The 69,917-nt window shown below is 39.1% G+C and overlaps 1 protein-coding gene across 1 annotated transcript; it reads left to right on the top strand.

Moving 5' to 3' along the window:
- Positions 1–9,417: 9,417 nt before the first annotated feature.
- On the top strand, positions 9,418–31,023 carry LOC134657697 (cytochrome P450 4C1-like). The gene is made up of 10 exons (XM_063513260.1): positions 9,418–9,586; positions 11,898–11,987; positions 14,848–14,958; positions 16,535–16,720; positions 19,109–19,305; positions 24,454–24,508; positions 25,575–25,764; positions 28,480–28,628; positions 29,894–30,073; positions 30,869–31,023. The coding sequence occupies exons 1-10, from the start codon at positions 9,418–9,420 to the stop codon at positions 31,021–31,023; spliced, it is 1,482 nt and encodes a 493-aa protein (XP_063369330.1).
- The last annotated feature ends 38,894 nt before the right edge of the window (positions 31,024–69,917 follow it).

Below are 69,917 nucleotides of genomic sequence, written 5' to 3'. Positions count from 1 at the left end.
CGCATGCGAGTTCTCGCACCGTCTAAATGAGCCCTTATACTGGTTTTCATGGCGTCGGTTGGGAATAATAGCAGACAGACTGCACTTTGTTTGATCGTCGCAAGGATGCGTTTTGTGCTGCAGTTTCTTAAGAGCCCGGAAGGAATAACCCTCCATACAATGTTGTTTTACAATTTAACATGTTCGATATCAGTTTAAAACTATTGTTAGAGTTATATTGGAAAGTAACAGCGGAGAGAAGTGAATTTATAACATGGCTTTTACCCCTATCGTAGATGTAAATTAATCATTTTTTTTTTAACAAGCAGAATTGTCTTCGAATTATGATAAAATTTTATTTTAGTCCTTCTATAAGTTTTATCTATATTCTGCTATCTTACAATTATTGATTTAAAATACATATGACCGAATGGGCACCACAGATCACCCGAGGCAGAGGCAGACCAAAAATGAGATGGCGAAACGACCTGAAATTCTGTGGCGACTGGCGGGAACATGCACAAAGCCGTGGCGAGTGGCGAAAGACAGGGGAGGCCTTTGCCCAGCAGTGGGACACAATATAGGCTGTTAAAAAAATACCTACTTATATATCTATAATGGATATAATAATGGATATAAAACACCTTCACATATATTTGTGTGGAAAGTCTAGTTCCCCGGCAACTCGTAAGTCGACTTTACAGCCCTGTAGGGAACTGTAACATTGGATCGTGTCTCCGTGCTCCCGACTGAGCGTTTTACAATCGCGCTTAATATTAAAGTTTATCTTTTTACAGACATTTCATAGAAACATTTTATGTAGGTAGTTACCTACTTATTCTTACTTACCTACTCGATTTAAGAATAAGGAAGGAAAATGTTTTTCCAATGTTGTCCTACGTTGTCTTTTAAAAGTTTAAGCTTTTTTTATGTTCTGTTGTATCTACTGTTCAGTGCGCATGCATTTCATTATCATCTTCCTCGCGTTGTCCCTGCATTTTGCTACGGCTCATGGGAGCCTGGGGTCCGCATGGCAACTAATCCCAGGAATTGGCGTGGGCACTAGTTTTTACGAAAGCGACTGCCATCTGACCTTCCAACCCATAGGGTAAACTTTGCACGGGTTACACAAAACCTTAACAAATTATACCTTAACAATATAAACCTTCCTCAAGAATCACTCTATTCATAGGTGGAAACTGCATGATCCGTTTAGTAGTTTTTGAGTTTATCGCGAGCAAACAGACAGACGCGGCGGGGGACTTCGGGGGTGTATTTTTTCTTTAAAATTTGGAAGAAAAAATACTGTTAAAATAAAGCAAAATGATAAAATAAACAAGATTTCGCCAGGTTCCTTATCAAACACAGATAAAAGGTTAAAAAATAATTGTGTTGCAATGAAAAATTGCTTGCCCGTAAGCAAGTTTCAAGGTTAAAAGGGGAAACGAGAATTTTCCTATAAACAACGAGATGGCATTCCTCAGATTACCCAACCCGCGCGGACCCCCATAGGGTCCAAACGAGAAAGCGGTTAAACGAGGAAAATAAGAACATATTGGACCTCTGTGTTTTCATTAAGGAAATCCCCTAAAGCTTGATATAAAGCGTCAGACGACATGCAATATAACAAACAAGTATGACCAGAAAACACAAAGATAATAGTATCATATCAACAGTCTACCTGTACCTACATGTATTAATTGAGAGGGGCCGAACGCCAAATTTTTACAAAGCTTTTAGGGTCCCCCCAGATATATCGACGGGGAATCGGCCAAAGCCCAAAGGAAAAAGCTGTATGTTTGCTCAATAAGAGCGTGGATTGGCGGTAGGCAGAGGGACTACCGCCAATGGCTCGTGGGAGCCTGGGGTCCGCTTGGTAACTAATCCCTAGAACTGGTGTAGGCACTAGTTTTTACTAAAGCGACTGCCATCTGACCTTCCACCCCAGAGGGTAAATTAGGCCTTGATGGGATTAGACCGGTTTCCTCACATTGTTTTCCTTCACCGAAAAGCGACTGGTAAATATCAAATGATATTTCGTACATAAGTTCCGAAAAACTCAAAGGTACGAGCCGCGGTTTGAACCCGCGACCTCCGAATTGCAAGTCGCATGCTCTTACCACTTGGCCACTAGCCCTTTTTTTTAGTGCCTCCCTACAGTTTAAATATACAATAGCGATAGAGGCAAATAATTATTGTTGTTGCGGTATAGGCTCTCTGTTAACGTAATTTCCGATTTTCACGCTGTGCCCCCTGATTTGATGATTATGCCTACTCGGTCACGTCAGACACGTAGCCCCAGAATCTAGCTCCGACAAAGACAAACGTGACGGAATAATGTGCTGTCGGGACAGCCCGCATGATTACACACGTACACATACGGCACGATTACGATACGACCCTGCCCAAGTAGCACAGATAGCTCTATAACTACTCACTTTTAGTTCTATCTAACGCTCTGTGCATATTAAGACACTTATAAGAGCATACTCGTGGGCCTACAGCTGTATAATAGACCTCAGTGATATTTATATAGCTTAGGGCTGATTAAAAGCTGCATTACGGCTGAAAGCTACCATTAATACGCAAGGAGTGATGTAAAACTCCCATTGAATCTGAACAATCCTGTGTCAAAATTTGACATTAGCAATCCACAGTTAGGTGACAACCAAACCATTATAAACCTTAAACTAGTAATAAAACAAAGTTGATATTTGTTGAATTATTGGTTAATGATATTATCCGCACTTGATGAACATGCAATTCATTCAACTGTTGAATTGAAGTGGACGCGAAATCTGACAGTTGTACATGTCGAATAAGGGCCCAGTTTATTACCGGATTTACGGAATGCTCTTTTAAGACGCTAACCCGGAAAATGCTTACCGGTGTAATTTGTAGGATACATTGTAACGAATTGAAGAAATGTTTCGTTATTTTTTTGCTACTAAAATCAATCATACCTAATCCTGAAATTTCCCATGGCAGCCGTCATATAAAATGACATATCGGACGCTTCGGTCCGGGCCCGGCCCGGTCTAGCGTGAGTAGGGCTTGCACGATGGATCCGAAATGTATGGGAATATCCGCGGATCCGGATCCAGATCCGGATAATTTCATACATTTCGAATCCGGATTGCAAACCCTAAGCGTGAGTCATCCTTTACAGTACCGGGCCCGTCTCTTCTAAACGTCTTTCTAAAATCAATTCAGACTACAGCGCGCTAACAAGAATCCGCAGCTGCTGTAATGATGTGAGCTGATTGTTCCTACGCATAACAGACAACACACATTGGGAAATCAGGTTGATTTGGAATCACAATCAACACATTTTTTTGCGGTTGAAAATTTCATTTTTGCCTAATACTTTCATTATAAATAGTACTTTGTGTATAAATTGTTACAATTTTTTAAAGTGCGTTTTAGACCTGTCGTGATTTTTTTCTATTGAGTGAAAGTCACAAAATCAGGATTCGGATGAACGAAGTCACTAGAGGAAATCCTCAAGCTTGCTAATTTTTTTTAAATTGTATATTGTGACATTTGTGATCTATATAAAAGCGGTATGATTTTTCAAAAACTTCGCTCTCTGAATCCACGGCACCTTAAGTTTCGTTTGGAAATTTCTGTGTAAAATTTCAATCGGCTAGTCCCCTAAAACACTTATTTACTTTCTCCTCTGTCAATACTAGTCCTGACCTCCGTAAAAGGGTTCATAGTGTTCCATTACCCTAAGCCCCCTGAAACCCGGACAACAAACGTCCATAAACAAATCTAAACGGTGCCGTTTCGTCTCAGGTGTCCGCAATTACCCCTGAGCCTTAAGCGCCGGTCTGGGGCGTTTACCTGACAAATTTAATCTTTTCGGGTCACGACGAACAATCTGTCTTAGGAGTTTATTAGATGGTGTCAACTTAGCTAAGAAGGACTCTGTTTGTCAACTTTGCACTAATTTGGCAGCGGCGAAGTGTGACGGCGCCGTAAAATAAGAATGTGTGTGCTATTGAATGTATTTATTATTAGGTGAGTTGATATTGTTTGTATGGTCATTTTATCTTGTACATATCTTGTAAGCGTTTTGGGGTCACATTTGAAAAAAATAACTATTGTTTTACAAGGGGCCAAAGTAGTTAGTATTGATTCCCGAGCCAGCTAAAGGTTCCAAAACTGTACCAAGAGAGCCTAATTATCGAGTGGTTCAAATAAATATTGGAAGTAAGGGCCCAAGGTTTAATTTGCATCGATTTGGCAGTGACGAAGTGTGGCAGCGCCTTGTTAGCGTAATTTTTTTCTGTCGTCACAAAATCTATGCATATTGCTTTAAACGTTTTGTCTTGTTTTCTTGTAGGTATTTGTCTAACTAATCTTTTTTTCTCAGTTTCTAGTACTACCAAAGTGAAAAACAGCTAGCTTCATTTGTATGGTTCACGGGCACCGTACTGTCATTTCTAATGGTCCACAAAATGGCAAAAATGAGCAATGTGAGAGTAAATAATGTACCAAGAGCGACGAGAAATGCTATTGGCAGCTTTAGTCACAGTAACGCTTTATGAGACAGTATGCTAAGAAACGCATGAACAAGAGTAAATATTGTACCAAGACCAATAGGGACTATTACGCGAAACTCTGCGTAGGGGGCGCCACTTCTACAATCTCTCACAATCTAAGGGTCTACCGCAAACGAGAGTCGAATTTTTTTATCTAACCTCTCTGTCACTTTTGCATATTCGAACGATAAAGAGGCAGATAGCCGAATTTCGATCTTCGGGTTTCCGGTTGGCCCTTTGTAAACAAACCGCTTTGATGTATCAATGTCCTATTTTATTGTCTGTAAAACATGTCAAAAAAACACAAAAAACCGCTTAAAGCACAGTATGTATAAGTTACTTACACTTTGGTATACGACGGGTGCTAGTGCTGCACCCTGGCGGCAGAACACTGCAGTAATACCCCCTATTACCTTGTTCTGTTCAAAATTGATGGCAAGTTAGCTTAAGCGGACTTTAGTTGCTATATGGACACTAAAAAGTACAATCCAGTTATCAAGTAGGTATATAAATATGAATAACGATCTAGACAATTTTTTCCCTACTGTTTTCAAAGCTACACTACCTCTAACATCATCTGTCTGAACTAATCAACGCCATTAGGGTACAAAGCCCATGTAAATTGACCCGAGACGACGCTAAAAGGCGTCGTTCAAATCATAATGTAACGCGACATGCGTTGAATTATTACGTAGCGTTTTCGATGTTGCTAGTACCACCCTTAGTGTAAATGTCATTCGATATCGTGACGTGACGTACGCGTTTGCATTAAGTGTCATTTTGTATGGAATATTGAGTTTATGAAACGTCCCGCTTGGCGCGCCGTTCAGAAATAGACACAATTTACTGCATTTTACCAATAACTTTCTAACACTTTACTGCGTGCATGGTGTGAAATATATATTTTAACTACAGTAAAAGTAGTAACTGTCTATCACTACATTAGTATAAAACAAAGTCGCTTCCCGCTGTCTGTCTGTCTGTCTGTCTGTATGTATGCTTCCACACCATGTTAAAATCCAACATGGATTTACCTTTCAATGTTGTGTAATTTTATTGACATTTCCTTCTATTTTTTATTGACTCATTTTAATTGATTTCTTATTGTAATTGTACATGTTTAAGATAAAATGTAGATATTGACGATGCAAAAGCGATCCAACATATCCTACTTGAATAAATTGATTTTTATCTTTATCTTTATCTTTAATGTCGCTAAATTTACTCGTTATCGTTTTTCCCGTAGATCTTCTTTTGTTCTGATTTCGAACGTCTCATTCGTTTTTATCTCTTTTAGATAAAACAAATGATCAAATCGTAAAATATGGTAGTTCGTAAAATCTGATGACATAACAGGTTTAAAACTTCAGTCTGTGGAATATCGCATAGCTCAGTATTTTATAGCTGACGACTTTGGCAGTTCTAACGAAATAGTATTTTACGTTTCACTTCCAAAACCATTACTAGTCCTAGTTACACTTGTAAAATCACTCTTACGGCAATAGTCAAAGAGCTTACATTCCTTCTTCGCCAATGTTGGTATGATTCTTTTGTGTAGCACTTTCAAGTTTCAGAATGCCATACCAGCCCTAGCACACTTTTAAAAATCATTCTTACGCCAATAAACATAGAGCTGACATTTCCCCTTCGACCATGCTGATGTGATGCTTTTGTGTAGGTATCCTAGGAAGTAAATCTAGGAAAAGCTCCGGGATATCATAACTTTGTTAAAGCTTAGCTAGCTGCGGAAACCGTTTTAAAATGTTCGCAAAATTAAGTCTACAAACCAACTAAATAAATTGAGTCGGACCAAGCTGACTCTGCAGAGACTTTGCGATGCCAAAATGTGAACGTTTCTTGCAAAGTTTTTTCCATGGTGCGACCATACCATGCCTCCATGCCTATTTTTAGTTTCGCAAGTCGCCGCTGGCGCTCGTAGCTGCAGGCAGGCGTTGACGCGTGTATGGTCGCGTTCATAATAATATGTTACTATTTTTGTCTATGTTTATGTTTTTCCTTTTTTTATTTTGTCTATTTTCTTAATTATTCCTTTTGTGTACCTTTGTAGTGTTTTAATATGTTGCTTTATGTGTATCTGTCGTGGCATAACCGAATGGGCCCTACGGAGGACCAGCGCTGGCTATAAAGCTAGCATTATGCTGAGTTGGGTCCATTTCGTGATGCACACTTATTAATTCCTTCTTTTCTTGCTGTTGTTGTCTGTACATGTCCGTAGATGTTTTATGATCGTCACGAATAAACATCTTTTATCTATCTTTATCTGAAACTGTCCCCATCATCATCAAATCATCATCATCATTATTTCGGCCAAAAGACGTCCACTGCTGGACATTGGGGGAGGCCCAAGGATCTCCACAACGATCGGTTATTCGCTGCCAATGGTTTCCCAGCCCAACCAGATCGTCTGCGCATCTAGTTTGCGGCCTTCCCACGCTGCGTCTTCCGGTACGTGGTCGCCACTCGAGAATCTTTCCGCCGCATCGGCCATCGTTTACTGCCACTTAAGTGTAAGGCTTGAGTGGACGCTCGAGTTGGGCGTGCAGCGTTGTTATGACGGCTGCGTCTACGCAAGGAAGGAAAAACTTACATGCAAATAATGAATTAAAAAAAAAACCCGTGTTTGTTGCTGTTAAGGTTACATTCGAAACGTAGCTGCAGTTGCTGTTGTTATTGCAGCGTTGACCCGGGCGATATAAATGTCAATTTCCTTGATAAAATTATTTGTGTGTATTTTGTGCATTTCTCCAGAAATGTCTTATCTCGCATAGGTAAACTGTGAAACGGACGCTCGCCCGCGGTCTTTCCGGACCCATACGATCTTCATACCTTCAAGAAATTACGTACTCTATATATAAAGTCAGCATCCATACACATATATCTAACGACAGGCCTTACGAGCACTAAGAATGGTGTTAGTTCAGCGGTGTCACTCACGAATTCGAGCCAATCGTGCAGTCTAACGTAACTAGTTGTGAGTGTTGTGACCAATCGCGCGCGTGATGCGAACTCATCAACTAATCGCGTTGCTAGATGCACAATTGACTCGAATTCGTGTGCGTGACACCGGCTGTATTGGCCCCATTCTTATTGCCCATAAGGCCCGTCATCGCAATTGCAATCCCCTCTGGTGTTGCAGTTGTCCTTGAGCCATGATAATTGCTTACTCACAGACGATCCGTCTGCTCTTTTGCCTCCTATATCATAAAAAACCTACAAAGTTTACGGTACGACGGCACCAAACGTGTTATGAGAGAACATTCGATATTTTGCTTACGCTAAAACCTGTTTTTACAAAAAGCAACTAGGGAAATCCAATAGTTTCATATCACACAAAGTTACTGTACCGTTAACTGTATAATAATATTATTATCAAGATTACCTCGTAAACAGATGTCGGGTCTGACATATTTTGGGATATTATCTGAACCTTTTTTAATATGTATAACCTTCACTACCTATCCATTTGATACTGACTGTACAAATAAACGTAGATAGGTACAGATCTAGTGCATAATTGTTTTCCATCGTATTTTCACGGAAACGTACGAACGTGTCTTTCTATTTCAGTCAGTCTCGGTAGAAAAAGTACTGAGGTTGACTGAAGTAGCATGACAAATACGTTTAAGTTTCCGAAAAAATACCATGGAAAACAATTTTGCACTACATCTGTACGTAAAATACCAGACTCCTAGGCAGGATCCCAAACTTGACACCGTATACGTACGCATTAAAACTAAACTGGTACGAATAAAGCCAGGGTTCCTTTTGGTTAGGTTATTGATACAAAACCGGCCAAGTATGAGTCAGACTCGCGCTCGGAGTGAATTTTTAGAATTTTTATGGATAGATAGTGTTTAGATTATTTTTATTTCCTTTAGTGAAACTAGGCGTAAGTATTTTGTTACCTATAAAATCAGATCAAGTTTAGTGTTTTATCGGGTAAATCCATTGTGTGATTTAAATTTCATACATTCAATAAGATTATGTCAAAAATTTCATATTTGATACAAGCTTTTATATTGAAGTCTCAGCTCAATCGAGTAAAAGGGAAGTGGGTCTAATTTATAGGTGGCAAGATTTGATTCCCTGATATTATCGGCGGCCGATTGTAAAATCAGGCAGATCATATCGTAAATCGTGAAAATCATTGTCTCGTCCCCTGAGTCGACGAAGCTCCGCTTCGCGGGGATCCTGTTTCTAGACACTTTGCCCTTCGGGCATCTGAAGCAATCTAACTGTGACTACCGTTCAAAACATTACACATGAACTTTACGATCTGTCTACAAATAGGCAACGTTATGGATAGGCAACGATACCTAAATAAAAGCTTGTAATTGAAAATGAAATAAAACTATTAAAACGGATTATACCGAGTATATTGAATTTATACTACATCCTGACGTTTCGAACCCTTTACAGCGTTCGTGGTCAACGGGTGACTGAGGAAAAACTACACTGTGCAAATCTAACCACTTACAAAATAATGAATCACCATAAACTATAAATTATAAGGCTAGTTATACATGTAAATTGGTACATAAGGCTAGTTCTACAATTAAACTATTTTCAAGAAAAGAAAAAGATACGCGATAAAGCTACGCCGGCTCTAACCCTACACCTCTGACCCGAGAAGTTTGAATTCCCTAAATTGTAGGAGGGTATCCCAATATGGGACCGGCAAGAAACTCGGCGGGACACATATTTTCAAAACAGTACATCTTAGCTTGTAATTTTTTTTTAATTAAATTAAATTTATTTTTCATTCTCACAGAACCTGCTACATAAATGCACAATATCGGTTCAATTTCACATCCATATATAAGGAAAACTGGCCAAAGCCGTCCAGTACACATTCGAACTTGCCTTAAACATGTTATCTATACTCGTGCTCGGGGCCCTGCTGGCTTGTTCCGTGTTGATCTTATATTTGGTGAAGAAGAGGAGAAGGAGGTATTTGGAGTTGGCTGCGTTGGTGCCGACGTTTGAGGGGAGGTTGCCGATTGTCGGCCATATGTATAAACTGATTGGGGGGAGTGAACGTGAGTCTATTATCTTTATCATCACTACAACTTTTATAACAAAGTCCCCCGCCACGTCGGTCTGTTTGTGTGATTGTATGTTCGCGATAAACTCAAAAACTAATTAAATATTAAAGATTATTTATTTACACAACATATTCCACATTATCATACAGAGCTGGTTCCTACACTAGAGCTTGCCTGTATAGAGTAATTTACAAAACATAATGTACAGAATGTACCCACTATCCCGATGACTTGTTACCTTTTGTTATTAATAAAATATTTGTATTTGTATTTGTATTTTTGTATCGTAGGTAACCAAATCAGAAATTAGAAAAAAGAAATTTACAATAGCCTAAAAGGTTACATAAACAATAGAACGGAATAAAATTAAAAATGGAAACTAAAAATAAAAATAGAATTAATTAAACACTTATTTAACAATCTAACACTAATTATAATAAACGGATTTTCATGCGGTTTTCACCTATCGATAGAGTAATTCTTGAGAAAGGTTTGTGTATAATTTGTTAACCCGTGTAAAGCCGAGGCGGGTTGCCACATTAGCCAATTCATGATGAAATACAACATACAGAAACAAAATGATAAACTTACAGAAAGCCCTATAATTTTATATACTTACCTAATTTATTGTTTGTTAAAAGCTCTGTTAGTCAAAATTTATTATAATATAGGTATTATAGGTAGGTACAGAAAGATTGTAATACCAAATCTCACTACCTACCTGTGTCAATATCTCAATATGTACGTGTTCTATCTACATATATTATTTATTTTGTAATTTATTTTATTTATTTATTTTTTATTTATTTGAAAACATAATATACAGCATTACAGTCGAAACCAAATCACTGTACACATCAGATTACAGAATACGTAATGTATTTACACAATTTAGGAAAATCAGATCACAATCAACTTTCATCCATCATCGTAATAAATTTAGCAAACATTATCACTTCCTGATTTTGGATCCTGTTTGACGTCTTTGTGTTGTTTTGTTTTATTTCATAGTAGATAATGCTCGCGACGTCGTTTGCATCCATTTTGCGTCTCATTTCTGTGATAAAAAAAACTATTCATCGTTAGTCCCCGGGATTAAAATTATCTTCATACCAAATTTAATATAAGTATGTAGTTAAATGAGTTCAGCGGCTTAATCCTAAAAAAGTTATAGAGGTTAATTCCATTCCAACTTACATTGTAACATCGAAATGATATCTAAATAACGGTAGTCATCAACTTTTGATGTCATAATGTAAGTTTGGATTGGCCTCTTAGGGTGATCGATCTCGTTTGGTAACACCAATAGATCGATCGATTGGTGTGGCACCCTTAGACGAATATACATATTATACATACTTACATCATACATAGTTACTTCCACAGTTTTAATATTAGTAGAGATACCTGGGGCCCGTTTCTCAAACGCTGTAACTTGTAATACAAGCGGATGTCACGTTTTTACATTTTTTGTTAGAAAAGGACTTCCACTTCTATTACAAGTGACAAGCTTTTGAGAAACGGGCCTCTGTTGATTGTCAAATTAATACGTACCGTAAAATGGGGTGAGTAGGGTTCGCGGGGAGAGTTGGGTTATGAATGGGGAGAGAAGGGATGAAAGGGGGGTGAGATGGGATTTTAAGGCTACTCCTACAAAAATAATGTATTCCAATTTAAAATGGAGCTATAGTAATACTCATAATAAAAAGCTGGCGAAGCGCTGGTGGCCTAGCGGTAAGAGCGTGCGACTTGCAATCCGGAGGTCGCGGGTTCAAACCCCGGCTCGTACCAATGAGTTTTTCGGATCTTATGTACGAAATATCATTTGATATTTACCAGTCGCTTTTCGGTGAAGGAAAACATCGTGAGGAAACCGGACTAATCCCAATAAGGCCTAGTTTACCCTCTGGGTTGGAAGGTCAGATGGCAGTCGCTTTCGTAAAAAGTAGTGCCTATGCCAATTCCTGGGATTAGTTGCCAAGCGGACCCCAGGCTCCCATGAGCCGTGGCAAAATGCCGGGACAACGCGAGGAAGATGATACGGGGTGAGGTGGGATTTCCCGTTTATCGTCAAAGTTATGAAATGGAACTACCCAAAATAAAATAAAAACTAAAATACAAACGTCCGGAACACTTATATATACACCATTCAGTTTGCATAATATATGTAAAAATAAAATGTTATCGAGGTTTGAATGTCAGTTTTGCCCCTACTCACCCCATTTTACGGTAGGTACAAATTGTGATGTGAAATAAATGTAGTTGCTTTGTTTCCCATCATAGTGATAATAATGTTTTGTTCCAGGGTTTTGGGAGAATGTCAAACTCGCCAGCATAGCAGCTGAAAAAGCTGGTGGTGTCATATCTCTCTGGGCGGGGCCTAACGTGATATTCGGTAAGTAATTATAAATTAACAATATCTATGTATAAAAGCTCAAAAATGCGCGTTATCCCAGAGATAAGACCTAGCTAGATCGATTTTTGCCCCTGAAAACCCACATACAGCACATCGAAATCGTTAGAGCCGTTTCCGAGATCCCCGAAATATATAAATAAACTAGACGGGCCCGCGGCTCTGCTCGCGTAAATGAAATAAAGAGTTCGTCTTGTGTTTAGTTAAATACCGACATTATTATGTATTCAACACATGCCAGGGTTCATAAGTGTGATAGGGACTTCTTATATTTATAACCGTTATTTGAATAACTTAATTCGCAAATTTCTCAATAAATGATAAACGATTGTGATTTGATAAAAAAAAATGCATTTATTTCATAAAAAGCAAGATTGTATTTTTTCATCTACTTAGGTAGGTATTTATTAAAAACTTCTTTAACATAAAATTATTATTTATTTTTATAAGCCCAGCTGCAAAATCGTATATTAGATTAATTTCCGCCTTAAGACGAATGTGGACGACCACCGTCCATAAATCGCCTTTCCTAACAAATGTAGGTAATCCCCATTTTCCTTTCTGGATATTAACATTACTTACTACGGTGACGCAACGACCAAAAGTGAGTCCTGGTCTCCGACACCAGATCACGCCATGTTTCTCGGTCTTGCGATAGCTCGCGCCCGTCGCTATGGCCGAAATTGAGCAGGTCTTGAGCAACTACGTCGTTTCAGCGGTACCTAGGACGTCCAATCGGGCGGGGCGTCTCCCATTTCGTTTTCTCAAGTACGCTCTCTTCACGGCACGATCCTCTCCCATTCTCTCTGTGTCCGAGCTAGTGAAGTTTAGCCGCTTTGGTCTGCCCAATGCCCAAATATATCGGAACACATCCTTATTTCTATGGCAACAAAGTTACATTACGATATATTTGACTACTTTAGCCATCACTATCTATTTGATGCTGACTATACATTGGCTTCATGAATGTGTAGTCGCCATTAGGTAGATATATATCGGAGCCACTAAGGTCGCTCAAATTTTGAGCCTCAAAAATATCTGAACATGCACTTTAACTACATTATAATTTACATTGTTCAGATAGGTATTTGTGAATACCTAGGTCGCTCCGATATATCTGATGGTGACTGTTCAGCAAGAAGAAAAATCTTGGTTGGACTGTAGCAAAGGGGGGGCTGGGACTTAGATTTTTTTTTTGACAAAGTGGTGTCATTATGACACTATTTTTAAATGATTGTAATGTGTATATCACGTCAAAATAAGCATCTTTTATTGGAAAAACTTTTCTCTAAAATAAAAAATGGCCGAGTTAGACGCCTCCAAAGATTGATATTTTTAAAGGGAGCTGGGACTTAGAAAATTTTCATTGAGAGTGGTGTCATTATGACATATATTTTAAATGATTTTAATGTATAGAACACATCGAAATAAGCAACTTTTACTTGGAAAACTTTTTACTAAAACTGAAAATGGCGGAGATAGAGCTTAAGGCAGGCCAGGCTTTTAAGGCAGGTCGGAGTAGGTACGACGACGAGCGAAGCGAGGAGGAGTGTTAGGTAGAACTGCGACCATACAGCGCGCGAGCCGAGCGAGCGAAGCGAGCGTGCCGCGGCAGCGGCCGGCGAAGCGCCAGAACCGACGTTTTTATAATAATACAATTTTACAAGTCCCAGCTCCCTTTAAAAACATCAATCTTTGGTCGCGTCTAACTCGGCCATTTTTTATTTTAGAGAAAAGTTTTTCCAATAAAAGATGCTTATTTTGACGTGATCTACACATTATAATCATTTAAAAATAGTGTCATAATGATACCACTTTGTCAAAAAAAATTCTAAGTCCCAGCCCCCCCTTTCGTACAGTCTGACCAAAATCTTACCTGGTCGAGTCGTATCGTCGTAATTATCATTATTATCAATACACATTATTACGGGCACCATGCCTTGAACTGATGGGTCTGATGGGCTTCATATTAAAATATTAATTTTACTATCAACTTTGTATTTTTGGCCCGTTTCGGCAGCCCGTTCCCCGAACGAATGGCAATGTTTGCCGAAGCCGTGAAAGTCAATCTAAATAATATAACTCAAAAGAAATTTAAAACAACATAATACAAATTAGTAATTTTGATAATACCTACGTGGCATAAGTCACTCGTATGGGCAAAGGCTTGACATTGACAGCACTTTTTATTTTACTTTGAAACGAAACCAACCGAGAGTAGCCGAGAAATAGCCGATCGTCGTAAAATTAAGATTGTTATGAAAATTTATTTTGCTTATTGAAAATTAAATACGCAGCGAAAGCGATAGTTTTTATGTTCTAGTTCTATTCTCATATTTAGATAATAGATTTAAACAGTTTTTTCTTTTCATACGTGCGTCGTAATCGAGAAACGTGTCAAATACTTTTTTAGAAATTTGTAAGGCGCCATCTCGCTTCTTCCCTCGTTTTTTATCCCGTTCTGGTTTTTCAATTTTATATATAGAGATAAATAAATATACAAGAATAGTTCGTTTAAAGGTATAACAAGAATTGCTCGTTTAAAGTTATAAGATATATGTAGAATCTATGGGGGCATACATTAATCACGTCATACGTTTTGGCATAGTTCCCATGTTCTTACACTGATAAGTATATGTGTTAAAATTGTTAAATATCAAACGGTGTCGCCAACGCTATCTACCCGAGTATAGGCCGAAGGTGTGGCGCCATCTATTCGAGAATAACTTTTCTTGATTTTCGAGGCACGTTTATTCCTTACACTTTACTTATCTTATACGGAGTTACATATATCTTTGCTTATAAATTAATAAATAACTTTTGCATTCATATTTCGATATAGTCATCAACGACCCAGACGACGCCATGACAGCACTGAACACGTGTTTAGAGAAGAGCTATATCTACAAGATGGGCTCTAGTTGGGTCGGAGATGGCCTCATCACTGCCGATGGTAAGAACTGTTACTAACATTAACAATATTTTTTTTTACAATAAAAGTTTAATAGGCACGTGCCTAGTGCGGGGGTCACTGTAACGTTACAGTGAACCCCGCACTAGGCATGGCCTGTATCGCGGGGTCATGATCATCACGAGTTAGCAATAATTAAATTTATAATGACGAGAGTCTAAGTGTAAGGCCTGAGTGGACGCTCGAAGCGGAGTGTTCGGCGGGGCGTGCAGCGTGGCGTCGGGCTCACAAGTAATTTGAGCAGCATGCACTAAGGCCGCTCCTATACGCTTGCATTTGTTTAACATGTGGTCAGGATCCCTGCGGAGTGTGTGCCCAATCCAACTCCATTTCCGGCGCTTGATCTGCTGATTGATCGGAGTCTCATTGCAGCATCTCCACAGGTTGGCATTAGAGATTTTCTCGGGCCAGTATATACCGAGAATGCGGCGGAGGCAGCGGTTAATGCAGACTTGTAGCTATCGCGAGATGTCTTTTGTGACCTTCCACGTCTCGCACCCATACAGCAAAAGGGTTTTTACGTTTGACCGGAATATTCTGAGCTTAACTCTCCGTGTCAGTTTACTTGATTGCCATACGGGGCGGAGCTGTGCGAAGGTTGCTCTTGCTTTGGCTATTCTCGAAGCGATGTCCTCTTCGGTCCCTCCAGTTTCCGACACGACGCTCCCGAGGTAAGTAAATTTGTGGACTTGCTCCACAGCCTCTGTGCCAATAAGGAGCGGCACAGTACTTGCCGCCCTGCACCTCATCTCTTGGGTCTTCCGGGTGTTGACTTTGAGTCCCATCTTCATTGCCTCACTTCGAAGGTCGTCCAGCTTGGCTTGCATATCAGCGCGTGTGTGGCTCAGCAGGCATAGGTCATCGGCATAGTCCAGATCTTCTAAGATGTTGGAGAGTCCCCACTCTATGCCTCGGCGCTTATTATCAATCGCATGATGCATGATGCATCCATCCATTACATGTTAGTTACATACAGGTCGACCTAATAAAAGCTTGTTAAAAAGTCACATTTCCATATACGCTATATATACAATATCATATATTGCATATGGAAATGTGACATTTATTTCTATTTGACATTTTATCCTCGTTTATTTTTAAATCAAATTGAAAAAAAAAACCCTTTGCTAATGCCATCATGTTAGCATATTGGTTAATTTTTTTTTGGTAATTTGCATAGGTTTCTGCCGAACACATTAGGAATAGAAAAAACTTGTTTAATAAAACATCGGTTTGTTTTGTATATCCTGTTGAACTCTAGATTTATGCTTACAATCCAAGTAATATTAAGAGTAATAACTATAAATTGTTAAACTCTAGAAAACTCTAGATTTTCAACGACAACAAACTACCGAATCTCTTAGGGCTCATTTAGACGATGCGAGTTTCATTACATTGCGGGTTTTGATCGGTCGGTTGAATTGGATGTAACCAACAGTCTGCAATGTAACTAAAATCGCATGCGAGTTCGCGCGCCGTCTAAATCAGCCCTAACACTCGCCAGTAAGTACTTGTTATAAAACCCATTTTCCCCTTTTAAAACTCATTTCCCTTCCAGTGCCCACATGGAAGCGGAACCGCAAGCTACTGAACCCTACATTCAGTCAGCACGTTCTTGACGGGTTCCTGTCCATATTTAATCGGCAAGCAGTATTGCTGGCACAAGACCTAGTGGCTGAGGCTGGTAAAGGTCCATTCGACCCTACGGAGTATCTCACTGAGAGGACCTTGGAGAGTGTGTGCCGTAAGTTATATATTTTTGCTCTTCTCTCTTTATCCCTTCCTCTCCATGTTACATGTTAGCTGCTAAAACTGATATTCGGACTACAATTTTGGCGGACAATGGTAAAGGTCCATTCGACCCTACAGAGTGTCTGACCGAGAGGACCTTGGAGAGTGTGTACAATTGCTTCTCGCTCTTTCTATCCATTACCCTTCTTCTTCATGTTAGTTGCTAAAACTGATATTCGGACTACAATTTTGTGGCCATATTTAAATAGCGAGCGGCATTGCAGCCTCAAAATTTAGAAGCTTTTGCTGGCACAGGTCCGTTTGACCCTACAGAGTATCTGACCGAGAGGACCTTGGAGAGTGTGTACAATTGCTCCTCGCTCTTTCTATCCAGGATGTCTTGTCTGTGGAACTTGCTAACTATGTAAACAAACCGCCATATTGAAATTGTCTCTGAATGATGAATTTACTAGTGACTTTTGTTTGCATAGTTAGCAAATTCCATAGAATGACACTACCAAGTTTCTACATCCTGGGAATTGCAAAATATGTACGAACGCACTTGGATCAATTCTTGACCTAGGTATAGTGACCTCCTTTACCGTAAAATAAGGCAGCGACATAAATTGGCAAAATCCAAAAAAACTGCTGCTCTCAAACGGCCCAAAGGTATACAATGGAGTACCGGATTAAGGCCTGTGCACACCGGCTTGCGTGTGCGTGACGTGCACGTGCGCGTGCGCTAAAATGTTGGAGCCGCACACGCACACGTCACGCAAGCGGTGTGCCGTCTCTCATAAGGATCTGTATACTACAACGCTGCACGCGCACGTGCACGTCACGCACACGCAGCCGGTGTGTACAGGCCTTTACAGTACTTACTTACTGCTGTGGCGCAACGACCCGAAGTGGATCTTGGCCTCCGACACCAAAGACCGCCACGCTACTCTGTCCAAAGCCGTTTCTGTCCAGTCGACGGCGCCGAGTTCGCTAAGGTTTTTCTGCACTTCGTCTCTCCAGCGGTACCTAGTTACCTAATATACAGGGTCATTTTTGGACCATTAGCCATATTGTGCGAGGTGATTAGGTAGGTCATACTGAACAACTTTTTCTATGGGACCAACCCCGAAATCCCAAAAAAAAATTGATTTTCCCATAGAAAACGTCGACATCCACTCGACCAAAATGTATGAAACGGCCAGAATTTTTTTGTGATTTTTGAGTTGGTCCCATAGAAAAAGTTGTTCTGTATGGCCTGCCTAATCACCTCGCACAATATGGCTAACGGTCCAAAAATTACCCTGTATACCATCAAACAAATATTTTTTTTTGCATAACTAGTGTAAGATTGTTATTTATTTATTTATGTACTTTAGACTTAACATAAATTAGTTACAGAATGTATCGTAAGTATAGAATAAGTTACTTTTAATTCTTTTATCAATTGAATATATTAAATTGCGTATATAATAAAATGCAATAATAAATTACTCTGTATATAACTCAAATTAAAATATATTAAAATAAATTTTGACTTGACTTAGTGTCCGTACTTTGCAAAAAAACAAGTTTAACGTATATTATGTTGCGTCTGCGTCCCTCACAACACCACAAACCACATTGTGAGTCAAGGTCTTATCGGAATAAAATTAATTTAAAAATAATATATGCTCGAATTAACACGTTTTATATGTACGAACGGCGAACTAACTTAATAAATCTTTTATAGCTGACCTTGAGGCGTCTATGATTTTTAGCTTTAAATACATCCCATCTTGCATCTAGAAGAAAGCATTAGTCTTGGCATGCAAATATTGGTAGCTTACAAAATAGAAGTTTTTTTAATATGAATAATAATAACCTAAGCCTATATATTTATACGTCATTTTATTTTTTCCTTTTTTTGCATTCAACATACTATACATCATATACAGTACATGAAACCCCTTGGGGTGTGGCAAAAGATACCTACCCCTTCGTATGCCTTTGTCAAAAATTTGCTACTGAATAAATAACCTTAAAATATGAATTACAGTCAAAATAGTACCTAAGTCGACAAGGCATACGAAAGGTTAAAAATCTCATTAATTATAATAGGTACAGAATATAAAGATGTCAGTAAAACAATTTGTCATTTATTACTTTTATTAGCTTCCGGGCTCGAAAAGTGACAATTGGGACCCTATTATTTTTTGTCAAATGATTTTTATGATCTTTCCTCTGACGGTATTTTTATTTGTTTCGTTTGGTCGTTCCATTTCTAAATCGTTTATAAAAAACGTAAATGTATGAATGCAAATTAAGTATTTGCGCTTCACTTTTTCTTTCGTATATATTATGTCATCTATTACAGTTTTTAATCTTATTGTCAAAACCAATAACAACTCTTTCATAATTCCAGAGACGGCTGTTGGCATATCACTGGACGATAGATCGGTCATCGACACAAAATACAAGAAAGCCGTAGAGACAGCGTTCGACGTGCTAGCGCAGAGACTGGCTAGCTTCTGGCTTCATCCCGACTTCATTTACCGCTTCACGGCGTTGAAGCAGAAGGAGGATAATGCTATGGCTACGCTTCACAACATGTCGAGAAGTGTAAGTTTAAAAAAAAAACAGTCGGCCTCACGGTCAACTTAGCATCGATACAAAGTATAAGCCGTAGAAACAGCGTTCGACGTGTTAGCGCAGAGGCTGGCTGGCTGGCTGGAAAGCAGAAGGAGGATGTTGCCATGGCTACACTTCGAGAAGTGTAAGTTTATAAAAAAAACAGTTGGTCTCACAGTCAACTTAGCAGCTTTAGCGATACAAATGATACAATGTATAAGAAAGTCGTAGAAACATTTTATGGCTATGAAGCAGAAAGAGGATAATGCTATGGCTACGCTTCACAACATAGACATGTTGTGTCACACTTGTCTATGTGACACAACGTAGACATGTTGTGTCACTTGTCTATGTAACAACAACATAGACAATTATTTTACTTACACTTATGTCTATAAGTAAAATAATCTACAGTCAGCCTCTTGGGGGGCTACCACCAGCTTGGCACTATCTTAAAAGCTAGCGTGAACGTACTTACTTTCTAGAGACAAACCAAAGAAAGTCTGCAGCGCAATAATTTGACATCGAATTAAAAAACTACATATGGCAATGTTTTTTAAGCAGTCAGTAAACGTCATGCACTATGGTATCTGTTTGTCAAAATCGTTTAAATATTCATTGTGTTTTGTGATGAACGGAATAAACATGGTGAAACCTTACAAAACCGGCGTGCGGGAGTTACTTTTCCGCATGACGAATAATTTTACACTTGTAAAAAGTCAGCACGAGGCGATTCAAGCTGAAAAACGACAATGTTTACAAAATTTGGAGTTGATGACGGGTAAGTGGAATGAAACATCTTAATACTTCACCATATGTACCTACTTAGATAATATAATATTGGTTTAGACTAAGGTTTCACATCAAATTGAACACACCTAATAGGTATAGGCATACTTATGAACTTCCTCTAACATTTCGAGAAACTCATTGGTACTAGCCGGGTTTTGAGCTCGAACCCACAACCTCCATGCTTATGCTCACGGCATGGGTACCTACTAGTTAAAGCTAAAATTAATTTTTAATATATGTTTATTGTTTTAATGGTTTATTTCGTTTTTCCGAAAGCTTCAGTTCGCAAATTGCGGGCAATTTCTCTGTCAATCTAATTACGCCTTAATGGGAGTAAAAGAGAAAGATGCTCGCATATTGAGAACTTCGGTGTTCGCGGTAGGCCCTCTGTGCCTATTTACCGCCGTCGCGGATATTACAAAAGCTTATTAATTTTGATGAAGCCAAATGTCACATTCTCCCAATATTATTTATCAATATTAGTATATGTCTACATATTAATAGTGACATCTATTGTTGGAATGAAATTTATTTTACCATAAAAATTAAGCTGTGCATACAGCTTAATTTTTTCATAGACGGTAAATATGGTAGAAATTTCACAAGTATCAAGACTATTTAATCCATTTCCTGTGGTGTTGTCGCATACTGATTTTTAAAAACTACTTTTAATCTAGCGCTGCAGACTTTCTTTGGTTTGTCTCTATGCATCTCGCTCGTACTGACACATTAGTGCCAGTGTATATATAGAAAGGAAGTTACGTTCACGCTAGCGTTTGAAGCTCCGGCCCGGCCCCGGCCCGGTCTAACGTGATTCATCCTTAAAAGTGCTATTTAACAAGTGTATGATTTAAGGCAACAAAAATGTTTCATTGACACACTCCGAAATTGGTCAAAGAAACAAGCAACAACGGTTGCACTCCGGGAGTGCCGATAGAAGTGAAAACTCACCTATGTTACCGACGCCCGGTAACACGATACATACGTTTAGCGGAGGTATTCTATTTATTTATTATATATTATTATCATTCTCAAATAAAATCACACTTTTTCATTGACATGTTTATTTACATACTGCCATGACAACGTCAAATTATTTGAACATAGGTAAAGAGTCTTAAAAGGAGTCCGCAATATAAATGTCAAATAACATTGAGATTTTCTTTATTGATTTAAATGCCATCTAAATTATGAGTGGCCACCTTACGCCCCTTACGGTCACGTGATCGCCTTACGCTGTCTCGAGTTTATAATTTTTCCCCCACCTCAAAAGAAGCGCCGCTAAAGAAGTTTTCACTTCAAAAAATTGTTCTACTTAAGGGTCACTTGCACCATTCACTTACCCGGGGTTAACCGTTAACCCAGTGTCAAATTGTACTGGTAACCATGGTAACTCCAGGTTTAACCGGTTGACCCCGGGTTACTGTAATGGTGCAAGCGGGCCTAAGTGTTTTTAAAAGATAACATTGTCATGGCCCGCGAATGCGCCATACTTAAGGTTCAGTCACACAGGCGCGTTTTCCGGGCGGGGCGTGAGCGGGGCGCGACACTTACATATAAAACGCTCACGCCCCTCTCGGTAAACGCGTCTGTGTAACTGAACCTTTAGCTCACAACAACAGACCTATAAAAATGATTTAGTCGTAGTCAAAACCGGTGCAAAATTATTTTACCTTGACGTCTCGTCGGGTGGTAACGTTGGTATTAAGACTAATTTACCTCTAGTGACCTCTAGTGACATCAGGTTTTGAGAGCAGAACAATTTATTCATGATACTAATGTTGTTGGTACATCAACATTATCATAATTGATAAACAAGGCTGTCAAAGTTTGCGAAAAGAGGTGCGAAACGAGTGGCGATAAATTAAAACACGACCGAAGGGAGTGTTTTAAATCGACACGAGTTGCGAATTATCTATTCGCACGTGTATCGAACAACGTTTTACAGTAAATATGGCACTTTAAAGTTTCGACATACGCACGAAAAGTCCTATTTTACGCACTAGTGCGGAAAAGTAGCCCCATATGTACTGTAAAAATCTTTACATTGTATCGAAAATAACTATTTTTAATGATATAGGAGGCAAACGAGCAGATGGATCACCTGATGAGTGATTTCATATACTTATCATAATTATACTTTACTAGCGACGCGCCCAGGCTTCGCAAGAATTAACAAATCCATACTAATAATATTATAAATGCGAAAGTATGTCTGTCTGTCTGTTACCTCTTCACGCTTAAACCGCTAAACCGATTTAGTTAAAATTTGATGGAGATAGTTTGAGTCTCGGGGAAGGATATAGGGTAGTTTTAATCCCAGAAATCACCCTTTAAAGGGGTGAAAAGGGGGGTGGAAGTTTGTATGGGGAATCGATAAAAAGAAGCCGATTGGGTAAAAATAAGCTACCCAAATTACTAACTCCACGAAGACGAAGTCGTGGGCAAAAGCTAGTTATACATAAACCTTTCTCTTGAATCACTCTATCTATTAAAGAAAACCGCATCAAAATCCGTTGCGTAGTTTTAAAGATCTAAGCATACATAGGGACAGACAGACAGCGGGAAGCGACTTTTTTTTATACTATGGAGTGATAAGTGTGTAAGTCATTTTGAACACATCGCCTGCTTAGCTATTACATCTGCTTTTGTGTGAGCGTAATAAATAAATAATATTATAGGAATTCCTTACTCAAATTGCCTATGCCTCACGGTAAGCTCAAGAAGGCGTATGTTGAAGATACTCAGGCCACGATATTGTAATAGGTACAGTCAGCAGCAATAGTTGCTAAGCGGGGGAGGTGTTCACAATGATCTTGACGCGACTTTATTGTTAAGAGAATAAGAGCGCGTCAAGGTAATTTTGAACACCTCGCCCACTTAGCAACTATTGCTGCTGACTACATAATATACAAATATTTAGAAAACACCCACGGCTAAGGAACAACTCACTCGAACAGATGCCCATCGGTATCATACGCAAGGTCATACCGACTAAGCCAGACCGGTCGCCGAAATACGTCAGAAAACGCCCACATTTTCACGAAGTGGCAAAACAACCTTGCGCGGGCAAAAAAACGAGAAGAGGTCAACGACCTTTCCGAAACTCTGTTGGGTTTTTTGTATCTTTTTCCTTATTAAGCTTGATTTTTTGCTTTGAAAATTATCCCGTATAAAAACCGAACCGAAATAAGACTCACTTTCTCTTAGATCGTGGACAGAATAGCGATGGGTCATTAACACTACGTTTCATCATCATCATTAACTTAAGAGTTTTTCTCTTGTCGGTGGAGTATCTTCCAGCATTCCCTATCTTGCGCCAGCTCTTTGACTTTCTGATACGACACGACCCCCACTTTTTCTTTCACATGTTCTAAAAAGCTGCGTCTGGGTTTTCCTCTACCCCTCTTGCATCCTATCCGCCCCTCCAGGATAGTTTTAAAAAACACTACGCTTACCTCGATGAAAAATTATTTTTCCGTGACAAGATATCCCATGACATTCTTAATTTAATGACCACTTTTCTTGACTTAAAATGACATAACTAAATATATATTTTTTATAAATCGCCATTGCGAAATAATGCTCCAATACTACTAGATGGTAGTAACATAAGTCATATTGGCCGCCACCGCCACAATATTTTTCCGACCATATTTCTCAATAATGTGGAAAACCCACTGCCGTAATCGAATTTCAAGATATTCACAAGAGACGACACGTACTAGATCCATTCTACATAAGTTATAGTTTAGATTTAAACTAGTTCTCTTTTGCAGCGCAATTCGGGCAACCAATGTCACTTTTACGATAGATCGTGTTAGATATCTATTAGATGTGAATTAGATCTCTAAGTAATATCTTGTGGAAATCGTTCAAGAGTATCCCTAGAATCGCGGAAATGTCAAATTTGACAGGTTAGATCTTAAACACATCGTTATCGTATCTTGGCGATGTCTAAAAGATATCTAATAGATGTCTATTACAAAATCCGAATCGGGCCTCCAGATGCGTTTTTGAAATGCATTAAGTCTACTAACTATCTTAATAAGCTTACGCAAATTACTAGGTATGTACTCACTTGCTTGATATTTATACTGAGCTCTATATGCGAGAGAATAAGAGCGACGGTTGCATTAGAAATAAATTATTTCTAGAGTGTGTTCGGAAAGAGAAGACTCGTAGAATGTATTGGATCCCATACATATCACGACTCTTCTCTTTCCGCACAGACTGTAACCATTTTACCATGTACTTAAACAATTAATTGAGTGCCCCTGAATATCCCAGAAAAACATTTTTCTGAAAACTTTCGTAATATTCTTAAGTACCTAATATTCTTTTCAGGTTCTACACAAAAGAAGAAAGGAACGCCAAGAAGCAAGGCTAGCTAACACATCATGTAAGTCTGTTTGTTTTTTTAATTTAAAATGTATAACTGATATTTTGTGTTTTCTTTTATATTATGTATTGTCTTATTTGTTTGTGCTTAAGAATAAACTATATTCTATTCTATTCTATAAACATACTACACTTAGCCTACAGCACAGATTACGTATAACTTACAATAAGTTATACGTAATCTGAACTTCTAATAATATGCTCAGCTTGTTTTATAAGAGAAAAAAAAATAAACGTTCGAATTGGCCTCAAGATTGGGTCATTCACCTAATGCGGTTGCCGCTTCAAAGTATACTGCGTAAAAGTATAAAACTTTTTCCTTTAACATAACTTTGCCCACCGCGTCACAGTTCAGAAAAAGAAGAAAAGAAAATTACTTAAAAGTAGTTACAGATACCCTTTCTGAAGAAAACATACCAGAGGGGAAACCTTATTTGGCAAAGAGTAGTATTAGTAATTGTATAGATTATTAGGAGTAGTCCGACATCCTCCTGATTTTTTCCTTCACGAAAAAGCTATTGGTAAATCTTTACTGACATTTCGTACCAACATAACTTGCAAGAAACTTATTGGTACGAGCAGGGCTTCGGCCGAGGACTAGACACACGGCGGCGCGGCTAGCGGCGAATCACGGCCATTCATAAATTTGGCCGAGCACAATGTATGAATGTGCTTGATTTGCTCGTCGCGCCGCCTTAGGTACAGCTCGGTCACGACATTACGCGACTGGCGACGGCGGCAGCGACAACCATAGGTAGGAACGAAGGATGCTATCGCTGTGTCTCGCTCCAACCTATGGTTATCGCTGCCGCCGTCGCGCAATGTCGTGGCCGAGCCGTTAGAGCTCGCAACCTTCAGTGTGAAAGTCGCACAAGTTACCAGGCGGTCTAGCCAAGGTGACAATCGCTTGCGCGTCGCCATCGAATCGCTCTGTGTCTCTCTATCACTCTTTCATATTAGTGCGACAGTGACAGTTGCGTTTTGTTAGCGACTGACATGTTGTCTACAGGACCTGTACCATTACTAATCTATTATTTTTAACCTGCAAAATGTTTATTATCACGTAGCTCGCCGCTTCATAGCCTTCCTTGATCTACTCCTCGACCTGGCCGAAGACGGTTCCTTCACAGACGATCAAATCCAGCAGGAGCTGGATACCCTCATCGCAGCAGGTCATGATACGTCGGCCCGAGCTCTCATCTCCACTCTAGTGCTCGTTGGGACACACTTGGATGTCCAGAAGAAGATTTATGAAGAGTAAGTAGCTTATCTAGTCTTACCTTATTGTTTCTGGAGGTGGCCTAGCGGTAAGAGTTCAAACCCCGGCTCGTACCAATACATTTTTCGAAACTTATCAACGAAATATCATTTGATATTTACTAGACGCTTTTCGGTGAAGGAAAACATCGTGAGGAAACCGGACTAATCCTAATAAGGCCTAGTTTCCCCCCTGGGTTGGAAAGTCAGATGACAGTCGCTTTCGTAAAAACTAGTGGCCAAGCCAAGTACCTTTAATCAATTGCCTTAAGTTAGTTCTTTTATTGCATAAAGTAATTAATTACATAAAACAGATAAAAAAAATTACATTAAAATTAACTATACCTACTCTTAAAAGTAAACACTACTACTAAATCTTAATCTAAACTAACAACTAACAAGTACTAAACCTGTTCACAAAATTCGCCCCGCGCCCCTCCAGACGCAAAGGAGCCCATCTCGCTCGCCGCGTTGCCACGTTGAACCGCGATGGACAACCTTTGCATGCCTTTGCCTTTTATTGCAGGTGTGTCAATAAAAAGTATTATATATAATCTACCTTAGGTATTTTAAAATCCACGCTCATTCATTTTTGACGTGATAATTTTTATAAATCGATGGACACCGGTAGCATGCACGAAAAAGTGTCACGTTGTGGACAGATCTCTATGGTAAAGTTGTGGACAGATCTCCATGGTAACGTCACTAGTACGCAATTAGTTGGTAGTATGCAATTTTTCATCAATGTTTTCTTATGACGTTATCACGCAAAATTATCGTCCGTAAACCGACTTTACAGACAACCATATTTTTTTAACATTAAATTTTATACTGCGTTAATGTGACAAATAAAAATATTCAGATTAGGTACGTTAATAAATCATAATACGAGTTTTTTATTAACACCGACATAATAAAATGGAGCTGAGGGCAAAATTATTGTTAATTTATGTAAACATCGAGAAACCTGACACGTGACGACATATATACCTACGGATAACTTGTCCACGGTAAAAACCCTAAAGCGCAATTCGACCTTGCCTCTCGACATCTTTATGACATGGTTGCCATATTTCGGATATATTTGACCAGACATAATATTTACCGAACCGATTCCAAGCTACAGATCTTGTCAATTTCGTTTCTAACCAATACATACATACAAAAATTTTCAAAATTTTAACATAATTCTTGACGATCATGTTATCTTTTCACACTTTAAGTGTTAAACCATTTTATGTGACTATTAAGAAGGCTATATTTTAGTCTCCAAAATCGTTTCATGTCAGGTCAAATGAAATGTTATTATTTTTATTCTGTGCGCATTTATTTAAAATGAATTAAGGGGATTGATATACAAAAGTTTATGACCGCAAACTAGTTTTACCCCTATTTTTGTAACAAACTTTCTACATAAATTTAGCAGTAAAACCACTAAATGTATGCTCCTAATTTTAACATTGCTCGTCATGTCACGAATGATCATAAAACCGAGTCGAATGCGCCTTCTCGTCTGCCGTAAAAACCTGATTCACGCAGGTGAACTCCATTAGGTAGGGTCAAGGCAATAGTGGATTTTCTACGTGACTACACTCAATCAAAAATTATTAGAGGCAGACCAAGGTAACTCGGCAGCGATTATGATAGCACAGACTGTGCATGTGTTATGTTAAACGTCATAATTTCATAGAAGTTCTTAATCAATCTTCTTCTTCAGTCGGTCCCTCAATGCTGAGGATCGTGTCATCATTTCCTTCTGTTGAAGACCAGGTTCCTCCATAGGTTCCTTCTATTTCTCTTCTCTTCCTATATTTGAACACACCATTTATAGTAGGAGGAGCGCCATGAATATTGCAGAAGCAATGCTAAGGTAGTCTAAATCGGAATGATGCAGCATCAAAGGGTTGGGTAGATCTAAGTGTAAGGCCTGAGTGGACGCTCGAGTTGGGCGTGCAGCGGGGTGGGGCGTGCGGCGTGCATGTTAAACAAATGCAAACGTATGGGAGCGGCCTTAGTGCACGCTGCTCAACAAATCACTTGTGAGCCCGACGCCACGCTGCACGCCCCGCCGAACGCTTCGCTTCGAGCGTCTACTCAGGCCTTACACTAAGGTAATTTAAAATTACTGAGATGTAATGCTGTATTAGTCCTATCACTACGTGGATGTGGACACGTGGAGTCTTGTCATGCCCTTGGTGCGGACGAGTACTGCAGACGAAGATTGGCTACTGCTGTCACATGAGGGTACACGAGCGGGCGAACCAACTTTGTTCCCGCACCTAATGCAGTCGCTGTGGTCGAATTCGGCTAGGAGAAGAGAGAGAAAGAGATAGTCGTTATTCGGACGTCATCTTAACATGGTTGGAGTCTAAAAGAAATGTTTTTTTTATATTTCAATCAACTAGTGGCCCAAAAACAATTGCCTTAAAATAAAAAGTACAAATAACACACTGTGGCTGCCATGCGTTACGCAACCCCGGTGTCGGACCTGGTGGCGAAACCGCCGGAACTTGAGACCCTTCGGCCAACTCTTAGGCTCACTTGGACCATTCCTCTAACCCAGGGTTAAGCGGTTAAACCGTTAACCCAGTGTCGAATTGTACTGGTAAGCATGATAACTCCACGTTTAACCGGTAAACCCCGGGTTAGTGGAATGGTGCAACTTGCAAGTGGGCCTTAGTGAAGGCAAAGGTCTAAATATTCCATTTGTTACAGAATAATGGCGGTACTCGGCTCCAGCGCGGACTTGTGCAAAGAAGACATGGCGAAGCTGGTGTACACGGAGGCGGTCATTAAAGAGGTGTTGCGCATCAGCCCTGTGACTCCCATTATCGCAAGGGATATCGACAAGGAACTCAAACTTAGTAAGTTAATATTTAATTACATAAACGGGTCTACCGCGATATAATTTCCGAGACCACAGCTGGTGCAACTCAGCTGAAACGTCGGAAAATAAGGTAAAAACAATGAAATTATATCGCGGTAGACCCGTATGTGTAGAAAACGCGTGAGTTTAAAGTGACAGCCTTCCTTGTTTCCCATAAAGTTTTAAGTCATAATGTAAATACATCAAACAAATGTTTGTCATATCATCATTCATCATAAGACTGAAACCGTTAACTTTTCAGGATTTTCGGCAGGTTATCCTATAGATGGGTTAGGTTAGGTTAGGTTAGGTTGGCAATCCTGAAATGTGACGCGTTTCTGAACCAAATAAATTATGACTAACGAAAATGCGGGCAAACAATACGTTATGGCTTAAAACTATTTGGGAAACAATAGAGACCCGATGACAGTAATTTTATTGATGACATCAGCGCCGCGAGCGTTAAGCGTACATCGTAGCTTCAATCTTTCAAGTATTTTGTGCAGCGTAGCGTCTACCGAGACAATTCGCAAACGTTTGCGTTTGTGGTGTTGCACGCTTGCTTGAGCGTCCCGAGGCGTCTATGTCGTGATCGGTGATCACGTGGTACTGTCCTTAGAAAGCGAAGCGCTAGAATCTTCGGCCCGGTCTAGCGTGCGTGAGTCATCCTTAACCCTTACTATTACTGTAGTTACTGCCAAAAATTCGAAGATCTAAATCAGCCCTTAGGTTCACCTTTTTTAATCATGACAGCGATTTTTGCAGTACCACTGTCACATTTTGATGTGCTTGTAGATAGTACAATTTGAGTATATTTGTTTTGTATTCATTTGACTATTAAATTAACCATAAATATAGTGTGGTCGTGCCAGGGAGTATCTACTCAGCACGACCATGACCTGTATGTCGCTATGCCAAAACCGTGCGAGTACATTTTAAAAAAACATAAGTACATAAAAGTACATTTCTTTTCATGAATATGTACCGCAAAAGAAATAATAAAATCATCCGTGGACGTGCTGTATAGTACCACACTCAGGCAAAGATTTGTCTACTCGTTTTATTCATGAGGAAGCCATCGACATTATTAATCTCGTTATTTATAGATGATCAAACCAATTTGTCAGTAAATAGGAACAAGAAAAACTATACTCATCCTTTTCTTTTGGGTGCTCGTACTAGTCTAAGACAAAGATAGTATAACTCTCTCCATCTATGTTTGAAATAAGACAGTCCTTTTACACACTATATTTAATCTTCCAGAGAACTACACCCTCCCAGCGAGCAGCGGATGCATCGTATCCTTCTGGGGCATGCACCGCCTTCCGATTTGGGGCCCGGACCGCTTGGAGTTCAACCCAGAGCGTTGGCTGGACCCCTCCAAGCTGCCTCAGAACCTTGGCTGCTATGGTGCCTTTAGCCTTGGAAGGCGGAACTGCATAGGTGAATTTTTGGCCTTACCTAGATCTTCACTGATAAAGAATATGACTCCATCCTGGTTTATAAAAACAGGTCTGACGCTAAGGATGTGAAAAAATCTTATAACTAAATCTTGCACATTATCTCCTCCTAGCCGTTTTCGGCCACAGCGACTGCTTTCTACTGCTAAGAGCGTCGCTGGTGCGCTCTCAGGTGACTGACGAAGCTAATCTTTGCAGCAAGTGTGCGGCCACACTCGCTGCAGGTCAGCACCCCTCCGACGTAATTATATGTGATGGCCACAGGTGGTCTGGCCTTTAGCTCGTCACGCTTAGTGTCGAGTTCTGTGCGTCGCCTGGCTTCAAAATCACGCACGTGCATCTGCACAATGTGCCTCGACTATGGACAGTCACCAGCTAGTGTCTCCCATGTTGTTGGCTCTATATGAGCTCTCTTCATATGCCGCTTCAAAACATCTTTTTTGCATCTTTTTGCACATAATAATTTAATAAAACAATCATTGGAAACGTTTTGCGGGAATTACAAACACGTTTTTCGTGTGTTCTTTTGAACAGACTTCTTGAGATTCTTCTTCTTCAGTCGGTCCCTCAATCACAGAGGATCGTAACATCATATCCTTCTGTTGAAGACCAGATTCCTCCATAGGTATCTTTCTTGAGCTTACTGTGGGACTTAGTCAATCTGTGTAAGAATGTCCTATTTATATTTATTTATTTAACATAATGGGTCCATGGATTCTACAAATCGCCCTTCTTATAAGATATGAATGTGTAACCATATTTTAAACATTATTTTCAGGAAAGAACTACGCATTGATGTCGGTGAAGACGAACCTCGTGCACTTGGTACGAAAGTTCCACATTACCGCCGACTACAGCAAAGTGAAACGAAAGTACGATTTGCTGCTCAAGTATGTGGAAGGACATCACATCGCATTAGAACTTAGGAATTAGTCTATAACGCAGCACGACAAAACAGAGGGGCTACCGCGAAAACCGAATTTCGCAAATTGCGGGCATTTTTCTCTGTCACTCTAATTACGCCTTCATTGGAGTAAAAGAGAAAGATCCCCGCAATTTGCGAAATTGTGTTTTCGCGGTAGCCCCTCAGGCCTACGCTAAGGGTTAGTCAAAGCTAACTTTACATGGTTTTAAAATTAGTATTACTAAATAACGATGTATTGTATTTATATAAATATTGAGTTAATAATACTCGTATTATTACGTGAGAATATTTCATGTAGGTACTTAAATACTTAGGTTTCTTAAGACTAGTAAAGAGGTTTTTCCTTTTGTTTTAAGTTTACACATTTTGGGGGATTTCTACAAAGTTTTATGGCGTCCCAAACAAAATGTGGAATGCGTAAGAGCGTCAAAATACTCTAGTATTTCCGAGTAGAAATAATTAGTGAAAACGTTGTATGTTTTGGAGAAAAAGTAAAGTAGGTCCTACATTTTTTAAATGTTAACGTTGTGTTAGGTACTCATACTTGTTACCACAATATTCAATAAATATAATTTATAATCAAATAAAAATGGATTGATACAGGTTGTGATAATCGTTTCTTTGATATCAAATGAACTGAAATATATCTACTTTAATTACTAATTATTATTTAATATAAGCTAGTTTTTAAGAATAAAATGTTTCATGCAATTATTTACATACAGGGTTTAATTTTTGGCTCCTTAACCTTTTGATTTAAACACCACGCCTACTTATCTTGTGCGGTACGCCATCGTGAACCTTCTCGTAATGTACAAAAGGTTGATATTGCACTGTACCCGCACGCGTCAGTTGACACCTTTGGCGGCGACGTCTTTGAAGGAGATGAATATTGTACAGTGACCATCAGATATATCGGAGCGGCCAAGGTGCTCACAAATATCTGTACACGCCTCTATTGTCAAGGCGCTAAAGTGCGTGCTCAGATATTTTGAGCACCTCGTCCGCTCCGATATATCTGATTACTACAGTACTTATACGAAACATCATTTGATGTTTACTTATCTGTTTTCGGTGAAAAAAGCCATCGTGACAAAACCGCACTATCTTAATCCCAATAAGGCCCAGTTTCCCCTCTGGGTTGAAGATCAGATGATAGTCGCTTTTCTTAACATTTCATACACCATTTCATTTGTAAACCCACAATTGACAAATAAATGGTCAATCAATCAATCATATGTACTGGCATGTACCTACTGGTGGTAAAAATCGAGGGTTCAAACCTCGGTTGTGATGTATAGAGTAGAAAAAATCATTATTTAAAAAAATGCAAAAGAATAACTAAAAATTCGTTCCTGAACGAATCCTTCAGAACCAATCCTTATATTAAAACAGACAAGGGGTAAAACCTGCCTGTGTCGATGTTCGGGATAAGGTTGCCGAGTGGCAAAATGTCCGGACAATGCTGTGAAATTAATTAAATAGGCAAATTGATCATTAATTTTCGGCTAATATAGTCATCAAATGACGTAGGACTAATTGATTGGAATTTCAATTATGCAACTGACAGCTCGGCGGTCAGGCTTGGCATGCATGCCATTCTGACGTCCTGATATTAACACGTTCACTGCTTTAGACGACCGACAGACTCCATGCAAACTATGATTAATTACGAGGCACACTAATTGCCGCAGCGAGGGTGTTAATAAGACAACACTGCCTTTTACGAGAGGCGAATGGAAATAATGTCAAAAGAGTGAAGTGGTTTTTAGAATCTACAATCTGTTAGAGTATAAGTGTAAGGCCTGAGTGGACGCTCGAAGCGGAGCGTTCGGCGGGCCGTGCGGCGTGGCGTCGGGCTCACAAGTAATTTGAGCAGCGTGTACTAAGGCCGCTCCTATAACGCTTGCATTTGTTTAACATGCTCGCCGCACGCCCCGGTCCGCTGCACGCCCGACTCGAGCGTCCACTCAGGCCTTACACTAAGAAGAACTTATGTGAGAATGAGATGCCTTATGACACAACTCGCAGAGTATTTCGCGCGCATCAATGAGAGCAAACGATCTTATTATATGATTCATATCATACCAATATCAAAACCATTGCAGATTAAAAAATCTTAATATTTGTCGTGGAATTAGGTACACAAACACAGGACCGATTCGAATTTAGCTTAGTCCAATATAAGTACAATTTACTCGGCATATAAATACCAATTCTATACGACGACTGGTCTGGGCTAGTGGGTAATAGTGACCCTGCCTGTTAAGCCGCGGTCCTGGGTTCGAATCCTCGAACGCTCGAAGCGGAGCGTTCGGCGGGGCGTGCAGCGTGGCGTCGGGCTCACAAGTAATTTGAGCAGCGTGCACTAAGGCCGCTCCTATACGCTTGCATTTATTACACTGTCAATCTGTGTAAGAATGTCCTATAATATTTATTTATTTATACCAAAACTAGCGAGGGGTTAACAAAGCTCCGCAAAATTAGCAATCCCGCAACGTATTTCAATCGCAACTGGAGTCGTGTCCCCAATCCGCTGGGCCGTGACGCCAGGCAAGAGGCGTATCTAGATGTGTGCAATATTATACCGACTTCGTACTTTACTGAGTGGTTTCGGCGCAAAATCACAGAGATTTTTGAAGTGAAAACTTCTTTAGCGGCGCTGTGCACTTTTTGAGGTGGGGAAAAAATGTTAAACTCGAGACAGCGTAAGACGATCACGTGACCGTAAGATTTAGATGGCCACTCATTTAGATGGCATTTAAATCAATAAAGAAAAACTCAATGACATTACATGAAAAACTGTTACATGTAATGTCATTGAGTTTTTTTATTGATTTAAATGCCATCTAATGAGTTCCGCTCTAACTGGTATTAATATAACTCGAGTACTAACAGTGATGTGCTTGGGGTTTCAAGTAATTAACTCTAACGCTAAATGGCGTTAACCTCAATTAAACTAATGCACTATGCATTTTGCACTAGTCATTGAGTTTTCACTTCTGCCGGCACTCCTTGAGTGCAACCCGTTGTTTTGGAAGTGAAACTTCTTTAGCGGCGCTGTGCACTTTTTGAGGTGGGGAAAAAATGTTAAACTCGCGACAGGTCTCGTGACCGTAAGACGGACACGTGACCTGATCGAAAAACTGTTACAATGTCATTGAGTTTTCACTTCTCTCGGCACTCCCGGAGTGCAACCCGTTGTTTTTTTTATCTATACACATATAACAAACACTCTAATACCTCTACGATGCGTTTAAAAATCACAAATCACGGCTATCATGAAGATAAACTGTTATAACTTTCTTATCTGTGAAAATGTTATTATTGCGTAATAATAACATCAAAAATAATATATAATGATAACGCCAAAAACAAAGGAATGATTTGACGTCATTTATGATTTATGATTTGTACGTATCAGTCGAGATGACGTTTTATTGGATGTGCGATTAACGTTTTCGCCGCCATTGACTTGATATAAAGGGTGCTTGTTCAGATATTGTGAACACCTTGGCCGCTCCGATATATCTGATGGCGACTGTACCTACATTTCGTGCCCCACACTCCACGACTTTCAGATTTTCTCTACCCTATGTGGGTTAAAAAAACTCATTTATAATGGTGCGAGTTGGATAGCATGTTAATATCATATTTTTGGAATCTAAATACGCCTCAAAGTCTATCGGAATATCGAATTATCTACCGTGAAAATAATGGGAATGATTGCAACGCGGAAATTACTTGTATTCAATTTATTAGTTTATTTTGTAGTAATAGTAATGTCCGATAAACCGGTTAAACCTGGAGTTACCATTGTTACCAGTACAATTTGACACTGGATTAACGGTTTAACATCTTAACCCCGGGTTAGCGGGATGGTGCAAGTGGGCCTAAAGTGTCTAATTAAAATTAAGTTCAAAAAAAATATTATTGAGATAGCACATGCAGTGCAAGTATTAGGTATTTATACGTCAAAATTTCATAGAAGTTTGACGTTTAAAATAACACTTATTTGCACCCGCACTGCGTGCTCTATCAAAATCGTTGCAGTCGTATCTTGGGTTTAACTCTACCAAATTTAATATATTTTACTAAATATCTATTTAACAAACAGACATGGTTTGCATAACGCATTTATAATATTATGAGTGAATGAATGAAATTGTTTATTCACAATTAAATATATAGTAATATGAGACCTTAAATTACAAGCATTGCGTCCCATGATAAATTCAGTCTAGGTAGACGTGTGAAAAGTAGCCAGTGATTAGATCACTGATTGATTTAAAATTATGATATTTAAAACTTTCGCGTTTTGAACACATATTAACTCACATTTATAGACTTTTTCATACACTTTTCGTCGGGTAATTGCACAAATCTCTATTTTGACATTTTGCTGGAATTAGCCGGGACCACGACCAGTGAAACCTGTGTAAATAAAGGTAATAAAATAAATTTCGCGATAGACCCGTCTATAAATGTAATTTAAAATTAACTATTAGGTTTACAAGATTAAATATAAATTAACATCAACTTAGTAGGGATAGATCTTTAAATGTTTCTAAGATTTCACTCCTAACATTTCCACTCACGCAATGAGATACGAAAGAACAGCAAACATTCAAACTCATTTACCAAAATACGTCCCAAAGCAGCGTCAAGCCCGAAATGAGTTACAGCGAAGTGTCCGTCAATAATCTCATATGAAAAGTTATCTTCCTGCTTCAGAGGTCAGGAAATGTGTTCTTGTTGCTTAGAGAGCATAAACGAGTATTTTTCTTCTCGTAGACCTGCTATAATGTTTATAGTTGCTTCAAACAATAAACTATACATTTTATTGACGACATTTTTAGGGTTCCGTACCCAAAGGGTAAAAACGGGACCCTATTACTAAGACTCCGCTGTCCGTCCGTCCGTCCGTCCGTCCGTCTGTCACCAGGCTGTATCTCACGAACCGTGATAGCTAGACAGTTGAAATTTTCACAGATGATGTATTTCTGTTGCCGCTATAACAACAAATAAGTACTAAAAACAGAATAAAATAAAGATTTAAGTGGGGCTCCCATACAACAAACGTGATTTTTGACCGAAGTTAAGCAACGTCGGGCGGGGTCAGTACTTGGTTGGGTGACCGTTTTTTTGCTTGTTTTGCTCAATTTTTTGTTGATGGTGATTTTTTGATGATCGGAGTCCGACTCGCACTTGGCCGGTTTTTTTATATAACAGTTCTCGTCCTGGCTCAGAGGTTAGTTATTGTCCTTTATCCCATTAAGCTTTTGTGAGCTTTTTCCTGCTTGGAACTAGCGAAAACGTCTAAGATACTCGCAGAAAGAATCACGAAATAATTAAAATAATATAAACAAAATTAATTTTAGTATAATGTGGCTAGTTATTGAAGGGTGGCCAGTTATTGAAACCTTATCCTAAAATGAATTCTGTTTATAGACCAGGTAACTACTATAATTCATTTTTAGGGTGGCCAGCTGTTATTAGCCGGTGGCCAGTAATTGACGATTTACCCTAGTTGGTATTTGAGACCAAAATTTACTAAGCGATGGTAATAGCACCCTAGCAGATATGACAATGCATTAGGGTCAGGAAAACGACGGAATAACTCTGAGGTCGGATGAGCCATTGATTTCAGCTGACCTCGGGGCTTTAGGGACTGAGTTTGACCCTTGGCGTACGCTGGGTCTGAAGTTTGTACTTTATTTATACTAAACTAAATACGAGTAAATTATGTTGAAATGAATTGAGAATTTGCGTTATAAACGTATTTGTTATTCGAGCGATATAGAGGCAGATAGCTAAATTCGATTGTCGATGTTCCTTATAGGCCTTCTGATTGGGATTTAATTAATAATACACATTTATTTTTTTCTGTAATGTCAATATATTATAAAAAAATATGTAAAATAGAAATGTCCCCATTATTCTCAGAGTTAGGAGGAAGGATAAGGAGCACTTAAAAAACAAATTTATGGAAATACATGAAAAAAAATAATTATATTTATTATATCTTCACATTAATTAATTAAAGTTAATTACAAAAAACACACCTTAAAAAAATATTAATTCTACACTTAACCTAAAATAACCCCCCCTGAAAAAAAAGATCTTATGTGTTTCCGAGCTTTCGATAGGTATTTTAAAAACAACAAAATTAAATACGTTAGTATGATTAGTTTACAATAACGTCTTGCCTACACTGAAAGTGAGGCCTGTTTGAAAATATATTGGCACGACTCAATTAATTAATGTTAATTAATATGATAATGCCGCCTCTGTGTACGGCCGATATTGGGAAATCAGGTTGACTGTAATTCACAGCGTAATTGTGAAACTACAGTGATGGCTTAAATTACATTTGAAGCTAATACAATTAGATAGTCATGCCAATTCGAAAGCATTCTGACATCAGAATGATCTTTTCACACCACCTATTCGGAAAAGAGCTTTTTCTTCCCTGTTAGGAGGGATCAAAGTGGTACTTTTCCTCCCTGCTAGGAGGGATCAAAGTAACACTTCTCTGTTCTAGCACACTATTTTTACATTTTTTGCACATTATTTTTGTAGCTTAAATAATCTTTTTTATTTTCCTCATAGTTGATGTGAAAAGCAGTATGTGTCACACGGTATCAAAATTATTTCGTCTTGGGCGTTAACACTTGAGTCCCTCATTACGCTCAGGATTCTACAATAGAATCCCGAACGTAGTGAGGAGGAATCCATCGCTTCATTCAGGATTCAATGTACGCCCTTGACGGAAATATATCATTTTGATCCCTTGTAATGTACCTAACACAAACTACTATTGTATCACGTTATTTATTTATCGTGCGTCGCGTCGCGTCGCGCCCACGCCAATACGTATACGGACAAGTAGGAACGAAATGCACGATAACTAAATAACATGATTCCAATACTGATGTTAGTGTACGTTTATTATTGGCTTGATTGACAAGAAGATGCACACTTCTTGGTAGATAGTTTTGATCAGAAACACGTGCAAAACGGGTAATTCTGATTACAGTAAAATGGGGTGAGTAGGGTCAAAACTGAAATTCAAACCTCGATAACATTTTATTTTTATATATGAAAACTGAATGGTGTATATAATAAGTGTTCCGGACGTTTGTATTTTAGTTTTTATTTTATTTTGGGTAGTTCCATTTCATAACTTTGACGATAAAGAGGAAACCCACATCACCCCGTAGTGCCTCGTATTTGGGGTAAGAGGGGTTTTCATACAAAGGTGATTTTGGAAGATTGTTGGATCGATTTTTTACACAGACATATATATTGGACGATATGAATAAAAGTTACTTATTGACATTCGGCCGTTTCAAGAAGTAAAAAATTGTTATTTAGGCATTTTGGGAATAAGTTGTTTTGAAATTTATAAATACAATGCCATCATGATATTTAGGTGCAATGAAACCAAAGCATCTTATCACCCTGTATGAGGTTATAGTACATATGTAGTTTTTAAATATCTGGAGATTAAAGTACTTATTTTTAAATCTAGTACTTGTACTAAAGCGCAATATGTACCTAGGTAATAGCTTCTCCGCTATCATGCAGGCTTCTGAAAAGATCATAAAAAACTGATTACGCCGACGTTTACTCCTGTCTGTTAGGCTAAGGCTTGAGTTACTGTTATTACGAAACGGAAATAAAAAGAGCAACGGAAAATGAAAATGAAATTTACAGCGTAATTTTAACTGCAGGCTAAGGGCGGTTGCACACTGCCTCTTTATTTGACAGATTCTGACTGTTCTTAACTTAACACATTCTGAATGTTACAACAGACATCCAAATGCCGTATTAAGACACGGCTAAGACACATATTGGTTAATGATACGAGTACGCACGCTTCGCATCTCGCGCACACCAATCAATGCGATTGAAATGCGTAATGATATGACTACGCTGCGCGCTGCCGTGTCAAGCCAAACTTACGTATCTTTGAAATGGCCTTCTCCTCATTTACCTTAGTACGAGTATAGTGTATGACCACCCTTAAATATTGATTTTACCGTAAAATGAGCTTCATTTATTACATAAACCGATTCCGGCAGAATAACCGGATTATCCGGGGCAAGCTGTAAATAAGCTTTAAGAGAATTAATTAAATTGTAAACATGTTCGGTTTGTTAAGTAGAAAAGGGGCTTTGTCCCTCAGTAACTCATGGGTGTTTATATGGAATTTATTGTTTTGTGATATCGACCATTTTTGCCCTGGAGGGTTAATTAGGCATGGCAGGCAGGCATAATCTATGGGCAGGGGCACCCCAATACCAGCTTCTCCCTCTGGACCGCATCCAACGAAGAGCGGCTCGAATTGTCGACTGCCAGCGTCTTTCGGAACGGCTTGACTCCTTGGCGCTGCGTAGAGATGTGGCCTCGCTCTGCATTTTCTATCGCATGTATAACGGGGAGTGCTCCGAGGAATTGTTCGGATTAATCCCTGCCGCTTCTTTTCGCCATCGCCCTACGCGACAACATTACCATCTTCACCACTGAGATGGTTGGCAGTCCTCAACTGTGCGTTTCTCCAGAAACTTCCTGCCTCGTACAGCCAAACTGTGGAATGAACTGTCGCCTGCGGTATTTCCGGACCGATATCGATACGACCTTCAAACCTTTAAGAAAAGAGCGTACTCCCATCTTAAAGGCCGGCAATGCGCTTGCAACCGTCCTTGATCCGTCTGCTCGTTTGCCTTCTATATCATAGAAAAAAAAAATTAGGCCATTGAACAGTGGTTCCCAAAGTTTACTGGGCTGGGGCAGATCTCTTAGTAGTTTCGGAAGTTTAGGAAGTGCTGCCATTGAATATATTTTGCATCAGTAAGTATAAAGTATGTTTTGAAAGTCAGCATGCTAAGAACCGGGCCATCTTAGGCGCAAGTACTTTACTGTTTTCTAAGTACCTAAACAATAATGTAAGTATGTAAGTATTTATCTTTTTAAGTATCATAATGGAAATTTATAGGCCTTCAGGCCTTAATAAACAACGGTGACCGCTTTATACCAGGCGGTCAATATTTATCTCAGCCATAAAAAATACAATTTCAAATCAAACAGCTAACATTTTACTGGAACCCTTTCACAAATACATAAAAAGGCGTCGATAAAAAGCAATTTCGGCAAATAGGGACCGTTTAAAAATTTATTAACCAATTTAGGAGTTACAAAAGTTCGGAAGCTAAATGTCGTTAAAAATACAGTCAAGCCCGAATCGAATTACTAATTAGAGTTCTGTAGGTATATTTATATTGACTGCCTTTGATTGGGTTAGTATCCATACCCAATAAAAGATTTCGGAGTTGGAGTATGAAATAAAACATTTAACCATGCAAACAACCAATTTTGCATGCCTAATACATAATATTTAATTATTCGTATCAACAGTTTCAAAATAGGGAATTTATAACAAAATTTCACAAATCATAACAATGTGTTGGTAAAAACATTTCAACAAAATTTGCTACACTTGACATATAACATCATTAAACAATGTCAAAAGGGTTTCACATTCACCAATCCCAAATAAAATCGTCGTAAAGTACCGTTAAAACTTTTCAATTAGATGATTTGCAAACATCACTGTTTTTATGGCCCATAAAGGGTTTGGGCTTTTAAAAGCCCTATTAAAGCGGACACCTTGAGGCCGATTCTGATGTACAATTTGATAATCGTTTTGATCTTGTTATAACACGATCTTAACACAGTTCACAGGTAAACCTTACGCGCTTCAACGCGCTAAATGACACGACCCTATATGACTCGCAGGAACCAATCAGCATAAGCGATGGTCACGGTCTCAAGGAGGCTGATTTTGATTTAACATTTTATTAATCTCACCATGTTTTAATACAACCTTGGACCGTGTCGTTAGGTACCTTCTGCCCACTAATAAGTGCAAGCAATATACCTAATTAAAACAAATCAAATTAAAACATATTAATTTCATGTGATTTACACACAGAATAGATATAGAAAACAATAAGCATACAACATACAACACCTATTTTCTTCCGAAATGTTAAAACGTAATAATTATAAGAGCCTTGGTAGAGATTTTGTACCATTTGGAGTTGAAACTCTAGGTCCATGGGATCTCAGAGCGCACAAGTTGTTTGCAGAAATCGCGTAGCGTCTGGTTGACGCAACTGGTGACCGAAGAGCTGGCGGCTACCTTTTTTTTTTTTTTTAATGCTTTACGCATACCACCCGGCGCGGGGACGGGCCGGGATGGTTATGTGGGACTCCCTGTTGTGGGCTAATGAGACCCCAGGTTTACCCACTAAAACCCCTCTGTTGCCGCCTCGCTGCTATAAGGCGAGGTCCCAGGAACGCCGAAGTACTCTTCCGCAACCTCGCCAGCGGCCGTCCGGACTCGGACCCGACTCTTGGGGAAATCACCCCTTCACCTCATTGGGCGCGTCTACACATCGCGCCCGCCCACGCAGGGACCTTTCTGTAGGCGACAGACGTCCCCGGGCCTGCCGCCCACAAGTGCCCTTATGGGGGTAACCGGCGGTCGTATGCCAACCGCCGCCGCCCCACGCGCTTGCGGCGCATTGGCTGAGAGGCCGGATCTTCCTCCCTGCCACGCTCCGCTGCCTCCTTCTGCACCATCACGTCCTCGCAGAAGGAGGCCACCGCCTTCCATCTACTCTCCCCACCAAGCATGGATTTTACCACTGCTGGCAAGGAAAGGTCTCTCCCCACTACGGCCACGAGAGCGGCCCTCTGATCCGCCCAGGCTGGGCAATTGGCCAGCGTGTGTAGCGCCGTGTCTTCGGCATCGCCGCAGTCGTGACATTGCATCGTTGGTTCCCGTCCTGCCCTCCTACACAGGTATCTCCCGAAGCAACCATGCCCCGAGAGGACCTGAGTAAGGTGGAAGGAGAGGAACCCCCCCTTTCTTCTGATCCATCGCTCCAGAACGGGTCGGATGGCTTCGACCGTCCAGTGGCCGGCACTTGGCGCCTCCAATCGCTCTTTCCACTTCTGGAGGAGCACTCGACGGGAGTCAAGTCTCCACCGTCTGACCTCCTCCAGAGGTGGTTGGACCCCCGTGGCCCGCGCCTCAGAGACACGCCAATAAACATCAGCGAGTGCTGCTGCGTCCAGGTCCCAGGGTGGAGTCCCCGCCAACACGCACGCTGCCTCGTGTGAGACGGAGCGGTATGCCCTCACCATCCTGACCGCCATAACCCGCTGCGGCCTCCGCAATTGGGCCTGATTTTCGGCGGCCAGGGTGAATGCCCAAATGGGCGAGCTGGCGGCTACCTCGCACAACGTATCAGCATTGCGATACAGCGGGGAAATGCCGCCAGCATCCTTGGTACAATGCCTCAAGGGCCTATTTTAGATTTAAACTAGTTATTAATTTCGTTTAGTAAATAGTACCGCTGTGTGTAACTTTTATGTAAATAAATGCTTTATTTATCTGTCTCACGGAAGTTTAGTTGTTAGAATTACAAAACAGAATCGGTCGCCTAATGGATGCTACAATGGCTGCCATCTGGCCAGGTTTAATGTTATGACGGCGCTAATGTCTGGTATAATATGACAGTTAGGACAGATCTTACGATTTGGGTGACCCTTTTACGTCTCTAAGATTTGGAAAATGTTCTCTAGGTACCGTAAAACGGGGTGAGTAGGTTTCGCGGGGAGAGGTGGGTTATGAATGGGGAGAGAAGGTTTGAGAGGGGGGTGAGAAGGTATTTTTAGGCTACTGCTACAAAAATAATATGTCAAAGTTATGAAATGGAACTACCCAAAATAAAATAAAAACTAAAATACAAACGTCCGTAACACTTATTTTATTATATACACCATTCAGTTTTCATATGTAAAAATAATATGTTATCGAGGTTTGAATTTCAGTTTTGACCCTACTCACCCCATTTTACGGTACCTGCTGAGGTTTCCTCGAGGGCTTACAGAATGTTCTTCAAAAGGAAGTGTACAGGTGGCAGCACCAGTCGTGCACGTAGCGAATAGAATCTTGCGACATTGCAAGTCACGTTAATCTGTCTGTTAGGTAATTAAATTCAGAAAAATGACAATATTGAAATCTGCAAATAATCTAAGCTAATTTTCACAGCGCCCTCAGGCTGGATACATTTTATATGTACTTGATACCCGGGCCGTTAACTTTTATTTTGGCCACATAAGGGACCTTTTTGTGACATGTGTTCGACCCAAGCCTTTCCAAATGTCCGCATCACCATTGCTTTTTATATCGGAAATAAATAAGATTTGTCATTTCCTTTGCAGTGTATTTATTTGGACATCTCGTCCACGAGAAAATAAATCGATTTACTTTATTAATAAAACGGAGTTCCCCAAATTTGTGGCGTCTCGGGAAAGGCCATTCGTTTGCTTTCACGGGCTCTGTTTTTCTTTTGTTTTCTTTGAGTAATTCAGGTTGAGTGGATATAAGTTAGGGTTGTTACGTTATCAAGATAATTTGATGAAGCAATATTTGATGTTAATAAAAGGCTAGAATAGGAACACAAATAGTCGGACCCTGCATGGCATTCGTAGTGACAAAGTGTGAGATGTCATTAACGGTGAATTTCTATGAAAATATGACGTATTTAATGAGTTTCCCTCACTTTGTTCTGTGGAAGACTGTGCAAAGTTAGCTTGAACGGCAGCTTTATTACCTACATATTATTTGCTTATAGTTCGTGATTGTACGGCGTTGACATTGAGCATTGCCCGAACCCGAAGTACCTGGGAATTTCTCTCGATAGAACTCTTTCTTTTAAGAGCCACTGCCAAAAACACGTCTAAAGGTCACAACACGAAATAACCTGCTGAGGAAACTTACTTCAACGCACTGGGGCGCCTCTGCAAACACACTCCGCACAATTGGCCTGGCACTCTGCTATTCGGCGGGTGAATACGCATGCCCGGTGTGGCACCGCTCCCCCCATGCAGGACAAGTTTCTTCAGCACTCAACGACACCTGTCGCATAATCACCGGTTGTCTGAAACCAACACCACTCTGTAAGCTCTACCCCTTGGCAGGTATAGCGCCCCCGGAGACCCGCAGAGAGGTAGCCTACGCTGTTGAAAAACTGAAGCAAGAGCAAGACCCAAGACACCCTCTCCACGGCCACAAGCTACCACCGCCGCGACTAAAGAGCCGAAAGAGCTTTATGCGGTGCACTACCGCTATAAGTGTTCCGCCACCCGAAAACCGCCTGGCACAATGGCAAAGTAGTCGCGCACCTCCCGATGACTACGTCCGTCCTGTCGAAACGCTCCCGGCTGGGCATAAACAACCATGGCCGATCTGGAAAGCCATAAATAGACTGCGTTCCCAAGTTGGCCGCAGCAAAGAGAACTTGGTAAGGTGGGGGAGCCTGAATGGGTCGGATACTCTATGCGTATGTGGCACGGCTCCCCAAACGATGATACACATGCTGTCCTGCCCAGCGAACCCGCACACATGCTCCGTGTAAGATCTACGGGACGCAACAGACAGGGCGTTAAGCGTCGCTGCCTTCTGGTCCCGCTTAATATGAAATACAAAACCATCGACACGAGAAGAAGAAGAGTTCGTGATATTTCACGCAGGTTTAGCGAGGTGTTTGTGTGTAACACAAGAGCTGACAATACCAATGACCCATAAAGGATGACTCACGTTAGACCAGTCCGACCCGCCGTGTCAGGCCGGAGCTTCCGGCGCTTACTTTTCTATGACAGATGACAGTGATCACGTGATGCTTTCCATAGAAAACGAAGCTCCGACCCAGACACGGCCCGGTCTAACGTGAGTCATCCTTAATGAGTCTTGGCTTCCAACTTCCAACACAAAGCACGTCACTTTGCTCGATCCAGGCGGCCTAGCCAAGGTGACGATCGCTATCGCTTCGCTATCGAATCGGTTTCTCTCTTTATCACTCTTCCATATTAGTGTGACAGTGACAGTTGCGTTTCGTTCGCTACGTAGCGTTAGCGATTGGCATGTTGTCTACAGTACGGTTACCATCAGTTTGTCACTGACATAAACGCCGTCGAGAACGTAATTTACTTTCTATACATCCCGTTTGCACGAATATGCGAGTGCGAGCGAGATGTATAGAAAGTAAATTACGTTCTCGACGGCGTTTATGTCAGTGACAAACTGATGGTAACCGTACAGGGCCAGAGCGGTATCACGCCAGTTTTCGCCAATGCCGAGCTCACGGAGATCTGCCTCCACTTTATCTGCCCAACGATATAGCTACATCATACCAAACTATAAATAACATATCAAGATTAATATTTATGATTTACTCATCTCCCATAGACGGGGTAAGAGTAATATCGCACGGGATAATTTGACAGTTCCGAACCAAACTAATTACGCGCGCATTCCTAAACTTCCCTTAAGTGACGTGTATGAGAGAAAATTACAGTAGAACAAATATGGAAACTAAACAAATATCAATTTTAGTTTTTGAGGTGGGGAAAATATGTTAAACTCGTAACAGCGTAAGACGATCGCGTGACCGTAAGACGGACACGTGACCTGATCGAAAAACTGTTACATGTAATATCATTGAGTTTTTCTTTATTGATTTAAATGCTATCTACTGAGTTTCGCTCTAACTGGTATTAATATAACTCGAGTACTAACAGTGATTTGCTTAGGGGTTTCAAGTAATTAACGCTAACGCTAGATGGCGTTAACCTCAATTATACATAGTGCATTTTGCACTAGTCATTGAGTTTTCACTTCTGCCGGCACTCCCTGAGTGCAACCCGTTGTTTTTTTTTCAGTGTAATTTCTGTGTCAAAATCGTGTTTTATCTAAAGGTCACGTTAGAATGTCAACTGTAGCTGTATAACTATTGCGGCGTCATTGTCGCTGCTGTATCTGTCGATCGAATGAGTGACGTTCGCCGCCGCAGTACTGCCGTGATATTACATTGTTCTATAAGCTGTGACCACTTGGACGTGAACACAACCATGTGCCAAAAGCACAGAATTGAGTAGCGCCAGTGAGTGCGGTGTGTTGTAAGTATGTAAACAGTAATTAGTAGTTTGTGTTACAAGGGATCAAAATGATATATTTCCGTCAAGGTCGTACATTGAATCCTGAGCGTAATGAGGGATTCAAGTGTTAACGCCCAAGACGAAATAATTTTGATACCGTGTGACACATACTACTTTTCACGTCAACTATGAGGAGAATAAAAAATCTTAGTGTTGACACAATCTGATGCTTAAACAGATTATTTAAGCTAAAAAAATAATGTGCAAAAAAATCAAAAAATAGTGTGCTAGAGCAGAAAAGTGTTACTTTGATCCCTCCTAGCCTAGCAGGGAGGAAAAGTGCCACTTTGATCCCTCCGAGCAGGGAAGAAAAAGCTCTTTTCCGAATAGGTGGTATGAAAAATATTTTGTGCAACACAGTTTATAATATACAGGGTACAAATTGCGCATCGTTAAGTGACAAGTGCTTCTCCATTTGCCGATCAATCAGGCCGTCCAGTACTTTAGCGATGATAGAGGCTAGCGATATTGGTCTGTAATTAGATAAGCTAGAGGGATCACCCGTTCTGTCTTTAATTATTGGCACTACAATCGTACGCATCAGGTTTTCCGGCAGGTACGAGTGGCGAAGACATAACGAGTAAAACATTGCCAGAGACCTAGGCAGATGGATGCCTGCATGTCGTAAGTGTTCGACGCTAAGATCGTCATGCCCTGGGGATTTTCCTCCATCTAAACCTTTAATAACACTCCACACATCACTATCTGTAAAGCTGATACTACACTTCAGGTGGACATCCGAATTTATGGTGGCCACACAAAAAATTCCAATCAATTTTGTCTTAAAAAATTTCAATAAGTTTGATCTTTACAGACAAAGATATGGCCTAGATTGTGATTAAAGTGAAGTATGGAGCTAGCCATTAAAAAAGACAGAAAAGTTCGATTATCTCGAAAACCACGAAACTTTTACTAGACCTATAAGTGCATTTTCTGGACCAGCCTAAGGTGCTCTGTCGGTGGTTAGAAGGTTATCCACTAATTACTGGGCACCCTGTATACAGATGACAGTGAGATGCCTGTTCACCTACTGTAATTGTTTGTATTTCAAACAACATTAATATCTGTAGGTGTTTAATTTCGGCACACTCACAAGGGGGCGACTCGTGTTACATTCGGCAAAATTAACGTTTCACTTAAACTTAAATTAATTTCGACATATCACCCAATTTTAGGCTCGATATTGCAAAGTTTGAGAACTTTAGTTGGGGGTAGTTGGATTATTTTGACATTTGATTTTGAGGTCGTCAATTCGTGATGATAATTTTGGAGGTGAAGTAAAAATGAAAGGGAATATATTTTCATATAAGTTGCTATCACTATACATGCCCACAACAGGGCCGATTTTTAATTGCGGCTTTCCGAAGGGTCCTTAGGCTTGATAAATTTTATGTAAGTATTGCATAACAACCAGTCAGATTTATGTAATAAAATATTTTTTCTTCTAATTAAGGATGACTCACGTAGACCGGGCCGTGTCCGGGCCGGAGCTTCCAGAGCGTCGTTTTCTATGGAAAGCATCACGTGATCACCTGTCATTGTCATAGAAAAGTAAGCGCCGGAAGCTACGGCCCGGACACGGCCCGGTCTAACGTGAGTCATCTTTTAGTCACCTTTTTGAGGGATGAGGGATTAAGGATCTATATCTGAATCCTAAAGTCTTTTCTCCTATCTTTGCATTCCCTAATATTGTTTGTCATAATGACCAGTTGTCCTAACACTAAAAACCCTAATTTTGGTTTCCCTAATTATTGATTGCTTATCCTAATGTTATTAAGCATATTTTCTTTTTTGCGAGGGTCGCAGTTCTAACCCTAACCTAACCCACCTTTGTGGCAGCAAGATCTAAAACCTAACCATTTTTCAGAACCTTACATTATGGAAAATAATCGTTATGACAATTGATTGTTAGGGCATGTGCCCATTAGGACAAACCAGTTAGGACAAGTGACTTTAGGACAAACGTTGTTAGGGATTCAGAATGACACCCAGGGATTAAATATGATATAAACAAGACAACAAGATAATTTTCACTGAATGGTGCCAAATTTGCAACAAAAACTAAAAAACTAGGTACTATTTTTCGATGTCAGCTCTTGTCCAAAGTAACATGCCAGTAGATGAGCGGTGAATGCTCCCTTGGCATCGGTATCTAAGCATAAATGATCCAGGAACGATAAGCCGGGATCAATCGGGGAACGCTCCGGCTCTGTTTACAAAAGTATTCATAATGATAGCTCCAACAATATTAAGATTGATGAAAATATTTCATGAAAGTTTCACGGATAATATTATGTTTATAGAACGGAATAGAATCTAAGATTCTAGAATTTCCTGAGTTGGTCAAAGGCGCTTAGCCTTTCAAAGATAGCATATAGGTACCAGAGAATTTGGGACGGGTACCGCCGTGGCCGGGTGGTCTAGTGGTCAGGACGTTGGCCGCGTAAGCTGAAGACGCGGGTTTGATCCCGCCTCGGCCACCGGTGGACTTATTGGTCACTTTTTCTTTCTTATAAAATAATTTGAGCCTATATACGTCCCACTGCTGGGCACAGGCCTCCTCTCATGCGCGAGAGGGTTTGGGCTATAGTCCCCACGCTAGCCCAATGCGGATTGGGGACTTTAACTTTACATACACCTTTGAATTTCTTCGCAGATGTATGCAGGTTTCCTCACGATGTTTTCCTTCACCGACAAGCTAGTGGTAAATATCAAATGATATTTCGTACATAAGTTCCGAAAAACTCATTGGTACGAGCCAGGATTTGAACCCGCGACCTCCTGATTGAAAGTCGGACGTCATATCCACTCGGCCACCACTGCTTTTCTTTCTTATATGATATCTATTTCAGTTTATAATTCTAGAACTAGTATATACATGACATAAAACAAATACCACCACTTAAACTCCAAAACAAATGACACAGAAGCTCATTACAGAAATGCCACAAGAAAGGCTTTTTGCAAATGGCGTCGCAATTCATTCCTATCCGGAAGTTTGGTAATTAAGTCGACTGCCAGCTACGTGACTTGGATACAAATGACACAGATTAGCACAGCGAGTACACATAATATAAAGTGACACTTCGCAAATTAAGTTGGGTTAAGAAAGTTTAATGTCCATGAGCTTTTCAAAACTTATGTACGAAATATCATTTGATATTTACCAGTCACTTTACGGTGAAGAAAAACATCGTAAGGAAACCGGACTAATCCCAATAAGGCCTAGTTTCCCCTCTGAGTTGGTAGGTCAGATGGTAGTCGCTTTCGTAAAAACTAGTGCCCACGACAATTCCTGGGATTAGTTGCCAAGCGGACCCCAGGCTAATATGAGCCGTGGCAAAATGCAGGGACAACGCGAGGAAGATGAGTGTTCATTTTTACGTCGCATAGCCTAATCGCAACTGAGTTTGCATAGAAAACCAAGCATGGTTGGTTGCGGCATGATAAAATGAGAATCTAGGCACTTTTGTATGAAGAGTGTGCCATGGATGTATAAGTCATGGTTGAGATCTATTTCGTTTCAAAGCTGTTAATTTTATTATAGTATCATTCTGGATGACTCACGTTAGACCGGGCCGTGTCCGGGCCGGAGCTTCCGGCGCTAACTTTTCTATGACAGATGACAGGTGATCACGTGATGCTTTCCATAGAAAACGAAACTCCGGAAGATCCGGTCCGGACACGGCCCGGTCACGGCCCGGTCTAACGTGAGTCTAATGTTGTGCATAAGCAGTTATTTTTCATAATACGCGTTGTATTCTTCCTTTTTCGTATCGAAGTTGGATAAAAAAACTGTATTCGCGTCTTTCCTGTAGACTTACTCAAGTTAAGGACTATAAAGGTTAATTTTCTTATTTTACCCTTATCCACTTCAAAAGGTACTCTTTTTATTTGGATAAGTATGATAAAATCATTACCGCACAAGCACAGGAGAGAAAACTTGTAGGTATGTTAGTCCAAAATGTACAGTACAGTTCGCAGTAAGTACCATGTAATCCGGCAGTAATGCGACTACGATCGTCAACTTTTTGACTTGCAAAGTTCAAAAGTTAATCTTGTTATCATTATTAACTGCCACAATACTCTCTCGAGGTCATTATTAACTGCCACAATACTCTGGGGCTGATTCGGATTTTGTAATAGACATCTATTAGATATATTTTAGACATCGCCAAGATACGATAACGATATGTTTAAGATCTAACCTGTCAAATTTGACATTTCCGCGATTCTGGAGATACTCTTGAACGATTTCCACAAGATATTACTTAGAGATCTAATTCACATCTAATAGATATCTAACACGATCTATCGTAAAAGTGACATTGGTTGCCCGAATTGCGCTGCAAAAGAGAACTAGTTGAAATCTAAACTATATCTAGAATGGATCTAGTACTTACGTGTCGTCTCTTGTGAATATCTTGAAGTTCGAATACGGCAGTCTCTCGAGGTGATTCTACAACTGATACGTAGTCACTAGGCAGATCCCAATCAGACAACTGACGACGAGAAGGCACTAGGCAGGTTCCAATCAGACAATTAGGCGGCGAAGTTTGCTGGCCCGTAATTCTTCGGTTTGGGATCTTTAGGTTACGGGCCCAGTGCCGGTGTAAGCGGAATAGGTACCTACCTACAACAAGTCTTGGCTTCGGACACGACTTCACGCCAGTTATCTTCATCCTTCGCAATCTCTGGTCAAATGTTGGCTTACAGATCGCGCAAGTCCGATTCATCAGCCTTCGTTTTACTGAGCATAAACAACTATACAATATAATGTTACATTTAGTATTACAAATTAAGATTAACTTAATGTATAGCCAATGACATTATCCACGAATTACTACAAATTATGTAATGGTTGGCACAAAAAATAACAGTTAATTATTTTATGTAGATTGTAGGTACTTATTTAAACCGGGACTAATTATAATGCTAAGTTAATTAGTAACGTCATGCCTTATATAACTAATAGGTTAATGAAAGAAATGAAATGTTAGCTTAGAACAGGTGCAGATACAAAACTTAAACTAATAAACGAAATTAACTAAAACTGAATTTTAAGTATGTCTGACTAACGAAGGTAAGTATCACCGTCATCTACCGGTTGCTTGAATTCTGATAGCTGAGCATAAGCCATGGCGCCTGATTGCAACGCGGAGCTGATATTAGCTAATGGTTTAGATGGTAATTCTTTAGTTACATTAGTCTTTCTTTGGTTAACTAGTCCGTCATACTCTTCTAGTTCTCTACAATCAGACAATTTAGCTAACTTTCCCCACATTTAAGTACCTACTTATATTTCCTTTCCTTTCCTTTATTTCCATTTTAAACGTAAAAAGGTATTCAGTCCAAGTAGCCACTAGCCTAAAAGCATTCAACGGTCATTCTCACAAAATATGTCTGCGGTCTAATTACCGTGACAAAAGGTATGAAAAGAGTCGTGGCAATTATACGTAGATGCAACCGCAGATATATTTTCAGAGAATGGGTCCGCAAAATTAAATTCCGCTCCTTCTATTTCTTTACCCGTCCCCTAAAGAGCAAACACGCCCCGGGCGAAACAATAAAAGTTTCTCCTGGAACTAGTATCAGTCGCCAAACACATTCCATATCTCCATTGCTGGATTACAAATATATTTAACAGTTTTGCACCTTATCCCGTTGTATTAAGGATAACAAGTGGACATAATTGTTGTGTGAAAGGGAGTGTTATTGCAGAAAGAACGTGAGAGCAAATAGAGATTTCGTTACTTAGGGTTTTGGAAGCTATGTCAATGTATATACGTAAAAAAAAACCTGTAGTAATAAGAGCAATTAAATCCTTATATTTAAAAAAAAAAAATGTAGCAGAACTTCGTCCTATTTTTTTTAGTCTATTATACATTAATAATGCTTTGGTAGGGATAGGCTAATTTATCTCTCTTGAGATTAATTTAGTTTATTTATACACTGAACCAAAACGTGTTTATTTTTGTAAGTTTTAAGAAACAAACCCTTACAACAAGTACATTAAAATAAATAGCTATTGTAATCTAAATCGCCATCGTTACCGGGGTTTAGTGACATTTAGGGGTCTGATAACGTCATGAAAGTTTAGTTTATGGACCCTTTGGTCCCTCCAAAAGGGTTAGCAGTAACGCGGAACGCATACCTAAGTCCTGTTATCATGTGCGGTCATGCAGTTTAATATTTCATAGCACATGTACCTATATTTCAAGGGTTACGTATGAAAACTGTAAGGTCGAATTTCAACTATATCTTATCTTATCTTATACCTTTAAACGAGCAATTCTTGTATATTTATATATTTCGGGTAGGTATCTCGGAAACGGCTCTAACGATTTCGATGAAATTTGCAATATGGGGGTTTTCGGAGGCGAAAAGTCGATCTAGGTCTTCTCTCTGGAAAAACGCGCATTTTTGAGTTTTCATATGTTTTCCGAGCAAAGCTCGGTCTCCCAGATATTCATAATTATTGGTGATAAACAATAATTAACAACATCATTAGGCTCATCTTTGAATGATGTCTTGTTCTCTTGCTCTACGACCCCGAAATCACCATTGTATAGTTGGTCAAACCAATTTGTCAGTCAGTAAGCCATCCTTTTCTAGTACTAGTACTAGTGTAAGACAAATATAGTATGATTCTCTACGTCTATGTTTGAAATAAGACAGTCCTTTGACAAACTATATTTGCAAAATCATCTCAATTGGATAGAAACGAGTTTAACTTTAGAAATGTGATGCCAGCATACGCGTCTACTAGTGTAGTGTAAGACAAATACTATGATTCTCTCTGTCTATGTTTGAAATGAGACAGTCCTTTGCCAAACTATATTTGCAAAATCATCTCAATTAGATAGAAGCGAGTTTAACTTTAGAATGTGATGCCAGCATACGCGTCTACTAGTGTAAGACAAATATAATATGATTCTCTCTATGTTTGAAATGAGACAGTCCTTTGACAAACTATATTTGCAAAATCATCTCAATTAGATAGAAGCGAGTTTAACTTTAGAAATGTGATGCCAGCGTATCGTCTAATACAAGCACAAATTCCCAATGCCGATTCCCAAATGGCATGTTAATTGCGGTGAATAACTAACGATTGCAAAATGGCTGCCGATTGCATTCTAATGTTCCACGGGGAACCGTTTTAGCTTCGCATTGTTTTTTGAATGGCAACCTTCGAATTCGAATGTTTCAAAAAATTCAATACTGATTATGATTACTCGAAATCGAATTATGTTTACTCGAAAAACTGTGCTCAGTTCAGTTCAAATATAGGTAGCTACTTATGAATAGTAAGTACGTATGAAATATATTTTTAGAATGAGCCCGTTTCTGATAAAAACATATTGTTTTGATCTTGTTTTGATACGACCTTGAAGATTGCTCACGCTCATTGGTGCATGTGAAATGAAGTGACAGTCCTATGTTTAGATGTGCACTATCTAAATAATCACCAAGACGAACGCCAAGGTCGTATCGAAACCAGTAATACATTGTTATATCTGGATAGAGCTCTGTGTAAAATGTAAATTACAAAATGGATACCTATATCCTTTAACTTTCGGGATAATAGTATAGGTACGTGTAATACGTGCCTCAATTTCACTAGCCTAATTTAGATTGCGGCGTACATAGGAATACCCCAAGCCTACTTGTTTAATTTTATTAAACAATTAGTGTGGTAACCTAGATTGTCTTATGTGCTTCATCTAGTAGCTGAGCTGGTTTATATCAAAACCTTATCAAATTCTCAAAACAGAATGGGCCACACTGACTAATGCATTTTTCCATACGGTAGACTGTCGTGTTAGTTTTTAAATCCCATTTTCTCGGAGTGCATTGGCGTAGAAATACGTAGTCACGTTTCTGGCCCTGTCTATTAGGATAGTAGAAAGGCTATGTGCAAAAGAGCCATCTTTTATTACATCTGAAGACTGAATTTGAAGCTTACGTACAACAAAATAGGGTTGAAATTTGCCTTTCAATTTTGGGCAATAAATATCTTTTATCAAATATTCTGTGGGCACCGAGTGTGTGTGATAAAAGCTAGAAAGGCTTATAAAAAGGTTCTAGCTAGGTACGACTTTTGACATTATAATCATGTCTCTTTCTGTATCGTGCTGATCGTGCAATATGAGAAAGACAGACAAATGATCGAAAAGCGAAGTTTGAAGCGGTTTCGGAAATCGGAATGCTTTTAAAAGTACAAATGCATGGCTTGCTGAGAAGTTGTAACCTTTTAAACTCTTCAGCGGCTAAACTAGAATTGTGGCTGCTAAGTGCACTACTCCATATCACTACATAGTATAAAACAAAGTCGCTTCCCGCTGTCTGTCTGTCCCTATGTATGCTTAGATCTTTAAAACTACGCAACGGATTTTGATGCCGTTTTTTTAAAATAGATTGATTCAAGAGGAAGGTGTATGTATAATTTGATAACCCGTGCGAAGCCGGGCGGGTCGCTAGTAATAGTTTATATATTTTTTTAGTCATCGTGGTTTTCAACCGTCAGCTACATTTTTCTCGGTGAATTTATATAAATCATAACGAGCAACATTTACTATAAGATCAACCCCAAAATAGCGAAAAAAGAATACTGTTTTAATACACTTTGGCGGATAAGGTTTAGATGCTTTCTATGTCTAGAGTCTACTTTTTTCGCGATTTTATAATGGAACTTACCAAGATCCCATGCTCAGTATGTTGAATCCTTTACAGCATACCATAATACTTATAATTAATTGTTTAAAATTGTACTTTAATAGCTGTTCATAAAGTTGAATATTAATATAACCGCCATGTCCGCCATATATGGCTCCGTTTGCTCTAAACGGTTAAATTTCCTACATAAAATATCATTAAAATTTTCCCTGTATGTAAACATGTGTAAAACCTTTTTAAAGTAAAATTACACGACGAAACCAAAAGGTATATGATAATGTTGTGTCAGTGTGGGCTTCCCGGAACAATATCCATGCATACAAATGTTTTATGCATGAATCCGCCGATCAATCTATAGCAAGTAGGGGTACACTGTGTACGTCAGCATATTATTAGAATAATTTCCTCATTATTTTCAGTGTCATTTGAGTATTTGACCAGTACACATATTGGGCCAGGCCAGTTTGTACAAAAAAATGTTAAATGTTAAGTAAGTGGTGACTTAGCGTTCTAAAGAGTAGAAGATAGTCATAGTCTATTAGTTTATTGTTATTATATGTAAATAATCATTTTGTTGGTAAGCACTTCCCCACTTACACAATGACCTACAAAAAGTGCATACTTAAGAAAGTATACACTTATTGTTTGGGAAAGATCCCATTAACGATTACTTTATCCTAGCTTGTGACATTTCATGTTGATTCTCAAAATGAAAAATCGAACGCCAGTGTCAAAAATTTGCTACTAAATTAATAACCTTTCAACTGTTAATTACAGTCCAAATTGTCTGGGACGGATACGGGACAAGGCAGTTGAGGGGTTAATCCAGATTATAAATTACATTTGCACCGAAATCTGTTCAGCCGTTTTTGCACGACAGGTAAACATGGAAAGTTTAAAATTTAAAATAAGTAATAGGAGGTTGTATTTATGTACATATATCTTTACCCATCACGGAACAATGGTGGTCCGGACATTTGGGAGGCTTGTGCGGAGTCGAAGCCAACACATAGAGAGGCCCTTTTGAAATTTCAATTAGATGTAAGTACACCGAGGGGTATTCCTCAGGCCAGGTACAGTCAGCAGCAATAGTTGCTAAGCGGGAGAGGAGTTCAAAATGATCTTGACGCGACTTTATTGTTAAGATAATAAGAGCGCGTCAAGGTAATTTTGAACACCTCGCCCGCTTAGCAACTTCTGCTGCTGACTGTACACCTAGGTACTGTGTAGACGTGATGAGTAAGCTAAACAAACAGAGTAACAATTCGTATGCACAGCGCACATATCTAAGCCGTTTGCCACGCAGAATCTCCTGAAGGGATCAAGTAAATGGTTCTAACGATACATGTAAACATACAATAGGCGTTTCAATTCATGGAGAAGCGTGAGCTCTTATCAATTTGTTTTAAGAGGAGTCTTCATTTAATAAAAACAATTTACTAAGAGTTTTGCTTCTTTAACAAACAAAGCAAACGTATGAAAAAATAAATAAAGAAGCGTAGCAAAAATTCATATATTTGCCAATTGTATTAAATAAGGTAAGTTGATTCGTTGTATTTTAAATATATTGAAACAAAAATATCCTTGTATAGGTATTTGTTGTCTATTATTTTTTATTAGCCTAAAGCCTAATTTAGTGTCCCATTGCTGAGGAAAGGCCTCCCCTTGTTGCCCCACTCGACCCTGTCGTCTGTTATTTCAAGAAAATATACACATTTGCCTCTCTGTTTACTGTGTTGTGATAACAATAAATACCCTTTGTACAATGCCAAGCAATACATCTCTTTAAACCATCATTGTCCAAACGGAACACAATTTATGTTTATTTCCTTCTTTCCCTAATACCTACCAACAATTTGTAATAAATCATGAAACCTTTCTTCAAACGCTCACCTCTTTACGTACAATTTATTCCGTTACGCGATTATTCCTTTTGAGATCCCGGCAATATATCTAAAATAATTTACCAGCACAAGAGGGTCTTTGTATTGCAAACTTTGAGAGGTTGAGTGGGGCCGCAATTGGGATCATGCATGATATATGAACTTTGAAATTACTATTACAGAGTTATCAAATAAGTACCTATAGTATAGAGTTGGAGATAAAAAACCGGCCAAGTGCGAGTCGGACTCGCGCACGGAGGGTTCCGCACCATCAACAAAAAATAGAGCAAAACAAGCAAAAAAACGGTCACTCATCCAAGTACTGACACTGACCCCGCCCGACGTTGCTTAACTTCGGTCAAAAATCACGTTTGTTGTATGGGAGCCCCACTTAAATCTTTATTTTATTCTGTTTTTAGTACACCTATTTGTTGTTATAGCGGCAACAGAAATACATCATCTGTGAAAATTTCAACTGTCTCTATCACGGTTCGTGTGATACAGCCTGGTGACAGACGGACGGACGGACGGACGGACAGCGGAGTCTTAGTAATAGAGTCCCGTTTTTACCTTTTGCGTACGGAACCCTAATATGTAACTTTGTGATACGAGCTGATTTCGTACGCAGTCACTCTTAATATAAATCACTCACTTTTCGCGTTTGAAAAATTTACTTCTAAAGTACTTATATTTGTGGTCTTTGGTCCATGCCAAGACCAAACATCAGGAAGAATGGAACAGTCTGACGGGTCTAAAGTATGCAAAGCTCTTCATGCAAGGAGTAGACTCCGGCTGGAGCAAAAAGCTTTGGAAACTTAGTAAAAGACAACTCCAAATCATAACGGGGGTGTTCACTGGCCATTACGGGGTCAAGGGAATTCTGACCAAGATGGGACACTCTGACAACACCGATTGTCGTATGTGTGGCGAAGAGGAAGAGACAGTGAAACACTTAATGTGTGAATGTCACGCCCTCGCCAGACAAAGAATGAAGGACTTTGGAGCAGGATATCTGGAACCAAAGGACTTTAAAACGCTACCCATGAGCTCCATCATCCGACACATGGATATGGTGGGAAAAGCTCTTGAGTAGCTGACGGATCTTCTCCAGGGGGTAATTGCACAAAAGATCCCTATGGGTCGAAGTGTATCCGTAAGGGCCCCCGAAAATAATAAGATAAGATAATACTTATATTGTGAAGCATATAATAGAAATAGATGTATACTTAACGCCGGAGGCCCGATTCGAACCGGCGGCGTCTTCAGCTAAAAGTGCCATTCAAATATCAATTACAGCTCCATTGCCTACAGAGGGCCCCTATCCCAAACACCGACATTCGCAAATTGCGGGCATCTTTCTCTTTTACTCCAAGTAAGGCGTAATTAGAGTAACAGAGAAAGATGCCCGCAATTTGCTAATATCGGTCGTTGTTGCCGCCCCTGTATCTTTCAATTTTCTTTTCTTGATAGATACCCCAAGAAGATACCTACTGGTGCAAGAAACTCAGCAGGATTCATTTTCAATCATAAATAAATAGGTATATTCAATAAATAAGAACTAATGTACCATGTTTATTGCAAATAAAAATGAAATCTAAATATAAATATTCCCCTTCAACAAACTAAACAAATTTAAGTTTAAGTTTGACTAACTAAGTTTAACTTTGAAGCAAAAGTTGACGGACATTTTCTATGCTAATGTGACTGAAAGGGCTATTACTAAGTTAGTACAAGCTGTGAGACTTGGCTTACGACTCTGCATTTAAAATGACACAAATTTAAAGGGAAACATTTTATAGTTTCATTTCTTATCTACATACAGAAAACGTAGGTAACGACCAACCTGAGGCGATTAGGTATATTGTGACACTACAATATACCCGTTGTGAGTAGAGATTCATTATTTAATTAAATAAATCTGTTGATTTGATAAAATTATTGAAAGCGCAAAAGAGGTGGTAGTACCTAGACATTGATTACTGTATATTTCGTAAACTTTAATAAACGTTTGCTGTAAAACAATTAATGTCTTTAAAAAAAAAACAACTAGTTGCACACCGGGAGTGCTGACAGAAGTGAAAACTCAATGACTAGTCCAAAATGTCTGCAGCACTATGTATGTATAATTGACCCATCCTCCTTTCTATTGAAAAACTTTAGTTCCGAAATTGCTGGTCAGTGAGCTTGTTTAAAATTCGTAATTCAAATTTGTAGCGTTAATTGTTTAAAATTCGAATAGAAATTATAAAGTTACCTTGCAGACCTCGCATCTAAATATATTTGGTCATGATATTTTGAGTTTTATTCACCAGTACTAGAGTTTACTTTTATTAGCGATTTCATCAAGATGTAGCTTTAATGAATTATATTTGTGTGATATAAAGTTAGAATGTAACTGTGAGATCCAGCCCATCGACACCCCATACTATGATAACTTAGGAACGTACTTGTTACCAACGTTGAGGCATAGTAAATAATCTTATCGAATTAAAATGACTGCTGTTGCATTTTGGTAACACATACCATACTTGCTTTCAAACATAGACGTATTATACCTACTTTTCTTTAGGTTGGTATGATCGGTAAAACGTCTACCGTCATTCTAAATTGTGGTGAAAGCGGTTATGTTACGTGTTTATTTTTGTGTTTAGACCAAATAACTTTAGCTTCTATTTAAATGGGGGGCAAATCTTTAAGAAAATGTGAAGTTTGTGGGGTCAGGCGTGTAAGGAAACTTACTTCTGATATATTTTTAGCAAGATTTCCTCTTGATTCGAACAGGTCGGTAAACTGATGTTTTTGTGCGATATTTTCATTTTGAGTCGTTCCCAGATACTAATTTAATTAGTTTGGAGTAGTTTTTATCGTTTACCATCCTTGATTAAAACGAAAACATTCTGTGAATAGATTCTTCCTGTAAAAACTAGGTAACCTAAGACACGAATAGTGTGCGAACAACTTATCGATAATCCCTTTATTTCAGATATCGACTATGGGTAAAGGTAACAGGTAATGAGGATTTGGAATATTTACCTATACAAAGGCTGAATGAAACTCCAACCTCTGAATATCTACAAGTGAATGAGCCTGACAGCTTTTTCCCTTTGTGGGAAGTTGGAGTTCACAGCCTTCACAGGCAAGACTCAGTGTTTGCAGGAGTGCTCTAAAAGTAGATTGTAGCTTTAGTTACGTTCATAAGCGTATTGTAATATGCCTACGTAAATATAAAACTATCTGTATCTTATCTTTATTATGTAAAATAAAATTATTTTTATATTTTGCATTTATTTTAATAATCCACCTGATTTTCAATATTTACTTTTACAGTAGTACAGTACAACAGCACGTATCGCACATTTATCGATATCGATAAACAGTAGGTACCGGAAGTGTCGAGCCCTAGCGTTGTTTTTTTTTGTGTTGGCAGTATTGACATGTATTTGGTGTGTTGGCACAATGTACGTTCTTAATTCGGTTTAAGGCTTGTTCAAGAGTGCCGACTCTTAAAACGTAGTGATTTAATACTCTTTGGTGAGATCCTCGTATTTCAGCTCGTAAAAGATTAGTCCTTAGACTTAGACCTTTTTCATGTAATGTCATTGAGTTTTTCTTTATTGATTTAAATGCCATCTAAATGAGTGGCCATCTAAATCTTACGGTCACGTGATCGCCTTACGCTGTCTCGAGTTTATCACTTTTTTCCCACCTCAAAAAGTGCCCAGCTCCGCTAAAGAAGTTTTCACTTCAATAACCGGCCAAGTGCGAGGCGGACTCGCGCACGAAGGATTCCGTAATCCGTAGCATTACGCACAAAACGGCAAACAAATCACGTTTGTTATGTGGCAGCCCCAATTAAATATTTCTTTTATTCTGTTTTTAGTAGGTATTTGTTTTTGTAGTGGCAACAGAAATAATACATCATCTGTGAAAATTTCAACTGTCTAGCTATGACATACAGGCTGGTGACAGACAGACGGACAATTGAGTCTTAGTAATATGGTCCCGTTTTTACCCTTTGGGTACGGAACCCTAAAAACACTCTGATAAGTAATGACACTCGGCAGACAAACTTCATGATAAGACGTTATCGAATACAAGTAATTTATTATCATAAAAGAGTATTGTATACATGTGCAGAGAAATATCTAAGTATCAGACTCCAAACTAGGCTGAGCCTGTGTCTTGGAAGTCTGCGAGAGCGATTGGCAACTATAGGTAGAGTGCTTAATACTAAAAGTAATTACTACAGAGTATATATATGTTTCTTTTCGGGAAGGCACTGCCGCATCCCGCACAGACACTGGTCGTTGGTGGCATTTTTTCGACAATAATCGATTAAGTACTCACAATCGATTTAAATCCGATGGAAATTTTATGCTAGCAACAGTAGGTAATTAAATGTTGTGAGTGTTATGGCAGAATGAGATAGCAATATCACTTGCTCCCTCTAACCACAGATCATATAATACTAGTACAGATACCCAATCCCATACTAAAAACGCGCACCGTCCTAAGTAGCAAATACTTGTAGGCAATTTTTTAGTTCACAGTAACAAACTAGATGGCGCACGGAGCCCCACGGAGCTAATAAAACTCTTACGACAAACATGCGTTGAAATGGCGTCAAAACACCTCTCGCGCGACATCTGTTGTAGCTTTCACGCACTAAACCTACACATCACATTCATTTTTAAGGTCAATCATTACTAGATGGCGTTTCAGCCATCGGCGACAAAATTGAAATTTATTTACATATCATAATTTACGATTATGAAATCAATTTGACTTTTTTTGTATTGTAAATAGAAGTTTGAATGGGTACCTACTTTAGCGAAGGCGTCAAAGTTTCGTTACAAATCACAGGTCGTATTCTTATCGCTTACCTTGCTTCGGCAAATCGGCACGACAAGCGTTCGGGTAAACCAGCATAACTGTGACTTTGAGATACACAATAATAATGCATAATCAAAGAGGACTCAAACGAAGTAGGTACCTATGCTTCACATTAGGGCAGAAAGAACACGGCATTGCGGTATGATCTGTTTTAATAAAATAATTCTTGGAGCTAAGCGTTGCATTGCCGCGTGCCGTCCACATAGCCTTGAGAGGCCCAAAGCCCAAGGTCGCGCCGACGAAACAATCTATTTTTAACGTCCGTTAAATAAAATCGAAAGTAATAACTTGAAAAAATATGCGCATATTAAAATCTAAATTTATATGTGACGTTATCTATGAAAATGGATCTTATTGTCGATGGCGCTTACGCCATTATTGACGATGTTCAGATATAAATAAAAGGTCACGCGACGCCGTGCGGCGTAAGCGCCATCGACAATAAGGTCCCTTTTCATAGATAATGCCCCATATTAGTACCTAGAGATATAGATATAATACTACGCGGTATTTTCTTAGATTTATTATGAAATAAAAAACCGGCCAAGTGCGAGTCGGACTCGCGCACGGAGGGTTCCGCACCATAAACAAATATCGAGTCGAGCCAAAACAAGCAAAAAAACGGTCACCCATCCAAGTACTGACCCCGCCCGACGTTGCTTAACTTCGGTCAAAAATCACGTTTGTTGTATGGGAGCCCCACTTAAATCTTTATTTTATTCTATTTTTAGTATTTGTTGTTATAGCGGCAACAGAAATACATCATCTGTGAAAATTTCAACTGTCTAGCTATCACGGTTCGTAAGATACAGCCTGGTGACACGGTGACAGACGGACGGACGGACGGACGGACAGCGGAGTCTTAGTAATAGGGTCCCGTTTTTACCCTTTGGGTACGGAACCCTAAAAAGACCATGTATATAGGAAAGGAAGGAGTAGGTATTTTGTAAGGATCACAGATCATATGTGACGTTATCCATGAAAAGGGACCTTATTGTCGATGGCGCCTACATCGTTATCAACGATGCTCCGGTATATATACAATGCCGCGCCACGCCGTGCGTCGTAAGCGCCATCGACAATAAGGTCCCTTTTCATAGATAATGCCCCATATATGTACGTTGCTTTGCGTGTTTTACATTCTATTTCGTAATATTGCAATAAAAAATGTGTGTAACGTTTTTTTTGCCATGCTTTTAAATTAATAAATAAACTAATTGTATTTCCGATTTATTCATTTTTTTATTTAGCTACTAAAAGTTTTGTAGCTTATTCGCTACGGCTCATGAGTTGGCATTTGACATTTAGGTACGCTAGCGACTGCATGAAGTCGATCGCAGTCTATCTCGCTCGCACTCGCATTGATGTATTGGTGCGATCGAGTTCACGCAGTCGGTGGCGTAAAAGTCAAACATCAATTAATGGTAGCCGTACTTGTCCTATCATGTACAGTCAGCAGCAATAGTTGCTAAGCGGGCGAGGTGTTCAAAATAATCTTGACGCGACTTTATTGTTAAGTGAATAAGAGCGCGTCAAGGTAATTATGAACGCCTCGCCCGCTTAGCAACTTCTGCTGCTGACTGTACCTAAGAAAACATATATACAAAACGGATTAGTTATTAAAAATGTTACTCGAGCGCGCCAGCTATTGATAGTGTCAGTCGCGCACCAAGTCTCGGAAATAAAAAAGAGGAGGGAAAATAATAAGGGTATGCCGGTTTCCATGGTCAAGCAGGGTGTTTAACCCGTAAGTAGCAGGTCCACAACGTTACAAAAAAAGTGACCTTGAATTACCTACTCGATCGATTTTTTTATATTGAAAATAAAGTGTAATTTATTTATATAATGAGACAGATATTTGTTCTTGAGTTATGGATATTTTCTATGTATTTAAGTATTAATTGTATATTACACATTTGTATCGTTAGTCAATTTGTGTAAGAATGTCCCTATAATATTTATTTATTTATTAAACATTTATTTCATGTTAAAAATTTACATTCTCGTACAAATGGCAGTAACACGATTTATTTTGTAGTATTTTAAAATACAAAAAGGAAATATTTGCACTAAAAACAAATATTTACAGCCGGGCTAGCCCATGATAGGCACGACAGTATCTCGCGGCGAGATATATTGCCCGTCCCTCTTTTATTAACATGGTTAGAACTGTTAGAAGTTTCAAACCGTGCATGCTGTCCCTGTCGCTCCTATTAGAAAGAAGAAGAGGACGGCACGAATGACTGTGGCGTTCAGCGTTCACGCCTATGTACCTAGTTGTATGGTAGTTTTCGTAAGCACACAGACGCACCTTACAATTAGTACTTAATCCGAGTGTGCGTGTGCACGTCGCTGTGCGGCTTTGAGACGCTGGAGCGATTGAGGACATAAGTACTCGTGTTAAATTAAAAATAAATACAAACCTATAGATATAACACACCGTCTTGTCAATTCAAGTCTGTGTTCAGTTTAGAAGCGAAACATCGACTTTTGACCAGTCATAGCGGTCATGACCTTGCATTGGAAATACGAACACCTAGGTAGCATTTTTTTTTTTCAAGGATAGCTCGCATGTCACACCGTGGCCAGTCCATGACCAAATCATGACCACCCCCATACTTCCCAGTTCCCGTCGTAGTCATGAGTGCAGTCATTGTCGGAGTTTGTCCGTCAACAAAAATTCGACTAGGCAGGCCCCGCGACCCGCGAACACCGAATATTGCAAATTTTGGGCTCTTTTACTCACATTAAGTTGTAATTCGAGTGACAAAGATAGTTGCATGAGTCATACCAAGCATATTTTATTAGTGTTATTTTAAACATCAAACTTCTATTAGATTATGTAATTAAAAGAACACTTGCATAGTCTGTGTTATCAAAATCGCTGTCAATTTAGTTTGTTCTACCTCATGAAGTTTACAAACTTCGATTTTCGCGGTTTAAGCCGATCATCGTTTACAACAAGGAAATTAATAAACTGTAGACCTCGCGAGCATAGCTTAAAACTGAATAAAAAATATATGGGTACGCCGTTTAGAATTATTTAGAAAAACTAAATTAACAAAAATTTTAATAAAAGATTGGAAAAATGAAACGAATACGTTTAACCCGTGCTTTGCACAAATAATAATACATAATACAATAATATAAGTGTAAAAATTTACAAAAAGTTAGCAGCGCACTTTACTGGGGTTCGAACTTGGAACCTCCATGCATCAAAGCAACTGTTTACAAACTGCGCTATGATAGCACTTAGCCAATTTGACGAAATTTGGCTACTTATTTTCGAGTAAAAACCTACATACATATCTAAATACCGCCTATACCATTACAACATTTCTACATTTTTGCCAAGCACTGTAAATATATCTCAAAAAGAAAAGAAATGCTCTTATAATATTGATACGACTACATATTTGTTTCCGCAATTTTGAAATAATCACATTGAAAAAAAAAACTATTTTATCCTAGAATCTGGTCACAAAATTTGATGAGAATCGGTTGAGAATTAAACCGAGGAGAACGTTCTCCTCAAACGAAATTTGGCCCGAGTTAAAACGGAGACCTTCGCAAACGCGTCGGTCAATAAAGGAGTAAAATGTGCGTTTGACTTGGACATCAAGCGAAATAAAAACTTGCATTGTGTTTAAAAACAAAGCATTCATTTCTTTTGAAAAACATCGGCTTACGAGTTTTTTTAATTTATATTTTAACGTCAGGCCTACTTTAAAAAAAATAGGTACTCATTTAGAGTAGGCATGTTTATTGACCGATCTATTTTTTTTACATTATGTACTAAATTTCGTAATTCATAACTCAAATGTAATTATTCTAAATCAAACTCCACATATTAGAACCGTGGTGGCTCCATCTAGTGACAATATTCAATATTACTTCGACAGCTCCACATAACTGTCCTGCGCTGTTGTTCATAACGTAGTCAGTCGCGATATAATTGTGATTTCAAATTTTGAAAATGAATGCATTGAATTCGTGTTGTTATTAATGTTTGTATTTCATTTATAATGTTTTTAATTTATGACACTTTAAATGTCTCTTAATACATCTTAATCTGTAAGATAAAAATTTCGTTATCGCCGATTGTGACATATAGCGCCATCTATGATATCGATTTAAAAAGAATTATACGGCCTTCGGAATGGGAGGGCATGCTCTAACGCATAAATGCGTCCCTTGGAGTGGCCGGCGCTGGCCCATCGTGTAGAGGAGCCATTACGGAACGCATCCGTCATGCTGTCACTGTCAGTAGTGTCAGTTGATTATTTTTTTTAATCTTGTTTATTTTATATTTTTGCATCCAATCCAAGGCCCCAACGTTGTCGGTTCTCAGCACGGACCTAGAGAATAAACTGGATCGAGTACACGGGCCAAAAACTGTGTCCACATGAGAAGTCAAACCAGAGCCTTGCATCTCGTTCTAATTAGGGTGACCATAAGTCATATGTATGTGGGATATTAGGATAAGTTTAAATGTATAGTTTGGCCAAAATTTTTTCTCATTCGTGCATAGTCGTAGAGAATCATACTGTCTTTTCCCTATGCTAGTATAAATGCTCCAGAAAAGGGATGGATATAGATTTTTTTCAGTTCTGTAAAACGCTTCACACAACCTTACCAAAGTGGTATCCAGACAAGACAATTTTTCGCCAATCTGATGAAATTCTCCGATCGAATCAGCAGGTGCAGACACATAAATGCCAATTTTCATAGTAATTATCTATGGAATGCAAATTTCCTGATCAAATCGACTGGTAATTGGTCAACCAGATCTTGACAGTAGAAAAAGGGCGGTAAATTTGAAAAATTTAGGCGCGAAGGGATATCGTCCCATAGAAAATTTGAATTTCGCGCCTTTATTTAATGACAAGATTTGGTTGACCAGCTATAATTGTGACGAAGGTGGTCCGCCGTACGTCCATTAAAAACACTATATGTGAGAGCGAGACAGATATCCAGGGTCGCGGACCGGTATGCCCGTCTATTATAGTTTTTAACTAAGGCGCTTGTCACTAAGATAAGCATATTAGAGTTAGATCAAAGAGAATTCTAAATTCTCTTTAGCCCCCTCTAGACTATGTGCGTGAATCGCGGCTTCGCGCCGCGAATCGCGCACGGGTGTGGAGGGCCCTTTTGGTTCACTATTTATGCTCTTAATAATTTTACAAACTACCTATCACTATCAATATCATATTCATGGTGTGTTCATATACGTGATGGCTTCCCTTTTGCACACTTCAGCTATTCATTAAGCGTAAGCGTCATCGTACTCATCGTAGATCTGTGATTGCAACAAAATTTTCAAATTTTCCGGCTTTGTCTACAGACGGAAATGTGTGTTCAGTCTATATAGAATCGATTACATATACGTAAATAGTTTGAACCAACGTTTCAGTAATTAAATATTATGTTTAAATCACATAAATATGAATCTGTAATGTTTAAGGACTTTGGATTTAAATTTTGGCAATTATATAGCTCTCATTACGTCACTCAAATAAATAAACATGCCGAAATAAAGATATACCTATTTATGTAAACTTTTTTTACATTAAGTACGTAATAATAATTCTGCAAGATCGATCCACATCGTGCCGACATCATAGTCACCCTAATGAGTTTGACAATATCGTTTTGTATTTTTATCGTAAAATTGAATAATTGTGACTTACCTGTGAAAAGATATTCCACAATCAGCATAGCTTTCACTTCTACAACCCCTCACACAACATTTTTTAACCATTTTTTTTTATATTTTACGAATAAATGCTGAGCGGCGCCATTTACGTATTTTGAAAATATGTACACGAAAAGTTTGGGATACCAATTCATATTCAAAGTTACTACAATTTCTACCATGTTAAATTTAAATGCTTTATTTGTTGTGCGCATGTTTGGTTTAATCAGTTAATAATATTGACATCATAATTATTTACCAGTTAAATTAGATGTAAATACCTTTTTAGTTAATCGTTAATATGATATGTTAGTAGCAGTAAAACACTTTATTGTACAAAAAGACACATAAAACATGAAAAAACACACATCCTTCGTATATGGTAGAATATATTTTTCACACTTATAAGTAAAAACCAAAACCGATACGCGATTGGGATACGCTCTTTTTGTATGGGATATAAAAAAAAATTCTCCTGGGTCACCAAGAAAAATCGACATATTAAAATAATTCAGTTCGTTTTTAAGTTCTAGTCAGATTGACTTTTTGGTTATTTGAGATAAATTACAATAACGCTTAGATTTGAAAAACATGATTTTCTATTTTGTTGCGATCGACCCGGGTAATAAAAATACGGCGAATTTGAACTTTTGTTTGTTGTCGTTGTAAAATGTATTAAAAAATAATGTAGGCACCCCTGACAATTGAAATTCAAAATTATCCAGAAAAAGCGGCCAAGTGCGAGTCGGACTCGCCCATGAAGGGTTCCGTATTTAGGGGATTTATGACGTATTAAAAAAAAACTACTTACTAGATCTTGTTCAAACCAATTTTCGGTGGAAGTTTGCATGGTAATGTACATCATATATTTTTTTTTAGTTTTATCATTCTCTTACAGGGTTACAGGGGGGGGGGGACACACACATTTTACCACTTTGGAAGTGTCTCTCGCGCAAACTATTCAGTTTAGAAAAAAAATGATGTTAGAAACCTCAATATCATTTTTGAAGACCTATCCATAGATACCCCACACGTATAGGTTTGATAAAAAAAATGAGTTTCAGTTCTAAGTATGGGGAACCCCCAAAAAAAATTTTTTTTTTCTATTTTTGTGTGAAAATCTTAATGCGGTTCACAGAATACATCTACTTACCAAGTTTCAACAGTATAGTTCTTATAGTTTCGGAAAAAAGTGGCTGTGACATACGGACGGACAGACGGACAGACAGACAGACAGACATGACGAATCTATAAGGGTTCCGTTTTTTGCCATTTGGCTACGGAACCCTAAAAATGAGTGTTTCAAAAAGGCACCCTGTATTCATTACATACCTAAATAATCTCTTATTCAATAAAACATATAATTACTAAACACTGTGATTTATTTCAAATAAATGCAAATCGATCGGATAAAAGATATTAATACCTACCTATACAACAATGAATACGAGTACAGTCAGCTGCAATAATATGTTACACACCGAAGGCCGTTTTGCGGTAGATCATGTTAGATCTTATTTGTAGAGCCATAAGAGCGTGTCACATATTTTTGCGGCCGTCGAAGAGTAACATATTATTGCAGGTGACTGTACCTATGAAAAATTCGAGGGTTAAAAAGCATTTCAACCAAAGCATTTATAATAATAACGACTATGGACGCCTGCAACCCCAGGGGTATTGTAACCCCATAACAATAAGGTTGAAATTTGCATTTAGTGACCGCAAAGTCAGGTGAGCGTAATCAAGTAAATCTGTTTTCATCATATTTTATCAAAAATAATCTTTTCTGTTCTTGTGCTATTTTCTTATTATCAATACTCTTAACTTATATGCTATACGCTGCTGCTTCTATTCTGTTAACATCTTCCAAAACAACAATAAATATTTAGGTTTATTAATTAATTATTTTATTGTTTGCTATTATGAACAAGTAACAACGCCATCTGATTAAATTTTTTCCGAATTTAAGTTTCTGGCCGACCGCAGCGACCGCGTATAATGGTAGTTAACTTCTGTAACGTTAGATGGTGCTAAAAGGTCACACAAACTTCACGTGCGGCGCGAAGCGTTTCCATGTGTGCGTGTTAGCGGGGAGGGAAGAACTAGCGGGCGTGGTTTACGAAGCGCCAGACGCGGCTGCAGTAGGCCCTTAAGAGTAACTTAAAAAACTTCTGAATTAATGATTACAAGGATAAATTCAATATCTGGTTTAATTTATCGGCCGTATTGGATTTACACACTGTATATAAAGTTGTCTTATAATGGTTATTTGTTCATTAACCGACGAAAAAAACGGAGGAGGTTCTCAAGTCGACGCGTATATATATATATATATATTTTTATGTATCACCACGCATAACTTTTTACAGAGTAGTTCGATTTTGATAATTATTTTTTTATTGGAAAGGGTATACCCCGAAGTTGGTCCCATATAAATTTGGAAAAAAATCCAACCTTAAGGGTAGGAAAATAGGGGATGATTGATTTTTCACTCACCGATTGTAACGTATGACCACGCATAATATTTTGTGTTTGTGTAGTGACAGGAATGATAACTGATATGTTTGAAGTCGGTGCAGTGTATGTGAGGCTACGGTGACAGATGGCTTAGACTTCATCTTTAAAAATAATATATCTATGATCCAATCAGCTGGAGCTAGTCCCGTTACTTTTTGCCGAA

The sequence above is a fragment of the Cydia amplana genome, chromosome 20, assembly GCF_948474715.1.
Source record: "Cydia amplana chromosome 20, ilCydAmpl1.1, whole genome shotgun sequence".
Classification (NCBI taxonomy): domain Eukaryota; kingdom Metazoa; phylum Arthropoda; class Insecta; order Lepidoptera; family Tortricidae; genus Cydia; species Cydia amplana.
Note: the sequence above shows the minus strand (reverse complement) of the source record. Positions and strands in the feature narration are given on the sequence as shown.

Coding starts and splice junctions, on each gene's coding strand:
- LOC134657697 (XM_063513260.1), top strand. CDS start 9,418: ATGTTATCTATACTCGTGCTCGGGGCCCTGCTGGCTTGTTCCGTGTTG. Junction 24,509..25,574: donor AAGGCTAGCTAACACATCAT/GTAAGTCTGTTT, acceptor ATTATCACGTAG/CTCGCCGCTTCATAGCCTTC. Junction 25,765..28,479: donor CAGAAGAAGATTTATGAAGA/GTAAGTAGCTTA, acceptor CATTTGTTACAG/AATAATGGCGGTACTCGGCT.